We start from the raw sequence: 66,985 nt of genomic DNA, 5'->3' as shown, positions 1-66,985 counted from the left end.
TAAAGGATAAAGTTGCAATAAATAACACAATGTACACAGTTTAAATCCCAATAACTTCAATGTTTCAAAGGAGCTACTTAGCTAATGTTAACAATGACAGCTGTTTACTTATCAGTCTTGTAAAGAAACATTGAGTTCAGCACCAACTTAATGCATTTAGTTTTCTCAACAAGTTAAAAGAAACTCTGTTGTTTTGCCTCTACTTCAATTAGCCTACTTTTTCTGTAACTGAAATTAGCATGCTAATTCAATCTTGCTAGCCCTCAAAGAAGTAGTAGAAGAAGAGTTGTAGCCTATGTAAGCAACTGTTAATGCTAAGCCCATATATGCTATGATAAGCTAAAATAAGCTAAGATTAGATGAGCTAAACCTTTATTGATCACACACTGGGGAAATTCACTTGTTAGAGCAGCAGATAAACAAGGAAGAAGAAAAAATAAGAAAAAATGTAGACAACATTATTTGTCATTGTTTGTAAAGATATTATAAAACATCCAAACATAACTACAAGTAATAGCATTCACACTAAATACCAAAATAAGGATTGAAAAAAATAAAAATATATTGCACTAAGCATTATAATAAGAGTGTTATTTGCATTTGTACATGTAATTTAACAGACCACCAACATTTTTAAAGACTCAGCCCACCTGAATCCAACAGGTGTCTGAACCTGACACCCAACAGATCCACAAACTGAACACAGGACGGGTCAGAACATGTATATAAAAAAGTTATGTAAGTTAAGTTATGTTGGTAACGATCTGTTTACCATTTATAAATGGTCTATTAACCATTTATAAATGGTCTATTTACCATTTATAAACAATGGTTATTGTAAAGTGTTACCTAAGGGTCCCTTAATTAACGTTAGTTAGTACATTATTAAGCATTAATTAATACATTAATTATGTATTACTTAGGATTAGGAAACACATTAATTAATGTAGCCTATTAGTAAGCAGTTAATTAATGTTTACTACTTAAAGTTAGTAAATACATTTAAAAGTTGAATAATGTAATTGGTTATCATTATGTATGCATTACTCAGCATTAATTAACACATTAGTTTATATATTAATGCTTAATAATGTACTAATTAATGTTAATTAAGGGACCCTTATTGTAAAGTGTTACCGTTATGTTTGTTCCACACAGAATCAGATCACTTTGTTTTCAAAGGTCAATGAGTTCATCCTCCACTGCTGCATCTATTTATAACAGAGAGGAATTGTTCATTAAAACAACTACTGAAAGCTTAATAATATTAGTTGTATTGACATTTTCAACCATATCAGAACTAAAAAAGTCTCATTTACACGTGGCCTCTGCAGTCAAACAGCATATTGTAGCATCCAGTGATCGGCTGCACTGGACCTGCACCAAACAAACCCCATCTGTGTGTCCTAACCTTTCCCAGAAGGCTGCTGCCAAACAGGACTATAGTGTGCATTCAGCCATCTTTGTTATTGCCCCCATGGCTCTGGTGGTGGTGGTGGTGGTGGAGGGGTGTTAGAGGGGGGTTCAGAGGAAGCTGTGTCGGCTCTGGTTTCCTCCTCTGCCGCCGTGGCCCCCGGGGGCACAAGGGCCTCATTGTGAGAGCGCCGGTCCCCGCGCAGTGTCAGCGGGCGGCGGTCACACAAACACGGGCCAATGTGGGGAAAAGATGAAATAATAGGATTCTTCTTCTGTTTTTGCCCGTGTTGCCTCTTCCATTGTGCTCCGTCATCAATGGGACTCTGTGTCGCCGTCCAATTAGTATTCGAGCAAACACCTCCGAGTGACAACGGCCAACTGTCCCCGCATCCATCCATCTATCCATCTATCTATCCATCTATCCATCTATCTATCTATCTATCTATCTATCTATCTATCTATCTATCTATCTATCTATCTATCTATCTATCTATCTATCTATCTGTCACAGTATTTCTGAATTAACAAAGTAAGGATCTGAGATTTCATCTTGTTTATTCAAAAAGAAAAGAAAAGTATAAATAGTAAATACAATGTTTTTGAATAATGAGATAATTATGTCTGAATTTTGCGAAACATCTGCTGTTTTTCTTCAGGAGCAGGTAATTTATCATATTTATCTTGTTTATTCACAAAAACCGAGAAAGAATTTGATCTGTATTTCATTTTTGTTTGTCAAATTCATCAAACTACTGTACACTAGTATGACATGTTATCAGCTGCTGATATTTCCTTTCCTTTCCTGTCCTTTCTTCTCTTCTCTTTTCTTTTCTTTTCTTTTCCTTTCCGTTCCTTTCCTTCTCTCTTCTCTCTCTCTTTTACATCGTTCCTTTAACATTGTCTCGTCAGGAGAGAAGCAGATTTGTGGAGAGAGCAGCAGCACAAACATCGCCCTCTGCTGTCTTCACAACGAACAAACCCAAACTCAACACAGTAATTCAGCTCATGGAGCTGCACAGACTGTCCTCACTACAGTCATACAGTCTGGGCTCACAGGTGAGGTCAAAGGTCAAACATGAGGTCAGAAAAACTGTGTTTCAGTTTGATTTTGTGCATGAACCAAAAATAATTGAATCATTTCTATGTCCATACAAGAAAAACATTAAGTTCAGTTGCTTCATTTAAAGGTCTAGTGTGTAATAATTGTGTGATTTGCATTAACACCGGTGCAAATCTCGCGAGATTTGGATGCACCAGGAAGAGGAGCTTCCGCTACAAACAAGCTTAAAATATAGACTTATTTAATTTTTTTCAGAACAATTTCTCATGTCGGGGCTTCAATACAAGACGGACATTACAGACGAGCACTATGGAGGTATTTGGATGTTTTTTGGTGTGTATTTTTGGACGAAGAAAAGTGAGCCCCGTTTGCAACCGTCATATGGACATGCACTGCTGCACGGAGCCCCGCTGTAACTCAGAGAAGCCACGGAGGACTCTGACACTTCTCCCAGCTCTTAGTCCACATGAGGGTGAGTAGATAATGAGTGAAATTTGAATTTTGGGTGAACTATCCCTTTAAATAAACCAACAAAGAAGAAGGAGGAGGAGGAAACAGCAGATATATGGTAAAATGGTTCAGATCTTCACCTCATCGCTCCATGCTCCTGTAGTCTCAGTCCTGGTTAATGTTTTTTTTTTGTCAATGTCACTTTGCTGACGGGAGGGGGGGAGTGAGCGCTGCAAACTAGAATCTGAACGTTGGATATCACAGTTTTCCCACCATTTTACACACTGGACCTTTAAAACTTTAACATTTTCAAAAAGACGTCAATTTCATTTTGTTCTTATGTTACATGTTTTTCCTTCAGAGACACAAGGATCTGTCCTCTCTCCCTGTCAATTCAATTCAATTCAATTCAAATAGCTTTATTGGCATGACATATTTTGTACATATTGCCAAAGCAAGCGTTGGGAATTAAGGAAAACAACATCTACAGTTGTGAATACTGTAGAAAATAAATGTCTCTCTGTCCTTGTCTCCATGTTTGACTGATGACTTTTCTCTCTTCTGTGCAGCTGCTGAAGTCTCACAGTGACTTATTCCAGCCTGCAGGTAAACGGTAAACACACTGCTCTCTCTCTCTCTCTCTCTCTCTCTCTCTCTCTCTCTCTCTCTCTCTCTCTGACACTTCATCTCCATTAGATTGATGTGTTAGTTTTGGGGAGGAGGGGGGGGGGGGGGGGGGGGGGGGGGGGGGGGGGGGGTCGTCATGGAGCTTGTTTTTGCTTCCTCTTGTACAGTTTCTGTGTTGAAACAGTTTTTCAGCAGGTTTCTGTTTGAACCTCTCGTCACAGTCTGCAGCTCTGACTGACTGACTGACTGACTGACTGACTGACTGACTGACTGACTGACTGACTGACTGACTGACTGACTGACTGACTGGTCGGTTGTCGGTGCACTCGTAGCTAACTCTTTTTTTAATTTTTTTTATTTAATTCACTTTTATCTACATATTTACTCTGTCTTTACACCAAGTTCTGAGGGTTGGGGGTTGTATCTATGTATTTTAGGTATTGCACTGCAAAAACTCAAAATCTTTCCAAGAATATTTGTCTTATTTCTTGTCAAAATGTCTCATTTCTAGTCAAAACTAATCTCTTTCCACTTTAAATAAGACTCATCACCTAAAAATGAACTGGTTTTTAGATCATTTTCATTTGTTTCAAACTAATTTTCACTTGAAATATAGAACAGTCTGCCAGTGAAAGGAAGTTTTTTGTGCTTGTAATAAGAAAGAAAAACTTGCTCCACCACTTATTTCAAATTAAAATATACTTGAAATAACTAAAAAGTGTCTAAAAACAAGCTACTTTTTTATGTATAACTGTGTAAATACGGTATACATATTTTAGGTATAATGAGATTTGTTTTGACTAGAAATAAGACAAATATTCTTGGTAAGATGTTGAGTTTTTGCAGTGTGCGGCTGCGGCCCGAGCTGGGCTGATGATCGGTGCTGATAACGGGAGGAGCAGGTCGGGCCTGTCCCCGGCCCCGATGCCGCCGCGCAGCCAAGCGTGATCCTGTTGAAGACCAGACGAGTGACAAGTGTCGGGGTCATGAGGGCGTCCTGAGGGGAGAGGTATGTACTCTCTGACAACACCCCCCTTCCTCCTCTTCTCCTCCTCCCCCCTCCTGTAAAGACACGCTCACCACCTGAAACATTGAGAACATTTTTGCAGGTGCCCTCCTGTTGGAGCCCATGCACACTGAGTGACAGATCGACCCCCGTCACTCTGTACACCCCCACAACCCCCCACTGCAACCCCTGTTCTCTACATACCTCACACATGTCAGGTCAGGATGTCTCAATGAACCTGAACCTGAACCTGAACTTGACCTTTAACCTCTTCAATTAGGCTCATTCTGGAGTTTATCAACTTGTATCTGTTTATATTTTACACTGTACCACCCACATGCAAGTTTTGACACACGTATGTATGAAATAAAGGAATATATGTTGAAATTATATATGAAACCACAGAAATTGGGACAATTTTGTATATTGACATGAACTTATTACCTATGCAAATATGATTATTTAGGTTATTTGACATATAAAATATAGATAATTCATCCCTCTCTGAGCCTGTTAGTATATAATAATAATAATAATTCTTTATTTATATGGCACTTTTCGCAGCATGTAGTCACAAAGTGCTTCACAAAACATTTAAAAAAACACAGCATACAAAATAGAGAACGTATTGTGCAATTTAAAGCCTGTCGACAGGTGAGTTTTTAATAATATATGTGTATGTAGTTGAGTATAGACCAGTTATAAACTTCTTAAATAAACCAGTTATAAACTTCTTAAATAAACTTAAATAAATGATTACTAAACACAGTCACAACATGACTTCCTAATGTGATACCAAATAAAAAACCATCACAAAGATATTCTAAATGTATCCACCCATGGTAATTTTAATACATAGGCCTACATAGATCTTCATACATCCAGAGGAGGCAGCACTCTATCACTCTAGAGACACATATACTGTATTATGGGATGTTGTGCATGTTTGATCCACATCTACACACATGCCAGAGTGACGCGGTGCTGATTAGTCGTCATGTGACAGACGCTCAGACAACAATCAGCAGTTTCAAGTGTTTTATTCGTCTTTCTTTTTGTTTTTTGTTTGTCGTCACGGTTGGAACAGTGGCCATGTTGTTTTTTTAGGTGACCTGTCCCATCGCCTCATTCCCATGGAAACGATATCTCAGTGACGACTCAATGGCACCTCTTCAAATTTGGCAGAAAGATTAAGGACAATAACAATAGCAGCAATAGCAATTCAGCATTCACCCTAATAAACATTAAAGCAGAAGTAAGTGATATATTTGTGTTAATATAAGTCTTAAATAGTTATATCTTCCGACAGCAATCACTTACATAGAGTGTTTGGACTGAAACACGGGTCTGTCAGTCACTCTGCTCTGCTGTAAGCCGAAGAGAAAACTTTTCTCGTATCCTACAGTTTTTATCCAATGAGGAGAGAGAACGGCATGCAGGGCTGTGTGTGCAGCCAAGGGATGCGCCTGAATGTGGTGACGTAGCGACGAGGACTGTTATGGTGCGTTCAAGGAAACTCGTATTTTTCCGACCGTGAAGTGGTACCAGTTCGATCTGGTACGAGTTCACCGGTCGGAAGTTACGAGTGGCCGTTATAGTGACTTTCACCGGTAAAACAGGTCGGAAAAACACGAGTGGGTTGCCTGGAACGCAAGTCGTAAGTTGTGACTTGAAGCTGTAATTTACGATTTCAAAAGCCTGCCTGGAACGCAGCATTAGCGAAAACGACCGGATCACTCACTTCTGCTTTAAACAGCTTTATAAATAGGGATTTCAAACTGATGGAACTAGTCTGTGTGGCGGAGGGATACGTCCGTTGTTTTTACAGTGTGACATTTCGTATCATGCATGTGATTATCTGATGTGTGTCTGTCTCCATCCTCTCTACAGGTGTGTGTGTGTGTGATGTCTAGTCTGTGTGTCAGGTGATCACTGTTTGACTTTCTCTATTGACTTTTTACGTTTTTCTTTCTGTGTCATGTATTGTGTGAGTTGAGCAGCATGTGACTGCAGGCAGGTATGCAGGTGTGATGAAATGTGTCAGTGATGCTTCAGGTTCACGGCCTCCAGCTCTGAGTCTAACTTTATTTTTCATTTCACTTCGTCTTTGAACAAAACAACTTGAAAAACAAACAAAAAAAGCAAACTTCTGACCTCCTGACGACCCCCCTCCCCCCGGGCTCCTACTGTACCTCCTCTACCAACCGACCAATCATCTACCAGACCAGTTAGTTCTGTAACACGTGGACGAAGGTAGAAACAGCCTGGAGCCGCTCTGGATTTCTCTCCATCCAACTGTCACAACACAAAATCTATCTATCTATCTATCTATCTATCTATCTATCTATCTATCTATCTATCTATCTATCTATCTATCTATCTATCTATCTATCTATCTATCTATCTATCTATCTATCTATCTATCTATCTATCTATCTATCTATGGCTAATGAGAATCATTCAGGTCTCATAATGTCGCTTTCAGCCCATTACGACAAATAACAACAAGTTCAGCCCTCATTCACAATCATATTATAAACACACCACATATGGACATGATCAATAACGGCCATGTGCAGATCATCATTTAGCCAGAAATTTTTCGCAGGTTAGAAAACAACACGTCACTTTTTTAAATTGTGTGTAAAATGGGGGTAAAACCGTGACATCCAGCGTTCAGATGTGTGCTGTTTTGTTGTGTGTCTACCCATGACAATAATGCAAATGCAAAACTTCACTGCTAAAGGAATGTAAAGTGTAAAATAAAAAACTGAGATAAAAATGTGTAAAATAAATAAAAGTGCAGCGCAGCAAACACTGAAAAAAGTAAGAAAAATAAGTCCCACTGAGAAAGACCGTAAGAGTGGAAATGTGAAAAGCAGCAATAATAAAAATGAATGAGATTTGAAATAAGTAGGAAAAGTAATCAAAATAAAAAATGATTAAACTAAAGGTGAAACATTGGTTAATTCTGATTGATTAGATCTGGTTGATTTGTGTCCAATAATCCTGTGAAACTGTCCTGGCTTCCAGCTTGATCCAGTTTGTGTGTTTTAAGTTTCTGTGAAGTGTGGTGCAGGGAACATGGATGTATTATAGTAAAATGGAGCCCGTTCTGCTATAAGATGACATGTTTTTTTGTTTTTTTTGCATTGCACACATAGTGACAGTGAAGTGAGCGTGCAACCCACCCACAGTACAGTACTATAGTATAATGGCTCTACTGTGCATTAACAAGTAAAGTGTGAAGTGGCGGTGCAGCCTCCTAATGTATGTTATCTCAGCGTTACGTAACGGGCAGGTTGGGTCTCGCGTTTATCTGCTTTTCATCTGGTGCCAGGCCTCTTGTTGCCTCCATGGTGTTACTATTGATACCCTCCCTCCCTCCCTCCCTCCCTCCCTCCTCTGATTGGGCGATTGTGTTATCAGCAGTGGGGCCCAGGAGACAGGCTGCTGCTGCTCTGCTGATGGAGCGACAAGAAGCATCCACTTCCAGAGTGAAAAAAAAAAATCTCTGGCACGCACACATGAACTTCACCACGACGACGACGAGTCTGTCAGGTGACACTACAACTCACACATCTTTATGCTTAAATGACAAAATAGTTTGTTTATCAGTGGCGTCTGTTATATCGCTGTGGGAGGTTTGTTGAGCTGGGAGCCGCATCACACCAGCTGGACTTCAGTTTCAACAACTAAACACTAACACACTCCATTAGGCTATAACCTCACTTGTTATAATGCATCCATGTGCACTTGTTCAGTGATTTTATCTTCTAAAGTTACAGACCATTGCAGCAGGTTCATCACTTTTTGTGTCCCCTGGAAACACTTACTTAAGCGTTGTTGTGAGTATCTGAAGTGCAGTGTGTTGACTTCTCCGGGCCACCGTACAATAGCTTCAATCAGTGATCAGTGCTAACCAGATGTTAGCATGCTAACGGGAGCGTACCTAAGGTCCTATGTTCCCCACTGTTGCTGGTCAATGGACTCTCTGTATCTATCTGGCCTTTCTAGCCTCTACCTGGTCTTTTTACTAAACTTAACCAACTCCTTTCTTCATTCAATGGGACAATTCCACTTCTCACTCAAAGTCACAACTCAACTTCTCACTCAAAAATAGGCAAAAATCTGCAAAGTCACAACTCCACTTCCAGGTATGGGTACAAAAATTGGATGTTCCCCGGGTCCTTTTGGGGAAAAGTGGGGAACATAGGACCCTTTTTTTTCTAAAATAGGGTTCTATGTTCCCCAGTTCGGACACAGCGGGGAACATAGGACCCGGGGAACATAGGGATGACCCCCATGCTAACTGCCCAGACTGAATCAGTGAACACATTCAACGTTATTCCTTCTAATGCATATTAGATTATTTGCATGTTGACTTTAAATCTAAGGAAAAGATTGCTCTGAAACATTATTGTTATTAATGCTCTCACAATAATCCAGGTCAGAAACACCCAGATTGCTAGCAGCAGGCTAGCAGTTAGCATTTCTGTTTTTTGTGACTAAAAATACTGAATTTTCTATCACATCATTTATACTTTGTAATATTTTGTACTCCTACATTTTAAAGTCTATTTTATCTATTTTTATTCTTTCTTTTGCTCTTTATTTTGTTCTGTGCACAGCTGTGTATGTGAACGACACTAAAGTATTTCAATTCAAATTGAATCCAATGATTGGATCATAACCAGTCACACCAGTCAGTTTTGTTTCTTGCTACTAATCCAGTGGAAGATAAACAGTGATAGTTGCATTCGCTTTAGTGTAATTGAGCCACTGGAACTTAATGCAGCTTTGTTTTCATATTTGCAGAATGCCTCATTTAACTTGGCCTGTTGATCCTAATTCATCAACTTTAACTAAGGTTTGGTTGGGGAAAAAGAGAAATCATTTCCTGCTGCAGAAGATTTGAATCTGTAAAACATTTTATCTGGGTAGGACTGACTAAACTAACACATTGTACAGAACAACTGGGTCACAACATTTACGGTGGAATTAAAAGCATTTTAAGAATGGTTAAATGTTATCTAGAGAACTGACATGTATGTCACCGTGACAGAGACGCTCTGTGTGAAATGATGACCACGCGACTTGCACAAGACTCCAGATGAGAAAACTGAGGAATCTCTGGCATCCATAATCCTCATAATCTCTCTGGTTCATCACACACGCGTCTGTTTGGAGACTGAAAATGAATAAAAGCTCCAAAACTGCTTAGACACACAGTTTGGAAATCTCTATGAAGCAAATAAACATTTGATACTTAAAGGATTATTCAGTTTTATAACAACAGAGTAGGCTATCTTATTTGTGTCCTTTTGTGGATCATTTCTAATGGTTATCACATGCAAGAAAGTGACTTATTATAACAGCGTATTAATTACTGCTGATTATTAAAATTTCAGGTAAATAACAATGGAAACCAACCAGTGATTAAGTAACCCAATCGTTATAAAGTACCAATTAGCTACATGCTAGCATGTTGATGCTAAGGTTAGCGTATAGAGAGCCTAAAGGTGCGTTCACACCGGAGCTTTGATTTTTGTCGCTGTCGCTCGTATCGCTCCAAAAAAAGTTTTATTTCGTGATCCGATTGAATTGTGCCATGAGAAAAAAATATGACCTCTACCTGTTTAAAACATCACGTTTCATGAAGAGAAATCAGCAGTTTATCGTAAAACTATTGTAGAATAAAATTCGAAAAAATCTGTAGCCAGAAAGACTACATGTCGCGTAGGTGACGTCACACACCAAATGCCGCCCTTTCCCGTGTCAGTTGGTGACGTATTCTTTGTGGGACACCTGTAGTCCGTAGAGCAGTCTTCACACAAAATACATTCTTCCGTTGCCGTTTTACGATAAACAGCTTTTTTTCCCGGATGAAACGTGATGTTTTAAACAGGTAGAGGTCATATTTTTTTCTCATGGCACAATTCAATCAGATCACAAAATAAAACTTTCAGTCCCGTTCACTTGCATGGAGACTTTTTCAGAGTTGAGGTCCCATGGCGACGTTACTTCCTGCTTCCGCTTAGGCTCTCTATATTAAAACATAAATAAAAGTTTAGGCTTCATGTTTATCTCCACTAAAACCTAATAGCGACATATGTGACTAAACAATACACTGTAAATAAAGATGGACGTCACCTCTGTGATGTCACCACAGGAACAGTTTGTCGCCATCTTGGCAGTGCCTGACTCCGCCCCTTAACTCCCAGCTAATAATCCCGAAAAGTCTGTGAAGTCGATACTTAGATGCATGCCAGTTTGCCAGAGGCCACGCCCCCTAACCCTGCATAAATTAAATAGGAACTATGCAAGTCTGGTCGCTTTTCTGCTGTACTGCTAACCCTCCTCCCTGCCAAGTGCATTTGTTTTACAACAAAGTCGGCAAGAAATCGATCAATAGAGCGGTACATAACGTTACGTATCATATACGATGTTACGACGTGTATATTTGTGTAGTTTAATCTGTCATAAACAAGAGATTATGTGTTACGGGGCGCGTTTGTGTCGCAGTGTGCAGAGATGAGAGCTGGGACACCGGGGCAGCCCTGATCTTGCAAAGTTGGTTTTCAGCCCAGTGACTCAATAAGTTAAGTTATTAAACCATCACAACTGTTTAATTAAGGTAAAAATGTAGCATAGTTACGCTACAAATCCTGCATAGTTCTTCTTTAAGTTCTCATGTCCTCGTGTTTGTTTCTGCTGTAGAGTTGACTCACTCTAGTGGTCAGGAGAGGAACTGCAGCTGCTGCTTCTTTATTATTCAGCTTCATTGGCTAAACAAACTTTATCAGGTATGTCATTTTCACTCAGAAATTCTTTTTTTTATGTCTTTAGTTTCCACACACAATTCACTGCCTGTTTTTAATTTGAACCTTTATGATGACGGCTCCACCCTCGTTTGATTTCTAGACTTTCGTCATGTGGTTGACTTCAGACGACGCATCAATCATCAGACTTATTATAGACAATCAAGCCAGAGGTCAGAGGTCACCGGCTCATCCTGTTCTCCACAAGCCTTCCTGCGAGACAGCACAGGTACATTACCTGAGGTGTTGTTGACTCACTGACTGGTTGAATCTACACCTGTGGACTTTTACCCGACCGTGTGTGAATGTGTGTGTGTATGTGTGTGAGTGTGTGTGAACCTGACTTTGGCTCCGAGGCTTTGTTGATTTTTAAGTGAAACCTGTAACTGGAGCTGCTGAGATGGAGTGATGAGGAGCGAGAGCAGTTCAAGGGAAAAAAAGACAGGATGAGACTTGTCAGAGGACGTTAAAACGTCTTTGTGGCCTCACGTTGAAGTTTTAAGTTCCTCTAAAGTCATCAATCCAAGAAAGTGACATCAGCTAATAGGTTTCTTCCAAAAACAACATTCCACCTGCAGAAATCAACTGTTGAAGAGCTGAGTATATTCTTCAGTCCTCCTTAAAAAAAGACCGAAAACCGATGTTTTGTTTTGTTTTGAATTTTACAGGAAGTAGATAAGTGTGAAGGAAAATTTTGGTTTTAGTCTGTTTAATCATTTTAGAAACAAAGGAATGATTATTTAATCAATAAGGGTCAGCTGCTACACTGAGTGGTAGCTGATTACTTTGGACTGACTTTTAGACAATGGTATTTATGTACTTGGAACTGTTTGTTTATCTGTAACTGTGGTGTATTTAGGGCTCAGTCATTCTGACAGTCGGGGTCGAGACTGCACCCTATTCGGCCGAATAGTAAGACTCTGCCTTTATTTTGATGATCATTGTTCATTATTTACTGGTTGTTCTCTTTGGTTAGACAAGGGGTTGTGATAAATCCTTGGTAGGTCTTCGGTGTTTCTTATTCCTCTGCAGAGGGCAACGTTTTTGCCTCCACAATAAGAATATTCTATTTTAACTTCCAATGAAGCAAAATTGCACCTGAATTAGATATTTACACACCAACAATTTGACTCCTTTTGGTTTCTAGCGTTTTCAGGACACTTGGGTCAGTACGGACAAGCAGTATGGAGGTATTTGGATGTTATATGAAAATCCATTGCCAGCTGGACCCCCCCCCCCCCCCCCCCCCCCCTGGAACTCCAAAAGCATTTTTATAACTCTGAAAGTTCTCCAAACCCTTCCTTGGCATGACGGGGAGTAGAAAATTGGTGAATTATCAAGTTTGAGTGAAGTATCCCTTTAATTTAAATACAAATATCAGAATAAATTTATAATGTAGAATAAAATCTATAAGAAAGTAAACAATGAATGCACAATATCCATGATTTACAAATACTGTACAAAAGGTTGATGAAAGGTTTGCCAATTCCTAAATAGCCTGTGATTTTTGAGAAATGTAGCCTACTCATGAAGACAGGAAGTCATGACACAAGCGGACACAACTGTTACAAAACAACATTAATGATAACATATACTGTCAACATCACGGCTGACAAGACAGAAATAAACAATTATCTTTGTGTTTTGTGAAACTTTCTGATTTCCTGCCTTTGTCTGGGGCTTTTAGTGCCAAGCTTTTAGCCCATTGGTTCCCATACGTATGTTTTTATATGTGCATTTAATTATATACAGTTTAGCTTTCGAGTTCTGAGAACAGTACAATATTGTAGTTTTTATCAAGCAGTACTCAAATTAGAGGAATTATTGGGGTGCATTTAGTGGGTACTATTATTTGTGGCGGAATAATCCATATTTGATTTAAAAAAATGGTCAAATGAACTAAACTAGACTAGATAGATTAAAATAAAGACTTGAGTTGAGGTTGAGCAGAGCAGCAGTGGGTCTGAAGTCGACCGTGGAGGTGACAGGAAGCTGATGAGACTGGAGCTCCTCCAGAGTTCACGGCTTGTGTTTGACGCCTGTGGTCTCAAGTGGTGATTCTTCACATTCCCTGGAATCAAAACAACATTCCTGCCGCTGTGTTCACCTCTGAAAAAAAAAAAAGAAAGGCCGTCTGCACTGATGGAGGAGGCTGATACAGGTGTGTGAGTGACACCTCTTATCGAGCTTTTTTTTTTTTTTTTTTTTTACAGCCGGAGACAAACAGGCATCCCTCAGCCCCTCCCACTCCCACTCCCTCCACTACACTCATTGAGGCCATAACGTCCAATCACAGCTCCGTCCTCCTGGTCTATGTGTCCCTTCCTCAGAGGCTCCTCTACACCTGCTTCCTCCCTGTGTTGTGGCTGTGACGGCCGCGGTAAATGGTCTGTGCTGTTGTGGTTTTCCTCCACAAGCTGAGTAAACAGCAGCAAATAATGCGTAAAGGATCCCGCTGTTGTTATTCTGTCTTTTTTTTTTTTTACTATCACCAACAAAATACCTAGAAAGTCTGACACCAACACTGATTCAAATAAAAAAGTAGTTTGTTTTTGTGAATTGTAAGAATTGTAGGCTAAGCCAGCGTTGGCTTTTAATTCTTTAATTACCAGTTTTGGGGAAATGCTACAACTTCCTGTCTTGCACTGAAGCTAGCATGCTAAACAGTTAGCCCCAACTAGACACAAGTAGCCTACGGCCGTGAAGAAGAAGAACAAAACAAAAACTGAGGATTAAACAAAGACCAGAGTGGGAGGAGTCTGGCTGCAACATATTTTCAAACTTGTGAAAACGGCGACCGAGGAAGGACAAATTTTTCGGCCGAAATTATCATCTAATAAAAACATTGTCTGCATATCGAAAGACATTAATGTGCAACATATTCAAAAAGAACAACAGTTTTCATATGGCAAAATATTTCAAACGTAGCACTGCCTGTCCAAAAAAAAAGTCACACACTCTAATGTTTAATTGGACCGCCTTTAGCTTTGATTACAGAACGCATTTGCTGTGGCATCGTTTCAATAAGCTTCTGCAATGTCACAACATTTATTTCTATCAGAAGTTGAATTATTTTTTCAAAGATTCTCAGTGGGTCAATGGGGTTCAGGTCTGGACTCTCTGTGGTCACATTGGACCACAGTTCTTCCTTGAAGATGATGTTTCCTCACTGTCCTTCCAGTTTGTAATAATGCATTGGACAGTTCTTAACCCAATTTTAAGTGTCAGCAATCTCATTGGATGTTTTATTTGCTTGATGCCAATAATTTGACCCTTCTGAAACAGATTAACATCTTTTCCACGACCACAGTGTCTTCCAACATGGTTGTATTGAGACTGCATCAATTAGGGTTAAATAAGTTGTTGCCAGCTGAAACACCAGTAATTATCCAATGGGAGGCTCTTACCTATTAGCTTACCGTAGTTAAATCCAAGTGGTGACTTTTTTTGGGGGGGTGGGCACTGTATGTTTACACTATGTTTACACTATATTTAGTTCATGTGTGCACCTTTATTAAAGCAGCAAACATGCGAAAAATGATGTTTATAAACTGTATGTTTTTCTTTTTTCACATGAATTTTGATGTATATTTACATTCTGGGAATCTGCTCCCAGACTTTTGAACCCTCTATTTATATACATAATTAAACATAAATAAACATACATATGTGAGGTTGATATTGTGTCAGTGCATGGAATTGGAACAATTTCTAACAGGTTCCATGTGTCATTTTTTAATATTTACTCTGTTTATCCTATAAATAGAAAGTTAGTATGGATTGGACATATACTACATTTGTGATCAGAACGGTAAAGAAAAGTGACTCCAGCTGCTGCCAGGTCCTAATTAACAGATTAATTACACTCAGACGTCTGAGGCTCCTCGTTAAAATCACATTATCTAACAGTCGCTGCCACATAACAAGTGATATTCATTAAAACCACTTAGAGAAACAATCAGCAGACAACACAACTCCTGTTATTGATTCCTTAAGGTGACACTTCTGTCCACCTTAAGAGAAGTACAGTACCAGAGGGGCGGAGCTTATGTGTGGAGGAGGCAGCTCTGGTAGGTGTGACCCAGCAGAACAAAACACACATGTAAGACGGCTGCTGAGTCTGTCTGTGGGCTTCTACACACACACCATCCTCACACACACACACACACTCTGAGCACTGAGGACTCCCCCTGGGGTGTGTGTGTGACAGAAACAGAGTGTGTCTTTCTAACTTTCCTGTGCTGGATCTTTAACTGGAGCCTGGTTGATCCTGAGAGAGACGAGGGGACGAGATGACGGACGCGGCGACCAACATGCGGCTGAAGCTGCCGCTCACCTGCTTCATCCTGGAGATCATCCTCATCATCCTGTTCGGCGTGCTGGTGCAGTACGACCACGAGACGGACGCCCGGGAGTGGCACAACACCACCCACTCGGGTCACGGCGACTACGACAATGACTTCTACTACAGATACCCAAGTGAGTGGATGTGTCGGGGTCAGAGGTCACAGTGGTGCTGGTGTTGATGCATCAGTCATATGCAACAGGAGTGGCTGCTTTAATGTGATGCATCTTTAGCTGATTTTATATTTGCAGAGATGGGACCAAGTCACACATGTGCAAGTCTCAAGTCATTTTTCTTTGGGCAAGTCAAGTCAAGTCAAGTCACAGGTTATGTCAAGTCAAGTCCAAGTCAAGTCAACTTATTATTGCAATTTCACCCGCAGAATCTAATCTAAATAAAGTGAAGACAATATATTAGAATAGAATAGAATAGAATAGAATAGAATAGAATAGAAAATATATTATGTCTTATGTCTTATCATGTCTTATAATGCATTATATTTGTCTTAATTAACTACAATGCAATTAAACTGTCCAATTTATAGTTTATTCTACAAAGGGAATTAACTACAAATCCCCATGATGCCCATGTTCTCCCTCTACATACCTCTTTTTCTTCCGAGGAAGAATTAAGACAGGATTGACCTGATTTAAAGGATAAAATTCAAAATTTACAGTGTTATAATCATGGATGTGAAACTTATAACAAGAAAATATGAAAGAAAATTTAAATTAAACCATTAAAGATTGAATCCCAGTCGTTCCTGCACAGCAGAAAAAGAGCTGACTGTTGCAGTTTGGTCAGTTTGGTTTTTTGGGCATGCACCAACTCATTAGTCTATATGGGAATTATCTAATTTTACTGCAACTTTGCAAGAGTTTTTGATCTTGAATGTGACTCTAACATCATAATCTCACCCTTTTTTACACGCTGCACCTCTGTGATTGTATCAGACCTGTAAGTATTCAGTGTGTTGCATGTTTTTTTTTTTATCCAAGTGTTAGCAGCAGCATTGCTGTACTGTAGCTCATGTGGGAAACTGCTGCTGCTGCTCAAACTGCTGAGCTGCACTGCTTTGACTCTAATTGGACGGGTCCAGTTCCCAGTGAGTGAACATTTGATAAAGATGTCTTCCAGTCGGCTGCCGTCCCACAGAGGCCGATCCAACCGCTGATCGTTAATTTCCTCTGATTTATATGGATTGATGGTGTAGAAGAAGTAGAAAAAAAAGAGAAACAGGACACTGATGAGTCTGTCACAGGCTCATTACTGTCTCCACATCAAACAGAACCTGAAGCTGCTTTTAGCTCAAACAAATCACAACTAATTGAACATCACACAATGAATTTGCAGTATAAATATGCAGCTTTTCATGCGTCCGACATAAAATGCAACACTAGATCAAACACTATGTGTGGGTGTGTGAGGGCAACACCACACACACAAGTGATAAATGTGTCTCAAAAATGTTAACTGTTAACTTTCATTTGTTGCTCTATTATCAGTAAGTTTGGTGTTTTTCTGCTGAGGCAGCTCAGAACAGGACACAAGGTCAGGGACGGATCATTTATGTAGTTTAAGAACTTTTTCTTTCCTCCTTTAAAAAAAAAAAAAAAACATAACCTCCCTTTGTTTAAAGTTTCTGTGTTGACTAAAACCACAGGAGTGATGCAAGATGCAAAAACTGGTTCTGTGACATTGCAGCATTTTGTGTTTTTACATGGGGTTGGAAATAAAAACCCCTCTTCTAACTTCTATTTGTAGTTAAAACAGTCACTTGTATTAAATTACATCCCGTTGCTTAGTTTCCTCTGCTGCAGTTCATTCGTCTCCTCTCTGTTCCACCTTAACAAACCAACCTTATGTAAGGCGACTGAGGGCCGGTGGGCGTGGCCTAACAACTCTGACACTGTAGTAAACCCACCTGCATGTCTCTTGTATCGGTATCAATCAGTATCATCCTGGATGTGAACCTGCCGCTGCATATTTAAAACCACACGACTGGAAGTAGCAGATTTACACTGCAAAAACTCAAAATCTTTCCAAGAATATTTGTCTTATTTCTTGTCAAAATGTCTCATTTCTAGTCAAAACTAATCTCTTTCCACTTAAAATAAGACTCATCACCTAAAAATTAACTTGTTTTAGATCAGTGTTGCTTGTTTCAAACAAATTTTCACTTGAAATAAGTAGAAAAATCTGCCAGTGAAAGGAAGTTTTTTGTGCTCATACTAAGGAAGAAAAACTTGCTCCGCTGTCAGATTTTTCTACTTATTTCAAGTGAATAATGCTTGAAAGAAGTAAAAAAGTGTCTAAAAACAAGCTACTTTTTTATGTGATGAGTCTTATTTTAAGTATAATGAGATTTGTTTTGACTAGAAATAAGACAAATAGTCTTGGTAAGATTTTGAGTTTTTGCAGTGTAACTTAGTGTTATGAAATATTAAGCTGCAGAAAGCATGAAGCTGATGAGTGTCAAAATCAAAAGGTGTGATGATAGTGTTGATGCTGTTTGTGCTTTTTTTCCCACAGCATTTTAAATTGTATCATGACGGGAGCATTAGATGAAGTATTAAATCAAAATAGTCTACTGACTCCTGCACTGAATTAAAACTAAACTTAGTCACCAACAACATGCCAGTTTGCTGAGTGACATATAAAAAGTAGGAAGGTGGAAGTTGTTATCAAAGGAGTGCAAACCTGTGGTTATTTCCTGGAGTTCAGTGTGAACCAGTATAAACTCATTAAATATCAAATTTACTTAAATACCGGCAGTAAACACTAGTCTACAGACGTCCATGCGGGTTTGCATATCAGTCTCAGTTTCAACTGGTTGGTCGACTGTTTCCTGAGCAGAGCAGAGAATCATGGGAATGTAGACATGTGATTGCTTCCTTCTATTGAACCAGCTATGATGTTTAGCCTAATTTTAATTCTTCAACATGTCACCGTCCTCGTGCTGCGGCCAAGTGACAGCTCCACCGTCCCCACCCTGCTCCTGTCAGGGCCTGAACTCTTCACCCTGCGCCAGCTTCTCCCCTCGGGCTGAACTGTTCAGTTGATCAGAAATCACACTGTAAAATCTAAACTACCTGCATGCGCGGTTAATTATGCAACTAGAAACTGTCAAAGGAGTGTCTCTGTCAGCTGTATAGGTGAGATTGATTGTCTCCCAGCCAGTATATCAACATCTTGTTTTTACGATTTTGCCAACAGCAACTTGACTTTTGTGGAGTTGAGCCAAATATCTTTACAAGATGTTCATGACAAGGTCCACAAGATGAATGTGACACCACAACTGCACTGCAAAAACTCAAAATCTTTCCAAGAATATTTGTCTTATTTCTTGTCAAAATGTCTAATTTCTAGTCAAAACTAATCTCTTTCCACTCATCACCTAAAAATGTACTACTTGTTTTTTTAGATAATTTTCACTTGTTTCAAACTAAATTTCACTTGAAATAAGTAGAAAAATCTGCCAGTGAAAGGAAGTTTTTTGTGCTTCTAATAAGAAAGAAAAACTTGCTCCACTATCAGATTTTTCTACTTATTTCAAATTAAATTATACAATAATAAAAAGTGTCTAAAAACAAGCTACTTTTTTATGTATAACTGTGTAAATATACATATTTTAGGTATAATGAGATTTGTTTTGACTAGAAATAAGACAAATGTTCTTGGTAAGATGTTGAGTTTTTGCAGTGTGGATCAAATGTATAGCTCTGTGCATGCTGCTAATTAGCGAATATTAGCACGCTAACATGTTAAAGTGTATGAAGCAGGCTAAACATCAATGTGTTAACATCTCACCTGACCCGTTCACCTGTCCAGTCTGAGGTTAGAACAATAACAGCAGAGCGTGCTGCTCCATTAGCTTTAATGTCCTCAGATAATCTTTAACCCGACACCTTCACCGTCATGGGAACTGAGACAGAGGATCACCTTCATGTTTCACTGTGTATGTGTATGTATGTAAACAGCCGACATTCTCCGTCCTCCCCGCAGACAATAAACCGTAAGGACATTCAGACACAGGCCGAGTCTGACTGGGTCTTTTTCTATCTGAGGCTGGATCATGTGCATCAAATCCTCTGTTTGTTGGTGGTCATAAAGTCAATGTATGGTCGGCTCTATATGTTCGTGTGAGATAAGGACTGAAGTGCAGGTGAAAATATGTCTCTGTTAAACAATATTAGGTGATGCAGTTGTAGCTTTTGTTTTGTTTTGTTTTTAAAAAATGGATTTAATGAAGAAGATGCAGCTGCAGCATTTATAGACTTCTCATCACTGCAAAAACTCCAAATCTTACCAAGAATATTTGTCTTATTTCTAGTCAAAAATTTCATTTCTAGTCAAAACAAATCTCATTCTACTTAAAATAAGACTCATCACATTAAAAAGCAGCTTGTTTTTAGACACTTTTACTTCTTTCAAGCTGATTTTCACTTGAATTAAGTTGAAAAATCTGAAAGTTTTTCTTTCTTATTACAAGCTCAAAAAACTGCTTTCACTGGCAGATTTTTCTACTTATTTCAAATAAAAATTTGTTTGAAACAAGTGAAAATGATCTAAAAACAAGTCAATTTTTAAGTGATGAGTCTTATTTTAGGTGGAAAGAGATTAGTTTTGACTAGAAATGAGACATTTTGACAAGAAATAAGACAAATATTCTTGGAAAGATTTGGAGTTTTTGCAGTGATCTTAGTAAAAGCTGCTCTAAAATAATCTATTCTTTCAGATTTAGTTGAGTTTTATTTTTCCTGTGATGGGTTTTCAATCAGCTCCCACAGACTCCCACTGACAAAGAGACACTGGCTTTGATGGCACGCCGTCCTCCTGGATGTCACTGACTGTGGAGTATCTGGGCCAAGAGAGGACAACGAGGACACTGGCAACACCTCCGAGCCTGCATGCCATTGCCAATTAATGGTCACCATGGCGACATCAGCCTTGGCACTGTGCAATATTTTGTGCAGCGTTTTTTTTAGAAAGTTAGAAAGTGAAACTGTGTGAGACGAGGACATGAGAGAGTTCAGACTCACGTAGCTACTGAGGTGCAACAGTGAATTATTGTAACATGCAACTTTTAGAAGATCAATAAATAAATATCATGTTTTTTACGACTCAAAGTGTGGAGGCCTGAGCCGAACCTGAAGTCCCTGTAACCTAAAGCTTATGTAACCGCGCTCATTCACACAGAAGAGGCTGTTTTCAATGACAAAGCCCTCAGGACTCAGCTGTTGGCAGCGAATCGACTGTTTTTGTTGACGGAGGCTTTAGAGCAGCTGATAGGAGGCTGATCTGAATGAATGTCGTCCTCACTGAAGAGCTGTTTGACGCTTTTTATATCCGTGTTTTCCATCTTTCATAATTCTTATAGGCTATAAGAACTCTGAATGTTGAAGTTTAAAATGAAAAGAGGTTTTAATCAGATTTTACTTCTCTTATATACTATGGTAAAGTCAATCAGAGGTGACTCTTTGGTGTCATTTGGACTATTGGTCAGTTTGAAGACGTCCCATCGGACACAATTTTACATTTTTGGACCTTTATTGACACCAAAAAGTTAATTAACTAAAGGAAGAGGTATCTGAGGAGTCTGATCTACCTATAAATGTTTTTTGAGGCAGCAGACAGAGCTGAGATCAACAGAGGCGACACACAGGAAGAGTTAAGAGTCGTCTGCATAGAGATTTACTTTAGATCCGATGAATACATCCTAAAACTTAACCTTAACTTAATTTAAACTTAATTGTTGTATAAATGTCTTTCTTTTTTTTAAATAGATACATATACTATTCCTTCGGCACCTTTAAATGGATGCTGATTGTGGAGTCCACACATACAAAAGGTGCAATTTAGACCCAGAGACTGTGGCAATACTGAGGCAAGATGCAATAGGAGAAAGTGCAATAATTATTTATTACAATAATTATTTATTACTTTGTATGAACTATGAACGTAGTCGTACTGTCTGTAAGTGATCTCTGTTGGTTGTGTGTGTGAGTATGTGAAATGGTGCATGGTTTTAAAATCTGTATGCAGGATGTACAGCATTGATTGTCCAAGACATTAAAGTTTATTTTGATTGATTTGAAACCAATCTATAGGCTGTGGGAACCATTAAAATAGTCTCAAACAACGACCTGTCCTCCACACTTGTGCAGGTTTCCAGGATGTGCACGTGATGATCTTCATCGGTTTCGGCTTCCTCATGACCTTCCTGCAGAGATACGGCTTCGGCAGCGTGGGCTTCAACTTCCTGATCGCGGCCTTCGCCCTGCAGTGGGCCACGCTCATGCAGGGCTTCTTCCACGGCATGCATGCAGGCAAGATCCACGTCGGAGTGGAGAGGTATGTGCGCACCATGCATGTACACAGGAATGTAGACACACACACACACACACACACACACACACACATAAACAATATACTGAATATGTGAAATATTTAAACTCCTTCTGTTTGTTCTGAGCTCTCAGACGTTTTAATGACACCTCAGAGCTCACACCCCGAGGCCCAGTGGAAAGTCCTCATCCATCTAAATAAGTCACTTTCTCTCATTGTCTTGACTCCTACACTGCAAAAACTCAAAATATTTGTCTTATTTCTAGTCAAAACAAATCTCATTCTACTTAAAATAAGACTCATCACATAAAAAGCAGCTTGTTTTTAGACACGTTTTACTTCTTTCAAGCAAATTTTCACTGGAATAAGTAGAAAAATCTGATAGTGGAGCAAGTTTTTCTTCCTTATTACAAGCACAAAAAACTTGCTTTCACTGGCAGATTTTTCTACTTATTTCAAGTGAAAATGAGTTTGAAACAAGTGAAAATGATCTAAAAACAAGTTCATTTTTAGGTGATGAGTCTTATTTTAAGTGGAAAGAGATTAGTTTTGACTAAAATTGAGACATTTTGACAAGAAATAAGACAAATATTATTGGAAAGATTTTGAGTTTTTGCAGTGTAACTCCTTCAATCAATGACAGCAACTCAACATGCAATATTATAGAGGCTAATACAAACCTTTTTTAGGAAACAAGACTTTGCTTTACTTATATAAGAAATAATAACGGTGATTTCCATGGTGACAGATTGAGGTGAAAAGAAAAACTGACTGAAAGCCAGACCTGTGACTGAGAGAGTTTAATCCAACTTATTTGGCTTTGTACGAGGTGAAAAATTTGATGAAAAATCGATCTAATTCAGCTCATTTATCAGTAATGCGTTTATTGGTGACCAGTCAGTGAGCTAAAAGATACTAATAGTGAGGGAAATACAGGTGATACGTAATGCATCTCTATGGGGGAGGCATTCGCCATCATAAATAGTCATTTGATACATGGGAGATATGAAAATATTCATTATTGCAGCTTTAAATCTTTAGATCTTTGTTGATTCTGACACAAACTGAACCATTTATTAATAAATCTAACATTGTTTACCCGAGTTAAAGTCTCTGTCGGTGTGGTTTGGTCCAGATCTGAGGTCAGAAACACTGTAGTGAGGAGAGGATCTTCTATCTTTGTCTCTTTCAGTATGATCAACGCTGACTTCTGCACCGGTTCTGTGCTCATCTCCTTCGGAGCCGTCCTGGGTAAAACCAGCCCGGTCCAGCTGCTGGTCATGGCCATGTTCGAGGTCACGCTGTTCGCCGTCAATGAGTTCATCGTGCTGTCCGTCCTGGAGGTGAGTCACAGAGAAGAAGTCACACATCCTCCACCTCTGGCAAGCCATTTTAACATTTAAAAGCCAGACTGGATATGTGTTGTAGATATCTGTAATTCAGTTCTTCCTAGTCAAAGAGAATATTTCAGATATCCGCAACTACATTCTTCCTATCCACAATTGCCATTTCAGATATCCACAACTACGTTCTTCCTAGGACAAATGACGTCGCTTTTGCCATTCATGTGTATGGGGTTTGTCATTACAGATATCTACAATTCAGTTACAGATATCCGCTATGTGAATTACGGATATCTGTAACTGAATTACGACTAGTACGAATTCCAGTTTGAGATATCTACAACGTTATTTTGACTAGTCATAATTCCAGTTACAGATATCTACAACGTCATTTCGCCTAGTCAAAACTTAATTTGAGATATCCGAAAAGGGACATGTAGATATCTTTAATTGAGGTGAATTAAAGATATCGTAAACTGGAATTAGTACTAGTCGTAATTCAGTTACAGATATCCGTAATTCACATAGCGGATATCTGCAACTGAATTGTAGATATCTGTAATGACAAACCCCATACACATGAACGGCAAAAGTGACGTCATTTGTCCTTGGAAGAATGTAGTTGTGGATATCTGAAATGACAATTGTGGATAGGAAGAATGTAGTTGCGGATATCTGAAATGTTCTTTTTGACTAGAGGCAAAACTGAATTACAGATATCTTGAATAAAAAATCCAACTATTCAAAATGTAATTACGACTCAGAAAGATGTTGTTGATATCTACAATGTTAATTTCGGAGAGTAAAACTTAGCTTTTAAATGTTAAATCCGCTTGCCATATCCACCTGAACTCCTCCTCCTCCTCCTCCTCTTCCTCACACAGTGTCATAAACCTACAGTTAAACATGAACCTTTGTTTCAGGCCAAAGACGCCGGCGGCTCCATGACCATCCACACGTTCGGCGCCTACTTCGGCCTGATGGTGACCCGGGTCCTGTTCCGGCCCAACCTGGACAAGAGCAAACACAGGAACAGCTCTGTCTATCACTCGGACCTGTTCGCCATGATAGGTAAACATCTGGCACAGCTGGACCTCCTCTTAAAGGGATAGTTCACCCAAAATTCAAATTTCACTCATTATCTCCTCCCCCTCATGTGGACTAAGGGCTGGGAGAAGTTTCAGAGTCCTCCGTGGCTTCTCTGAGTTACAGGGGGTCTCGGCGTAGCAGTGCATGTCCATATAACGGTTGCAAATGGATACCAACTGTCTTCGTAACAAAAAGACACACCAAAAAACATCCAAATACCTCCATGCTGCTCGTATGTAATGTCCGTCTTGTATTGAAGCCCCGAAATGCGAAATTGTCCCGAAAAAAATTAAACAAGTCTATATTTCAAGCTTGTTTGTAGCGGAAGCTCCTCTTCCCAGTTCGTCCAAATTTGACGAACCGGGAAGAGGAGGTTCGAGAAGCTTCCACTACAAAACAAGCTCGAAATATAGACGTATTTAATTTTTTTCGGGACAATTTCGCATTTCGGGGCTTCAATACAAGACGGACATTACATACGAGCAGCATGGAGGTATTTGGATGTTTTTTGGTGTGTCTTTTTGTTACGAAGACAGTTGGTATCCATTTGCAACCGTTATATGGACATGCACTGCTACGCCGAGACCCCCTGTAACTCAGAGAAGCCACGGAGGACTCTGAAACTTCTCCCAGCCCTTAGTCCACATGAGGGGGAGGAGATAATGAGTGAAATTTCAATTTTGGGTGAAACTATCCCCTTAAAGAAACTAGAGTGAAAACTTACGTGTGCTGCCATCTAGTGGTCACTGCATGTAAAAGCCACACCGTCGATAAACCTAAAGCCTCTCCCTCCTGTCCCTCCTGGTCTCAGGTACCCTCTACCTGTGGATGTTCTGGCCCAGCTTCAACTCAGCCATCACGGCCCACGGAGACGACCAGCACCGCACCGCCATGAACACCTACTACTCCCTGGCAGCCTGCACGCTGTCCTCCTACGGCATGTCGGCGCTTACAGCGCACGACGGCAAACTGGACATGGTGAGGTCACAACTGAACTGGAACAAGAGGGACCGTTGACCTTTAAAGAGATAGTTACATTTACATTTACTTACATTTAGGCAAATTGGCCTAGTCTTAGCAGTAGGTTCGTTACCTTTAATTGTCGGTGCAAGCTATTTTTAGAACGGCGGAGCAGAGCCGTGAGCTGCTCAGAGCTACGCTACGGAGGCTCATGGGATTTCTTGGTTTCCCCTCATCAAACTCATCAAATACACAATCCAACAACTCCACAACGCTCTGGTGGACAAGTTGTGACCTGCACATTCACCACGCTATGAGATAATAACACAACGTTACCAGACAGAGTTGTTTTAGAGGTAAATACAGAGTCTGCTTGATGAAAAACTGTCCCGACGGGAACGCGCATCAGCAGTTTTGCATGAATTTCCCTCTAAAACAACTCTGTCTGGTAACGTTGTGTTATTATCTCATAGCGTGGTGAATGTGCAGGTCACAACTTGTCCACCAGAGCGTTGTGGAGTTGTTGGATTGTGTATTTGATGAGTTTGATGAGGGAAATCCCATGAGCCTCCGTAGCGTAGCTCTGAGCAGCTCACGGCTCTGCTCCGCCGTTCTAAAAACAGCTTGCACCGACAATTAAAGGTAACAAACCTACTGCTATGACTATAGGGATTATGGCAATGGGACAATTTGCCCAAATGTTAAACTATCTCTTTAACTTGGCTGGCATTCATATTGCTTAGTGGTTCCCAAGGTAGTGTGACTCGTTATATTTTGGCTTTTGGCACATTTGGTTTTGCAGTTCAGTGCAAAAATGAATGGAAACACCTTAAAATGCAAGGAATGTACAGTAGTGGAAACACCAATCGATTGATCTCAAAACAGCGTGTGACGTCATTACACACAGATTTTTATTGGGTTTAAAGCTCTGAGATGGAAACACACTTTTACTTTTATGCACGTTCATATCTTTATTGATCTTCACATTATTCGATTGACAAGTGGATGGAAAGTGTCACAGAAATATCACGGGTCACAAGACCAAAACCACATGTTCTGAGGCCTCTGTGGTCTTGACCTTTGACCTCTGAACAACACAACTCTAATCAGTTCAACCCCCGAGGCCTTGAAACTGGTTTTTAAGCAACTTGGATCTGACAATGAGTCAGTCAGGTGATGGTGGTGCTGCGTTCAGGTGACATGAGGGTTCAAGTGAAGCTCAGCTGTCAGGTGTAAATCATCCTGAAATGGAGTTGGGGACATTCCTGCAGCGATGGTTATCAAGCCTTTCACTGACGGAGGAGGAGGAGACGCAGGCAGCTGACAAGATAATCAGCCGATCAATCAGCTCGTCTCTAAAGTCTCCGATACAGTTGAGCTGTTTGAGCTGAAACATTCCTGCTGCTCAGGTCACGCTCTCCTCTGATCTGATGGAAAGATTTACAATAGAAACTCCAAGTTTATGAATTAAATTGTGTTGTGGCTCAACAGAAATCACCACCCAGCACAAAGTAAAAACTGAAAACAGGACGGAAGTGGAGATAAAAATAAAAATAATAATAATAATAATAATAGTAATAATAATAATAATAATAATAATAATAATAATAATCAGAAACATTCACTTGCTTTCTGAAATATATATATATATATAATATGTGCTCAGAGATCTTCAAGTTCTACCGAAGCATATTGCATTCACTTGAGTAATTTATTTTTTGTTTGTTTTTCTGACTATTTTTCTCTGTTTTTCGGGGTCATTTTTTTCGGACTTATCGAGATTTCAAAATCCTGCGAGAAGCTCCCACCTGCAAGTAACGTTTAACCGCTGTGGTCAAGCCTCCACTTCATCACGGATCTATTACATCTTAGATCCATGAGATACATCCATGGATATGCTCCACAAAAAATACAGTCGAGTTATCACCGGCATTGTAGATTTTCAAAGGAAAACCCCAGTCATTTTCTATCCTTGTGAGTCAAAACTCAAAAAATCTCAAAATCTCAAAAACACAAACCAAAAAATAAATTACTCAGAAAAAGAGGATTTTTTTTATCATTATTCAAGTGAATGCAGTACGCTTCCGTAAAGTTCAAACTGTGCAATTGTGCACAAGAAATATTTTTTATTCTAGTCTAATGTGCATTTTATTTCTAATCATTAAAAAAAAGTCTCAAAACACTGATATGGAGTCTCTAGGGTCAAAGGTCGTGTGTTTGCAAAAAGTTTTAATAATATAAAAGAAGGAGCTCATTAAATCTAAAACTTCTTCCCCCCTCTCCGTCTCTCTGCAGGTCCACATCCAGAACGCTGCTCTGGCCGGTGGCGTCGCCGTGGGAACAGCCGGTGAGATGATGCTGACTCCCTTCGGCTCCATGATCGTGGGTTTCCTGGCCGGTATCATCTCAGTGCTCGGCTTCAAGTACCTCTCGGTAAGGACCACACACACACACTCAGCGCTCTGATCAGTTAGTTTACTCATATTAAAGGGATAGTTCACCCAAAATTTCACTCATTATCTACTCCCCCTCATGTGGACTAAGGGCTGGGAGAAGTTACAGAGTCCTCCGTGGCTTCTCTGAGTTACAGGGGGTCTCGGCGTAGCAGTGCATGTCCATATAACGGTTGCAAATGGATACCAACTGTCTTCGTAACAAAAAGACACACCAAAAAACATCCAGATACCTCCATGCTGCTCGTATGTAATGTCCGTCTTGTATTGAAGCCCCGAAATGCAAAATTGTCCCGAAAAAAATTAAATAAGTCTATATTTCAAGCTTGTTTGTAGCGGAAGCTCCTCTTCCTGGTCCGTCAAATTTGGACGAACCAGGGTCCGTCCTCTTCCCAGTTCGTCCAAATTTGATGAACCGGGAAGAGGAGCTTCGAGAAGCTTCCGCTACAAAACAAGCTTGAAATATAGATTTATTTAATTTTTTCGGGACAATTTCGCATTTCGGGGCTTCAATACAAGACGGACATTACATACAAGCAGCATTGAGATATGTGGATGTTTTTTGGTGTGTCTTTTTGTTACAAAGACAGTTGGTATCCATTTGCAACCGTTATATGGACATGCACTGCTACGCCGAGACCCCCTGTAACTCAGAGAAGCCACGGAGGACTCTGAAACTTCTCCCAGCCCTTAGTCCACATGAGGGGGAGTAGATAATGAATTTCAATTTTGGGTGAACTATTCCTTTAACGTATTCCTTCGTGCTTCCAGCCGATCCTGGAGGACAAGCTGAAGATCCAGGACACCTGTGGCGTTCACAACCTGCACGGCATGCCCGGCATCCTGGGCGCCATCGTGGGATCCATCGTGGCGTCTTTGGCGACGGTGGACATTTATGGAGACGGGTAAAACACTAAAACACGTTGATTCACCTGATTCCTGCTGCTGCTAAACTCTGCATTTGTAACTATTCATATAATTACTATTATACAGATATTCACATACACGGTCATAAGGAAATAGAGAATGGGGGTAGGAGTTGATACGCTTTTACTTCTTACTACTCCTTTTCGAACATGTTTAACTTTATTTTACTTATTATTATTGGTTAATTTGTAGTAAAATTAGCAGTTTTGGTAACACTTTATAATAAGTACACACTATTAGGCATTAGTTAAGCATGATTGAATACTTAATTATTCATTTATAATGCATGGATACTCATTAGTATGTAGTTTATAAACCAGTTAGTGCTTATGAATTATGAGTAAAACATTTTTAACTTAAATTTTTATTTTGAACATGTGTGAACAGTGAACAATGAAATCAAAACAAAACAAACTAAATATCCATAATCAGAGAAAAAAATAAAAAGAATATGTATAAAAAAATGAAACAAACAAACAAAAAACCACGGTAACACTTTGTAATAACTAGTAAGCATTAGTTAAGCATTAATAAATACTGAATTCTTCATTTATAACACATGGATACTCATTAGTATGTAGTTTATAAACAGTTAAAAATGTTTTACTCATCATTGATAAGCACTAACTGTGTTTATAAACTATATACTAATGAGTATTCATGCGATATAAATGAAGAATTCAGTATTTATTAATGCTTAACTAATGCTGAATAGTGTGTACTTACTATAAAGTGTTACCGTATTTTTTGTTTCTTTTTTTCATATATATATTATTTTAGTTTTTTTCTCTGATTATGGATATTTAGTTTGTTTTGTTTTGATTTCACTGTTCACACATGTTCAAAATAAAGATTTCAATCAGTAACACTTGATAAAACATCATACAGTATATTCAGTCAGAGCTTCTTCTTCAGTCTGTTGCAGCTGCTCGTCCTGAGTTTCTACATTTTTCTCCTTCAGGCTGTTTGTGTCAGTGTTTGGTTTAGTTAGTTACTGTCGTTAAATCTCAGCTGACTCTCTCTCTCTCTCTATGTGTGTGTGTGTGTGTGTGTGTGTGTGTGTGTGTGTGTGTGTGTGTGTGTGTGTGTGTGTGTGTGTGTGTGTGTGTGTGTGTGTTGCAGGATGGCTGACGTGTTCCCTAAAGTGGCCGATGGGAGTTTCACTGCGTCTTATCAGGGGATCCGTCAGATCATCTCGCTGGCTGTCACCCTGGGCATCGCCCTGCTGGGAGGCCTCATCGTCGGTATGTGCTGCTCCTCCTCCTCCTCCTCCTCCTCCTCCTCCTCCTCCTCCTCCTCCTTCTCCACACCCTCTCTCTCTCTAATCATATTCATCAGTCAATCAACCAAAGGTGACTGAACTGTACGAAAACATCATAAAAAAAGCATAAAAGGTCCATAAAAAACACTAAATAAAAGAAGTTACAATGCTACAATATATTAAAAAAAACGTCCTAATTAAATGAGTTTTGAGTTCAGATTTTAAAAGTTCTGGCTCAGTAATAGTGTGTAAGTCAGGTCAGGGTTAAAGGGATAGTTCACCCAAAATTCAAATGTCACTCATTATCTACTCCCCCTCATGTGGACTAAGGGCTGGGAGAAGTTTCAGAGTCCTCCGTGGCTTCTCTGAGTTACAGGGGGTCTCGGCGTAGCAGTGCATGTCCATATGACGGTTGTGAATGGTGCTCACTTTTCTTCATCCAAAAAGACACACCAAAAAACATCCAAATACCTCCATAGTGCTCGTCTGTAATGTCCCTCTTGTATTGAAGCCCCAACATGAGAAATTGTTCCAACACAGGCAAAGCAGTGAACTGAGACACTGGGAGCTTCCGCTACAAACAAGCTTAAAACAGCTTTTTCGGAACAATTTCTCATGTCGGTGCTTCAATACAAGAGGGACATTACAGACGAGCAGTATGGAGGTATTTGGATGTTTTTTGGTGTGTCTTTTTGGACGAAGAAAAGTGGTGTCTGTTCGCTACCGTCATATGGACAAATACTGCTGCGCGGAGCCCCGCTGTAACTCCGAAAAGCCACGGAGGACTCTGAAACTTCTCCCAGCCCTTAGTCGACATGAGGGTGAGTAGATAATGAGTGAAATTTAAATTTGGGGTGAACTATCCCTTTAAATCTGGACCTGTGGGACCTGGAGAAGACGTTGTTCCACTGTGGTTATGTAAAGTTAAAATCTCAGATCAATAACATGGGACGAGGTCGTTAACAAACATTTAAAACATTAAAATCAACTCTAAAATGAACTAGAAGTCAGTGAAGTGAACAGTTATTATTTATAACGTGTCATTTTCAGCCGTCGCTTTGAAGCTTCATCATGGAGCAAACTCTTCATCTCCCTGAGCTGATCTCTTCATCTTCTTCTTGTTCTTCGCTCTGCACCGGTTTAAAAATGTTAACTACTTCTCTTTTACACGTCAGGTTTCATTCTGAAGCTGCCCATCTTCGGCGCTCCGTCTGACACCATCTGCTTCGAGGACAGCATCTACTGGGAGGTGAGCTGAGCTGACACAGTGCTGGGTCTTTTATTTTGAAGGCTGGCCAGATCATTTCTGGACAACTTCCTGCCAATTTACCTTGAAAAGAAAAAGAACTGCCTTAGATATAAAATATATAAAAGGCACAGATCTTCATTGGTTGCGTTAATAACATAATAACCACAAGAGTCTGGAATTAAAATAAATATCTAAATTATCAGCAACACTTTATTTATTTTGCATCTTTAGTTTTAGTTTTAAGTTTATTTCGGACATGTTAAAAGAAATACAGAAATGGACAGACATAACAAATAAAAATATCCGAAAAGGAGTGGGAAGAAGTAAAACTTATTTACTCCCACCCCTTATTCATAAATTATCTATCAAGTTATCTAGTCATTATAGTCCATACAATAAACTAATTTATGAGTTATTCAACTGGATTCATTCTAATATATTATTATATTTATATACATATAAATTTATTCTAACATATGATTACTAATCTTTATCTCTCTATATAGTCATATGCATATAAAAACTTTGACTTCCTCAGATTTTTCCTGCACAGAGACTCCTTATTTAGCGACTTATTGATAAATTATTGTTTAAATTGATTAATCTAAACTAGGAAAAGACCAACAAAACAAGACAGGAAGTGCAGCAGAGCTACAGTTTCATGTTAGATCCACACGATGGCGCCGTCGCACCAAACAGAGACTGTGACGTTGTTGCTGCAGTAGCTCGGTGTGACCACCAGGTGGAGCTACACCACCACTGATGGTGACCAACCAGGTGACAGGCCCTCCTGGATGATGTCACACCACTTCACTTCAGCCTGATGTCATCTTCAGATTTTTTTTCCCCCACAATGCATTGTGACAAATGCAGATTTAAGGCTCTGTAGTGACTTATTGCATCATTTTACTGCCATTTATACATTTGTAAATGTTAAATAGATAGATAGATAGAATGCCTTTATGGTCCCATAGGGAAATGTTTCTTCACACTCTGAATACACAACCAAAAACAGAAACAAATGTAAGTTTTAGACTCAGATTAGTAGCAGTAGTAAACCTTTATTTAACCAGGCAAGAAATGCTAAGAATACATTCTTATTAGGGCAATGGCCTCGTAGGAGGTGAAAGACCTCCTAAGGGGCAAGGGAGAGGGGGAGAATAACATTAAAGCAGATATCAGTGGAATGTTTTTGTTAATATAAGTCCTAAATAGTCCTATTTTCCGTCAGCAATCACTTACATGAAGTATTTCAGCCTAAACACGAGTCTCTCCGTCACTCTGCTCTGCTGTAACCCGAGGAGAAAATTTTCCTTGTGGGATACAAGTGTTATCCAATGAGGAGAGAGAACGGCATGAAGGGCTGTGTGTGCAGCCAAGGGATGCGCGTGAATGTGGTGACGTAGCACGAGGACCAATTGATGCCTGACAAGGGCGGGGGCTGCTAACTCATGGTGCGTTCAAAGAAACTCGTACTTTGTGTTTTTCCTTCCTGTGAAGTCATACCAGTTCGATCTGGTACGAGTTCACGGGTCGGAAGTTACGAGTGGCCGTTATAGGGAACTTTCACAGACAACAGGATGGTAAAAACACGAGCTACGGGTTACCTGGAACGCTACCAAGTCGTAGTTGTGACTTGAAGCTGTAACTTACGGTTTCAAAAGCCTGCCTTGAACGCAGCATTAGCCGAAACGGCCGTGAAGCTGATATCTGCTTTAAAATATAGACAATAAAAGCACATATGACAACAGTGACACAAGAGAAAAGAAGAATAGAGACAGTAGGCCTAACATAACGCAATGACATACCACAAAGTAACAGTTAATTTGACGTACAGTGACATACAACAAGTTATGTAAGACAGTGATACTAGATGTAAAGACATCAACCATAAAAAAGAGACAATACAGAATAACAAATTAGTGATAAATAATGATGAAATGTATATTTTTAAACATTTAAATCCACATTTTCACTCTCACTTTGTCATTTGTCGTCATATTTAGTCGATTCTTTGTCCTCTATTTTCATAAACCACGTTAAATAAGAAGTCGCTCATTGATGTTATTTCACATTGTTAGCTCCTTTTTCCATCTTTATCCATTTTATATTTTTATGGATCATGTAAAATAATATAAATAATATAAATTGTAGATAATATTGATTAGGAAACTGAAGTAATCTGGTTGTGTTTGTGGTTTCCTCAGGTTCCTGGAGAGGAGCCGGATCACGAAGACCAGCTGACCACCGTGAGGACGGAGGAGGGCGAGAAGCTCAACTGCTAGACACACACACACACACACACAAACACACTCTGAGGTTTGACCATCCCAGCACTTGAGTATTACACCCTGTAGGACAAACTGATAAATGTCTGTTTATAAATTCACATCACAATTTAATTTTTTTTTTTTTTTTTTTTTTTGTAATACCGGTTGTTTGCAGCTTCGTCCTGTAGAGGGCGACGTGGAGCTGCGTCTCCGTGGCCCACACAGGCCTGAGAAGACGAGCGATGATGATGATGTGTCTCATATATCTCATGAGAAACGCCGTCTATAATAATAATTGCCCCTTTTACACACCAGGCCAAGACACGGCTCCAGGAATTAGCCCGAGCCAAAAAAAACCAAAGACAGAGTCGCTCCCTGCTACGGAAAATAAAAATAAAAATAAAACGGTCACATGTTCATAAGAAACCAGTTTTATTTTTACTATTTTCTTCATTTTAAATAAAGGATTCTCCTGCATGGCCATCATAAGAATTATAATAATTATAATGTATTGTTTTTTTAATGTGTGTATTATCTCCTAATAGTTTAGGTTTGGGGATTTCCTGTGATTCTACGTGTTTTTCCTTTTAAATGTTAGAGTAGGAAAAAAAATAGATTTTTAAACTGGCCCTGAATTTATTTGTTAAAAAAAGCTGCGTTCACTGTATTTTGAGACAATACTGGATTTCTTTTCACTTAATAAACTGTTCAAGTGTCTCGTGTCTGATTGGATATCCTACTGTATTTAATATTAATGTGTTAAAATGTTGTGGAAAACGACCAGAGTCGATCAATTAATGTGATTTTTCCCGCTGTTTGAGTGTGTTATAATGATTTAAATTTTTCTATTTTTCCAAGAGGCAAGTGGCTCTGCAATCAAATCAGTGCTTGTTGTGATGAAGGCCGCTCATCATTAGTCCCTTTTTTTTTTTTTTTTTTCCCCTGAAGGCTTAATGAGTGTGGAGCAATCATCACAGAGGAAGGGGTTAACGCCTCAGATGCAGATGGGGTTTGTCCCTGTGTAATTAACACACTTTCACTTTTTCAGGGATCAAACAGCCCCAAGAAAGAAAGAAAAAACAACAAGAATAAAGAAAAAAAACAGCAAAGCAAAGCAAAGCAAAGCAAAGCAAAGCAAAGGCGTCCTTGTTATTAGATATACAGTCTCCTCCAGGGCTATGAGGGGTATGAGGGGCGATTAGTGCCACCGAGGAGGAAGAGGAGGAAGAGTCATCGTCATCAACATTCCCACAGTTTCTCTGTGTCGTTCAGATGAGAAATAGAATCAGTAGAAAAACTTCTACTCAGTTATTCCTCCGCTGATCTCTGTGCAGAATAGATTAACCCTTCGTGAGCTTGACTGATGGGGCTCACAACAGTGTTGAGTTTTCTCTTTAACATACTGTAAGTTCAAACTGCAAAATGAATGAAACAAACATTTTATTGCCAACATTTTCAGTTTATTATCTTAATATTAGCTTTTATTTATGACGTCACCTGCTGCTATAATTAACACTTTATTAGGAGTACTTTATTTTGTGTGCGGGAATTAATCATGCAGTACATAGTCTATACTTTATATTTTAAGTGAGAACAACAGATTCCTGCTAAATCTGGTGCACACCGTCCTTAAACCCAATCATAATGATATTAATATTTATTGTAATAATTAAGGTTGAAAGAGTGAATGAAAGTGGTTCTTGTGGTTTGCAGACAAAGTTCATTGAGGAATCATCTTTGAAAAAGTCTTCGGGTGACAAAGTTTTGTTTGAGAGATAAAAATCAAAATAAAACCAAGAAATTCTACATATTTTTAATTGTACATCCATCAATTATTCTTTTTTTTCCTCCCTCCCACAGGCTTGTGATTCCTATCTTTATGCAGTGGTGGATTTTTGCCTTGTGTTGAAACTTTTTGGTTCATGTGAAGAAAAAGTTAGAAGATATTTTTTGTGGGGCATAATTGTCTTTAATTGACGGGACAGTGGAGAGAGACACCAACATGGGACGTGCTCTTAACCACTCGAGAGAAAAAGTATCCTACTCTAACTCACCTGGAGACAAAAGAACTGTGCACAGTTATATTGCATTATTATTATTATTATTATTATTTCATGTTTAATTCAGACCCGTCCTCTCCTCTGACGTTCCAGTTCTGTGCTCAGCTTCTCTTAATGACGTCCCTCTATTGCCTCTTCATGGCATTAATCGCCTCTCATATCGAGGGCCCCTTTGCAGGCAGCAGGGGCCTCGTCTGACCCCCCTCCCCTCCCCACCCGGTCTGATGATGGTACCTCGGCGTGAACAGGCGCCGCAGCCTTTTCCCAGGAAGCAGAAGACAGGTGGACAGCTGTTTACTGAATAGGCGCTCGCAACTGAAGAGCTTAATTGAGCTTCATAGGGCTAATTAAAATGCAGAGAAAAATAATCATGATTATGGTAATTATTCTATTGTCTCACACGTCGTCTGCAGACGTGCTTGTTTGGCACCACATACCTGCAATATGTTAAAAAACTCTGGAAAATAAAAATAGGAAAATCTTTTTGTGGACTCGTGGAGGCCGAGCTATCATTATCATCCTGGATGAAATCATCACGTTAATTGTTTTAATTTCCATTGCTTAATAAGTATTCTGCAGCAGGCAGCCCTGACATAATAACTGCATAATAACGTGTAATTAAAACCCTGCAGAACAAATTGTCTTTGAGTTTGACCTAAATGATCAGCTGGGATGAAACAAGTTTATGTAACAGAATGAAAAGAAGAAGAAGAAGAAGAGTTTGAACATTGTTTCTATAAAGTCGTAAAACTTATGAAGACTGCAGATGGAGGTCAGAGGTCACGTCCTGTCTGTGTTACAGGATGTGGAGGTTTCTGCATCTGTCACTATGTGAAAGACGACTTTTATTTTGAAATCCCGACCTCTTGTTTCATTATGTTGTTTATTTAACGATGATACAACAAAGTTTGCAGGTCAAAAATCAATTTTCTTCTCTGCACCTGCACATGCACAGTCTGGATGAGAAAGCAGAACTATAGCAAGCCGTGTGGTTCATTATTCCACAACTTTTCATATTGTTTGTTACATTCTTAAGAACGAAGAAAGTTTTGCAGGATCGAGCCCTGAACTATACAGACGACCTTTTAAACCACCAACAGGTTTATTGCATCTGTTCCTTCTCTTTTACAAAAGTATTTTTTTTCTGTTATGTTGAATTTGAAGTTGAATTCTACTGTTTTTATTGTTTCATTGTTTGTTTTCATCTTTTTGTGAAGCACTTTATGGTCTTGTGCTTCAAAAATAAGGATTTTATCATTTATCATCTCTAAAAAAAAAAAAAACTACTAAAACCAACAGGATAAAAACCCTGCAGTTTCTGTAAAGTCACAGTTTTTATCAATCCACTACACTACCATTCAGTGTTTTTATTTTCCAATACTTCAAGGTTGTCATTTCATTCTTTCACTTTTAAGTTAGATTTCATTTTTATTTCACATTTAATTCCACTTTGTAGCTGTGGGGTATCCTGTGAAATGACATAAAGACAATCTTGGATCTTGAATCTTGAGTTGTCTTTTCCCTGATCAGACTCTAATCTTACACGATTTCCCACTTTCCCTAAATGAAATATCCCGTGCACTGTAAATCCAAGAGGCCACAAACCTGAAACCCATCGACCCTAATCACTCCTCCTCTCTACATGTGGCTCTTGAGCAAGGCACGGCATGGGAATGGTGCTGATCAGCGCCTCGGGCTGCGAGCGGCAGCAGCAGCAGCAGCTGTAGCCTCCTGTGGCTCGGCCTTGGGCTCGTAGCCGATTGTTGTCCTTAACACGGCTCTGGAGGGGGAACATAATGGGTTAATAGGCTCCCTCAGGATCTCCGGGGGCCCCGTGGGAGCCCTCGGCCCCTCAGCCCCTCAGCCCGCCGGCCCCCGTGTGGAGCGGCCGTTATGGGCCGAGGGGCTGTATCCATCCACCACCGTGTCATCTGACACAGTGACAGAGACGCTCGTTTGTACAGAAATGCAGCTTTTCATCATCGCGACATGAGGGAGTCATTATGATGCAGATTTATTTTTCTTTTTTTACTCCTAACTTTCATGACGTTTAAAACAAAGTAGAAAGTTTCACAAAATAGAAATAAAAAGAACTATAGGGATTATGGCAATGGGCCAATTTGCCAAAAATGTTGAACTATCCCTTTGTAAAGCAACTTGCACCAACTGAACGATGATCATGTTTCAGATGCCAGTGTTCAATTCTGTCCACTTTTCTCATGTCAGACTCAGACTCAGACTACTTTATTGTCCATTGGACCTAAATAAAATGGAAAATTATCTTCGAATCGGCACTGGCATGGGTTACAAAACACATTACATCATGTTATGGTCATCATAAAAAAAAAAGCTTCATGTCATTGATTTTCTTCTGATTGCATATTAGTCCATGTGCTTACAGAGACACTTCACAGTAAAATATATTTAAAACAACAGTGCATATATATCAACACTGTAGTGATGCATCTGGACATGCACACTCATCATCCTCCAACCCATCCTCCCTCCTCCTCCTCTCTGCAGAAACTCTTCAAACTCTCCAATCAACACTCGTCAACTCTGAATCATCTTCGCTGATAAAAAAAAAACAGAGTTTCGTTTTTAAAAATGAACAAAAAAAACAGAGTTTGAATGAAAAGAAAGAGAAGCCGAGGCCTGGGTCTGATGCCAGCTGAGGGTGGGGGGTCGTCGGTGGTGGAGGTGGTGGTGGTGGTGGGTGCTGCTGCTGGCTAAATGCAGGAAGTTGTTGAGCTGAGAGGGTTTCAGCCTCTTGACTGAGGGGAAATTGCCGTCACTGCTGCTGCTGCACGAGTGCTCTGCAAGTGCTTCACTTGAGTTGTCTCCATGAAAAGAAAGATGGCCGACGGCGTGAATTCACAATCAACAAAAGAAAAAGTTGTAGTGGTTGGTAGTGGTGGTGCGACGTTGTTCACCTTTTTTTTTTTCACAGTTCAACTGCGGTCGACAAATCCTGCGTGAGAAAGTAGAGTGTGAATCCTGGACACCACCTCACCCAGCCACTTTTAGTCCTTAACGCTCCTCTGCAGATTTAAAGGTCCCATAATTGTCCACTTAACAGTGATAAGGTCAGTGTCAGCCAATCAGAAGAGAGGAGGCTCTGAGCCTCTGTACTGATTGGCTGACTGTTTTCTGACTTATACAATAAAAAAAATAGAGCAGATTTCAGATAAAAACACTCGGAGAAACCAAATCCTGCAAAGTTGTTGGATGGATGGTTTCGTCCAGGTGGCCTAGTGGGCGGGGCTTTGTTGTGACATCACAAAGTCACAAAAAGTCCCGACGGCTCAGTTTCTCAAACCAAATTTTGTGTAATCTTCAGGTTTTGTGTATTTGTGCTCATACTGATGACGTAACTCTTGGTGCAGTTTTTCTGCTAGGTTCAGGGACAGTACGGAAATTATTAAGGGTTAAAAAAAAAAAGGTTAATTTATTTGATTTCCAGCTGCAACTCAACAATAAGCTGAGTACAGTTCATTTAGTTTCAGCGCTAGTAGTTAAAAAATAAAGTTGTTGCGTTAACTTAATCTATAATTAAGCAAATATTAGTTTAAAATCTTAAAAAACGTTTTGCACTTGCAAGTTTTTAAAACAAGTATTATTATTGTGGGATTGTGCAGACTGAATATTTAACTCAAAGCTGGAGAGTGTTTTTCTTTCCTTTTTGGTTGATTGTCACACAGTCCCTTACAGAAGTTTGTTACTAACAAACATTGTTGTTGAATCTTTTAACAACCAGATTTTTTTCTTTTTTTAATCTTTTTGGCCAAATTAAAGCCCCAAGGATTCAAGAAGGAAAGAAAAAAGACAGATGAAGTCACACTCTTCCCCTTTTTTCCTCTTTAATAAGAAGCTTTTCTCTCTCCTCACTCTCAGGGTCTCTATTACTTTAATTCCTCGGGGTCATTATATCATTGATGTGCCACTCTGTAATTCACGCGTCCTCTTTATTCACACTCAAACTGCACACCGGCCCTTAAATTCTGACTAAGCAACCCCCCCCCCCCCCAAAAAAAAAAAAAGAAAAATTTTTTTTAAGACCCTTAGATAGGACACAAAAAAGAAAAGAAAAAGCTTTTCGCAATTAGGAAGATCTAAAGAAATCATATTCATCCGCTGCTGAATGACCATTGTGACAGGGCAGGATCACATTTAGGGCAGAATGGGGCAGAATGGGGGGGCCGAACGGGGGGCAGCCTCTAATCCCAGAGTTCCTGCGAGGTCCCCTGGCTTAGCACCCCGTGCACTAACAAGGCCTCCCACCGGACCCATTACAAGAGGAAAAACCAACAAAGGCAGTTATTACACACTCCTTATGAAAGACACCAAGGGTGAAGGGGGGGGTAGGGGGGCAAGCTGGACACCACTGGGGACAATAGAGCACTGGCTGACCCCCCCCTCCCCTCCTAACACCACCACCACCCTCACCCTTCCCCTCTCACCCTCACCTCCACCCCAAATCAGCCACTTCCACTGCACGCATGCCTCTGAGCCTCGGGGCAATTGTCGGGGTGGTGGTGGGGAGTGGGCTGGGTGGGGTGGGGGGGTCGTGACTCGGTCGGGGGCTTCATGGCCTGTTAATTGAGTGAGCCCATTGAGGGAGCATGTGGCTCAGCAGGGCCTCACCGGGGGCCACGGACCGCTACGAAGTCACACTACAGGCAGTGAGAAAGAGAGTGAGAGAGAGAGGATGGGTTGAAGTGTTTTCCCTTCACACACACGGAGACGATGAGGAGAACCAGGTCCTGAAGGAGATCAGACCAGGTCTCTTCTCTCTGGTCTTTGGTTTCAGGTCTCATTTTTCTGGTCTTTGGTTTTCTGGTTATTGGTTTCTGGTTTCTGGTTTCTGGTCTTTGGTCTTTGGTCTTTGGTCTTTGGTCTCTGGTCTCTGGTCTCTGGTCTTTGGTCTTTGGTTTTCTGGTCTCTGTTTAATTGAGTGAGCCCATTGAGGGAGCATGTGGCTCAGCAGGGCTTCACCGGGGGCCACGGACCGCTATGAAGTCATGCTATAGGCAGTGAGAGAGTGAGGATGGGTTGAAGTGTTTTCCCTTCACACACACAGAAACGACGAGAAGAACCAGGTCCTGAAGGAGATCAGACCAGATCTCTTCTCTCTGGTCTTTGGTTTCAGGTCTTTGGTTTCTGGTCTCATTTCTCTGGTCTTTGGTCTTTGGTGTCTGGTCTCTGGTCTCTGGTCTCTTCTCTCTGGTCTTTGGTTTTCTGGTCTCTTCTCTCTGGTCTTTGGTTTTCTGGTCTCTTCTCTCTGGTCATTGGTTTCTGGTCTCATTTCTCTGGTCTTTGGTTTTCTGGTCTCTGGTCTTTGGTTTCTGGTCTCATTTCTCTGGTCTTTGGTTTTCTGGTCTTTGGTTTTCTGGTCTCTGGTCTTTGGTCTCTGGTCTCTTCTCTCTGGTCTTTGGTTTTCTGGTTATTGGTTTCTGGTCTTTGGTTTCTGGTCTGTGGTCTTTGGTTTTCTGCTCATTGGTTTCTGGTCTCATTTCTCTGGTCTCTTCTCTCTGGTCTTTGGTTTCTGGTTTCTGGTCTCTGGTCTTTGGTTTTCTGCTCATTGGTTTCTGGTCTCTGGTCTCTTCTCTCTGGTCTTTGGTTTTCTGCTCATTGGTTTCTGGTCTCATTTCTCTGGTCTTTAGTTTTCTGGTTATTGGTTTCTGGTCTCTGGCCTCTGGTCTTTGGTTTCTGGTCTCTGGTCTTTGGTTTTCTGGTCTCTGGTCATTGGTTTCTGGTTTCAGGTCTAAGGTCTCTGGTCTTTGGTTTTCTGGTCATTGGTTTCTGGTCATTGGTCTCTGGTCTCTTCTCTCTGGTCTTTGGTTTTCTGGTTATTGGTTTCTGGTCTTTGGTTTCTGGTTTCTGGTCTCTGGTCTTTGGTTTCTGGTCTCTGGTCTTTGGTTTTCTGCTCATTGGTTTCTGGTCTCATTTCTCTGGTCTCTTCTCTCTGGTCTTTGGTTTCTGGTTTCTGGTCTCTGGTCTTTGGTTTTTCTGCTCATTGGTTTCTGGTCTCTGGTCTCTTCTCTCTGGTCTTTGGTTTTCTGCTCATTGGTTTCTGGTCTCATTTCTCTGGTCTTTAGTTTTCTGGTCATTGGTTTCTGGTCTCTGGTCTCTTCTCTCTGGTCATTGGTTTTCTGGTTATTGGTTTCTGGTCTCTGGTCTCTTCTCTCTGGTCTTTGGTTTTCTGGTTATTGGTTTCTGGTCTCTGGCCTCTGGTCTCTGGTCTTTGGTCTCTGGTCTCTGGTCTCTGGTCTCTGGTCTCTGTTTTCAGGTCTAAGGTATCTGGTCCAGCTCCCAGTGACAGAAACCACTGATACTGGTCTGTGAATCTTTGTTAATTCATCAAAATTAATTGTGCATTATTTGTTCTAATTTCACCTCAAAGGGATATTTGTCCAGTGCAGTTTTATGCAAATGTAACTTTAGTAAACACAAACCACAAAAAAACGATGACAAATATTTTGACACCCTCAAAAGTTTTCCCCTTCAGGGCTGAAACTGTCAGCAGAGACGGTTTAGACTGAATTATGCAGCTGGTTCAAAGGTCAAAGGTCAAAATAATCATGTCAAATTTGCATTAATGCGGTTTTATTACGTTAACTTTGCCAATTTTCACTCTGTACATGTGTCAACTTTGTGTTTGTACCAGAAGCTCATAATTGGACTTTTAATCAGTTTTTAGTCACATTTTTAAATTAGCACTTTCAATCTTTTCAACTATATATTTGAATTATATTAAAATTAGTATAGTATAAGACATTAGTCAGTCGTAGTCATTGTTCAGGGAAACAATCAAAACAAAGGTCAGTCTGTGTCTCTGTGTGTGTAGTGGGGTGGTGGGGGTGGGTTTTAAAATCCTCTTAAGTGGTGCAACAAGGAGAACAGGCACACAGAGACTGTGAATATTAAACACTCCAAAAGTCACTTGTTAAAACCATTAAAAAAATAGATTTAGAAATGAAATAATAGAGAAATTAATCATGTTTAAAAATGACCTCAGACACTGAACCAGCAGCAGGAGATCGGTTTATTATAAAACGTATGAGGACTTGAAACTGTTGGATTAAACCAAGTGAGAACAATAGATGTTAAATATGTAGAAAAGGAAAATTGGTATTGGAGTTTTTTTTAATCTAAAAATGTATTTTATGGAATAAAGTGCTACAATAAGGCAAGATTAAGGTCTTGGGGTAAAGACTAGGAGGGGAAACACTAGATGTTCCTTCAGCAGGTGAAGGAAAGTGGTGTGGAGGTCAAAAGGTCAGAGGTCGAAGTCTCAGGTGAGACACTTACCTTCGTCTCCAGGGGCCGAAGTTTCAGTTCTTACTCAAACAAACACACAGTTTTTCTTCTGAAGTCAAACCCAACTTCAATTCATGTGGTTTTATTTGCATTAGCATTAGCTAGCATTAGCCAACCAACATACTCATATGATCTTCAATATTATCATGTTGACAGACAACCTGAAGCTCATTGTTAGTAAAAGGACACTCACAGGAAAAAGTAGTTCAAAGTGAAAAAAAAACTGAAACGGGGACGCATTCATGACCACTGTAGCATCTAAGCTAACATGGTAACCGTTAGCAAACTTCAGCAGAGCAGTCATTCAGTCTGCGTCCACAGGACTCAGGAGTTTTAAACCCCGAAAAACAGACGGCCTGTGCAGACAGATACAGGTTTAGGAGTCTGTTCACTTTTTTTTTTTTTTTTTTCTTTTATACTGCACATTCCTTGCTTCTTTGACCTGTGCACACGCTCCACGTTTTCTTCTCTGTTTTTGGTGTATTTGTGTTATAGCACTACTCACAGGTCTGGTGTAGCCTATGTAGTGGAGTGTTTAGAGTCGTTTACGGTTGTTTCTTGAAACTATGCCATGTTTGCGGAGAAACCTTTTAAGAACAAACGAGAAAAAGATCGTTTTGGGAACGCTCAGTTTCTGTGTGGATAAACCTGAGACCCGTTTTTGGTTTGGAAACTCTAGGGTTGAGTTGAAGCTGCAGACGACACGGTCTGAACAAAGCCTGAACCGAAGAGAGAGGGAGTTCAAAATATTTCTCTGTCCATGTCGTTCTTTTTCTTTCATTACAGGTGTGCAGTGAATCTTGGGAAAGGTTCGACCATGAAGGATCCAACTGGAGGAAAAGATGGAGTCTCCAAAACAAGACCTCTGAAGGCTACAAGGTTTGGATTTCTACGCATCCCTTTAGGAACGATCAACGCTCCACGGTCGACCTGAACATCCAATCACAGGCCTCGTTGTCTCTGCAACTGTCTGTCAACGATCTGCTTCCTGTTTGGTGTGTTCAGGTGTTGTCGTTATTGGTCTGAAACGCCAAACGTCAAAGGCTACGACCGCTCCCAAAGAATCAATGACAGATCAGACTTGATCAATATGTTGAGAAAGGGAAAACCGAGTCTTTCGTGAGGACGACGGAGCTGGTCTGGGATCAGTCCTGAGGTTCGTTATAGGACGATGATATCTGAAAGAGCAGAAACTCTGAACCCAGATAAAATGATGAACTCGTTCAACTGTTCAGACTCATCATATTCAGTCGTTAAACTCTCGCTATCTGCGTTTGGAAAGGTTCCCCGAGGGAACGGAAGGAAGAGGAGGAGGAGGATGGGGAGTGAGGAATGAAGGGGAGGGGGGTCGACCGAATCCTCTGCACATTACCTCATCATCCTCATCAGCGCAAACGACAGAAAAGAAAAGCTACTGATAAAAAAGAAAGAAAGAAAATACCCAGAATCTGATACAATCGAAAGAGAAAGACGACGGCGAGAGGCGAGAGGAGGAATGGGGGAGGTAGTGGGGGGAGATGGGGGGAGGCATGCGTTAATTAACGAGCGACTAATCTCAACCAAATTAATAACCGGGTCATGGATGTGAGGAAGAGAGGGATGAAAAGAAAGAAAGAGAGAGAGAGAGGAGAAAAAAGAGGAGTGTATCCTGACGGTTTTCGCCGATGGGAATGTAGTCGGTGTCTTTTCCCCATAACCCCTCCTCACCTCTCCCATTCTCCCGCCGCTCCGACCACAAACACTCTTTGTGGCTCGCCCCAAAAAAAAAAAAAACCTTCATCGGACGCCAATTTGCATAAAGGCAACAAGCAACAACACTTTCTCTCTCTCTCTCTCTTTCTCTCTTTCTTTCTCTTTCTCTTGTGGGATAGGACGACGGCGGCTCCTCCCCTTCGCAATGGCAGCACAATTCTTCTTGTTTTAGGAAGCACACATGCACACACATGAACACACATGCACACACACACATGCACGTCGGCAGCATACGTGCAGATGACATGACGATGGATGATTCCCCTGCTGCACATAGCCTACTGTATGTGTACAGTGTCCGCCGCACACACGCATATGCCGCATACACACACACACACACATGCACATGCACAGTCGTTGCTAATGCATTCACAAACACACACACACACACACACAGCTCTCCTTTTGAGCGTAATTAAAACAGGAGGTGCTCGCACAATACGCTTTTGTCTTAGGGCACGGCGAGGAGTGAGTGAGTGAGTGAGTGAGTGAGTGGGGGGAGGATGGCGAGGGTGAGGGGTGGGGTGGGGGGGCGCTGCATATTAATTAGGAGGCTCTGGTGTGAAAGCCAATCAGGCGTATTAAACAGATGACATACTGGGGACAAATATGGCACTACTTTCTCGCAACGCTCTCCCACGGTGGCGTAGGGATACAGGCGGCGGGCGGTTGGGCAGGCTGGCGAGCGGGTGGGTGGGTGGGTGGGTGTTTAGGGGGGGTGGGGGGGTTCGGCGCCACTTCCGGCCGTGGCACGCTGCCAGCGGTCGGAAAAAATTAGCAGCAGGAGCTGTTGGGATGAATTAGCAGGACGAACAATGCAGGAGGCTGTGTGCTGCACAGCGGGGGGGACGGGGTGGTGGGGGGGGGGGGCGACAGCATGAATGTAGAACCAGTAGGTGGCGACGTTGAGTCGAGGAAACGCAGGCGCTCCTTTTGTTTTTCTGTTTTTTGTGTGTCTTTTTTTATTTTTTTTATTTTTTTTCAATTCCTTTCCATCTACTGTCCTTTCTATGACTCTATAAGACAAACATTGTTTAGTAATGTAGGTCCAAATAACGAATTTTATGTGGTTAGACGATGCTGAGAAGCTAAAACATCTTTTTCATTTGAATATTTTTTGCATTTTCTTTATTTCTTGAAAAGGCTCTTGGGCAATGAGACGAAGAGCGATGTATAGTTGAGTACTGAAAGTGATCTTAAGTGGTTTATTTATGTGTCACACCTGTGTGGAAGGTAACACCAACAGGAAGGACTGTCTTTGTTTTTGTATTTGTTATTGTGTCTTGTAATCTCATATGGGATGGGTCATTCATTCATTCATTCCTTTTCCATGAGCCTCAGATTGTGCGTCCAGACCCGAGCTGTGATTAAATGAGTGTAATCAGAAATGTGTGTTTTGTGTTGTGTTGTGTGTCTTTTAACAGCCGACATTGACAAGAAGAAGCTAAAGCGCCAGGAAACAGACTTTTCTCTTCTTTTGTTTTCTTGTTTTCTGTGAATGAATGAAAACAAAGCGAGTTGCACAATGAGCCCGCACGTCTCCATTGAGCTGCCAGTGTAAATATATACACTATATATTTATATATTTAGATATACAGTAGGCCTAGTAGTGTTTCCCCCTTGACGACAACAAAAAGCGTTAGCGGCAGATTTAGCGTCACATCTGGTGGTGGTGATCAATAACCTGCAGCTCCCATTCACAAACTCTGCTGCAGCAACAATCAGCTGCTGTAAATCAGAGGGGAGACATTTTTTTTTGTCCTTCTTCTTCCTCCTCCTCCTCCTTGTTGTCTCGGTGGTTGTCTCGGTGGTTGTCGTGGTGGTTGTCATCGTCGTCGCCGTGGGCCACCCAGCTTCAACCCGTTGACGTGGGCGATCTCCAACCTCCGCGTCTTTGTTTTTCCCTGCTCAGTTTTTCCTCCTCGATCTTTTCTCCTCTCCTCGGTTTCTTTTCTCTTTTCTCTCTGTGTGTGTTTGTACCCATTTCCTTCACGTCTCTCTTCTCTTATTTCTTTTTCTTTAATTTAATTCGTTCCTCCTCCTCCACCACCACCGATGCCACGCCAATTGAATTTGTCGTATTCAGTTAATCTCTCCTGCTCTTTCTCGGCCTTTCTTTTCTTTCCGCCCTGGCCCTATCCACACCTATTCCTTCCTCTTTTGCTTTTCGCCTCGTTGCCAACGTTGTCACCCTCCCTTTCTCATTCTCACCCCCCCTCCTCCTCCTCCTTACCCATCCCTCTCTCTTTCTTTCTTTCTCTTTCTCTCTGCCATTTCCCCAGTTAGGGGGCACTTTGCTGCTCCTGTCTTTCGATCTCCGCTGTTGGCACCGGGTTCAGAGCGGCCGGCCCAGTGTGTGCGGCGGGGGAAGCTGCGTGTGAGCAAACGGGTGCCCGCGCCCGCCCCCGGCGCCACAAAGGAGCCATTCTTCGCCCCCATCAATGGCTTCCATTAACGCCGGGCCCTCTGCCTCTCTGCCTCTCTCTGGAGGGGATGTCAGGCTTCCCGAGATGGCACACAGAGACGGCCATTAGAGAGGCAGGAAGCCGGGGGAAAAGGGGGCATCATGGGAGAGCTGCCAGGGCAAAGGGAGGAGGAGGAGGAGGAGGAGGGGGGCAAAGAGGGCATGAGGCGGCGTTTTGTGTTCTCTCTGTGCACAAAGTGATGGAAACGACCAAAAAGACACATTTATTCTCCCACGAATGCGTGCACGTGTGTGTGTGTGTGTCTGGTGTGTGTGTGTGTCTGGTGTGTGTGCATCTGTGTATATATTTTTTTCTTGATAATTGTCGAGTCGCTCTGGAAACACAAACATATATTTTCCTGCTTGTTTCAAAAACACATCGACCTTTATGACATTAAAATGGAGCAGTGCATCAATTAAACAAGACACACACACTTTATCATATAGGGATTATAAAACCTTGTGTCACATTAAACATAAAGGATCAATCCGGAGATTTTCTATATACACACATACACATATAAAAGACATATAATTCACACAATTCAATCTGCACTAATTGTGTGAATTATATGTCTTTTATACTGTATGTGTATGTGTATATACATATATATATGTATAGGTGATAGTGTGTATATATGTATATTTTATTTTATTTTTTATCTTTTTTTTTTAATCTTTATATATATATATTGCTGCTACATCTGTCTGCATTAAGTATCTATCTATCTATCTATATCTATCTATCTATCTATCTATCTATCTATCTATCTATCTATCTATCTATCTATCTATATTTTTACGTTGAAACCTGCTTTGTCCTATTAAAAATGTGTCGTTAAAATAAGTCAAGGTTTATTCATAGGCCTATATCACACAAGTTTACTGTACTACTGTAAAATAAAATTCACTTTTTAAATTAAGAAATACAATGAAATTTAACGCAACAATCAAACACTTTAGTAAATAAATATGTTAATTAATCTTAATCAGCGTCACTCTGTAGTTTTTTAGTGAACGTTCTCTAAACAAGAGGAAATAATTAAGTTTAATTGGTTGGGACTATTTTCAGTGGCGGATGAATTCACGTTTGCTGCTCGGGTGAGTATTTGTCCCAGCATGATGTGTGTGTGTGTGTGTGTGTATGTGTGTGTGTAATGTAGAGACAATGATGCTCTGAAAACGCTCACACACACACGTGTTAATAGAAAAGTTGGCGAGGATGAAAAGATCAGTGAAGAAGAAGAAGAAGAAGACGGATGAGAGCGTCGACACAGTTTCTGTTTATTGTCTGAAAAACCAACGGTCACATCGACCTGTAACCTTCACCGCATGTTTATTGCTGTTGCCATGACGACAAAGAGGCAACCCCACTGGAGTACCAAGTGTTTATTCCTATTATTATTATTATTTTTAATTATAAATCACAGCCATGTCAATAATGAAGGTGCAGCTCAGCTCACCTGTCGACAAACAAGATTCATGTTGGACAAGAAAATAAAAAATCTGAAAATAACTCAACTTAAACCTTTAAAATATTTTTACTTTTACAAACTAAAAATGCAGTTTGGTCTAGCCTATAAATACATATCCAATATAGATATATTATTTAAAAGCAGGTGCTGCTCAATAACAGGGTGTATTGCACACTTTACAACCACTTTTTTCTGCCAAGTTTATTCATTTATTTTAATTTCTGCAGGATTAACATGCTCCATGAAAAAAAAAAACTCTCAAGTTTTATATTTGTGAGTCAAATTTTCCAAAAACCCAGTCGAACAGTAAAGGTCAGAGGTCAGTGCTGTGGTTCAGTTGGTACTGTAGGTTTCATCCTCACTGCTTCTCTCTCCTCTGTCGCTCCTACATTTAAATAAATACCCACAAAATAACACAATATTGAAGTAAAGTGTTATAAAAGTATAATTACATAGTGTGATAATTCAAAAAACAAAGAGAGAAACCAGAGTTTTTACTGAGCTGCGGCGTCTGAGCGCTGATCTGATAAATGCATAATGTGTAAGTCTATATACCCCTAGATACTTTATTGATTTATTATTTTATATACTTTATAACTTTATTTAAACAAACGCACTAATGCACTAAGGGCTCATATGTATAAACACAGTGCAGCTGCAGCCGTATACAAGGCCTAAACACACACACACACACACACACACTCTTGGCAGTCAGCGTCGACACCACAGCTCCTGTTGCTGCTTCACGGCCTTTTCTTTTAGAGGAGTTTGTTTCCATCTTTGACTTGTGCGCCAATGTGTGTGTGTGTGTGTGTGTGTGTGTGTGTGTGTGTGTGTGTGTGTGTGTGTGTGTGTGTGTGTGTGTTGTGTCGTCCATTGAGACTTTGTGAGTATAAAGCTGAGCGACACACAAACTGGAAACAAAAACATCCTTCTCTCATCTTTATTCAGCAGATTCTTTGAGTCTTTGAGTTGTTTATGAACAGGTGCTAAAACATCCTGACGACTAAAATCATGCTTTTATTTTGAAAAGAACAGGAAGAGACGCCAGAGACTCCAGGAAACAGTGGAGACGATGTCATTTTGCATTTTGTAGAGATGTGACTTTAACCCTCCTGTCGTCCTTCTGGGTCAAATTGACCCAATCTGTTCCCTTCCTTCCTTCCTTCTTCCCTTCCTTCCTTCCTTCCTTCCTTCCTTCCTTCCTTCCTTCCTTCCTTCCTTCCTTCCTTCCTTCCTTCCTTCCTTCCTTCCTTTTTCCCTTCCTTCTTTCTTTCTTTCCTTCCTTCCTTCCTTCCTTCCTTCCTTCCTTCCTTCCTTCCTTCCTTCCTTCCTTCCTTCCTTCCTTCCTTCCTTCGCCTTTACTTCTTCTTCCTTGTTCTTTTGATCCGATTGACCTGATCTGTTCCCTATCCCTCCATCTTTCTTTCCTTTCCTTCCTTCCTTCCCTTCTTCTTTCCTTAAATTAATCTGTTCCCTCCCTCCATCTTTCTTTCCCTCCTTTTTCCCTCCTTTTTCCCTTCCTTTTTTCCTCCCATCTTTCCCTTTGTTTTCCCTTACTTCTTCTTCCTTGCTCCTTTGATCCAATTGACCTGATCTGTTCCCTATCCCTCCATTTTTCTTTCCTTTCCTTCCTTTTTCCCTTCCTTCCTTCCTTCCCTTCGCTCTTACTTCTTCTTCCTTGCTCTTTTGATCCGATTGAACTGATCCCTATCCCTCCATCTATCTTTCATTCCTTTTCCCCTTCCTTCTTTCCTCCCATCTTTCCCTTTGTCCTTCCTTCCTTCCTTCCTTCCTTCCTTCCTTCCTTCCTTCCTTCCTTCCTTCCTTCCTTCCTTCCTTCCTTCCCTTCGTCCTTACTTCTTCTTCCTTCCTTGAACAAATCTGTTCCCTATCCCTCCATCTTTCTTTCCTTTCCAAGTCAAGTCAAGTCAAGTTTAACTTTATTATCCTCAAAGAGGAAATTCATATGGTCATTGCACGGCCCATGGCTGATAGATAAAAAGAAGTAGTTCAAATAAATACAAACATACATACAAGCGTTTAAAAAAAACAAAACAAAACATAGAAATGCATACAGGCATACAGGTCAGTTCACCATTAGCATTCTAATTGCTGTTGGCACGAAGGATTTGCTGTATCTCACAGTCCTAATTTTTTGCTGGAGGATTCTGCCCCCTGGCCTACCACTCCTTTGGAACCTTAGATGGAGAGGGTGCGTGTGATCATTCATGATCTGTTCAGCCTTTTTTAAGATCAGCTCCCTGTACAGTTGGGTTGCCGATGCCTGATCGATCCCGATGATCCTACTGGCTGTCTTGATCATACGCTGCAATTTAGCTTGATCCTCCTTCCCTTTTCCCTTCATTCTTTCCCTTTGTCCTTCCTTCCTTTCTTCCTTTCGTCCTTACTTCTTCTTCCTTGGAGGAGGAGAAGGAGGAGGAGGAGGAGAAGGAGGAGGAGAAGAAGGGAGGCGACCATCACGCTGTGAGAGCAGGTGGAGCCGGTGAAAACGAGTCGGGGTGTGTGAGTGTGTGTGAGTGTGTGTGTCGGTCAGCAGCATCCAGTGATCTAATGACGGGGCCGAGCAGCTTCACTCCGGCTCGGCGCCAATTAACCCTGAGGGAGGCGACGGCTGATGGACAAGTCTATTATTAGCATCAGAGGAGCCGCCGCTGCTACAGCCGCCGCCGCCAACCGCTAGAAAGAAAAAGTCCTGAAGGAAGCGGCGACCGCAGAGTGAATGAGTGTGATATGCTTCACTGGACCGATTGTGGCCCGTGTTGCTTTCTTCTCCTCCTCCTCCTCCTCCTCCTCCTCTTCCTCCTCCTTCTGCAGCTCTGCAGATGATGTCATAGTGTTGGTTGGTTGGTTGGTTGGTTGGTTGGTTGGTTGGTTGGTTGGTTGGTTGGTTGGTATTGTCCCTTCTCTGTTGCCGTACTCATAATAACAGGCCTTGCCTTAGAGAAACAAATCAAAGGTTCCTTAAATCTTTGAATCCTGGGGCGGTGTTTAGCTCAGTTTGTAGAGCAGCCGCCCCCATGTGTTGAGGCTATAGTCCTTCTTTCCCTTTGTCCTTCCTTCCTTCCCTTCGTCCTTACTTCTTCTTCCTTGCTCTTTTGATCCGATTGACCTGATCTGTTCCCTCCCTCCATCTTTCTTTCCTTTCCTTCCCTTTTTCCTTCCTTCTTTCCCTTCTTCCTCCCTTCCCTTCGTCCTTACTTCTTCTTCCTTGCTCTTTTGATCCGATTGATCTGATCTGTTCCCTATTCCTCCATCTTTCTTTCCTTTCCTTCCTTTTCCCCTTCTTCCTTCCTTCTTCTTCCTTCCTTAAACGAATCTGCTCCCTATCCCTCCATCTTTCTTTCCCTCCTTTTCCCCTTCCTCCTTCCTCCCATCTTTCCCTTTGTCCTTCCTTCCTTCCTTCCTTCCTTCCTTCCTTCCTTCCCTTCGTCCTTACTTCTTCTTCCTTGCTCTTTTGATCCAATTGACCTGATCTGCATGCTCCCTATCCCTCCATCTTTCTTTCCTTTCCTTCCCTTTTCCCTTCCTTCTTTCCCTTCTTCCTTCCTTGAACAAATCTGTTCCCTATCCCTCCATCTTTCTTTCCTTTCCTTCCTTTTTCCCTTCCTTCTTTCCCTTCGTCCTTCCTTAAACGAATCATGATAACAGGCCTTGCCTTAGAGAAACAAATCAAAGGTTCCTTAAATCTTTGAATCCTGGAGCGGTATTTAGCTCAGTTCGTATAGAGCGCCCGCCCCCATGTGTTGAGGCTATAGTCTTCACTGCAGGAGGCCCCGGTTCGAATCCCGCGCCGAGCGGCCGTGTCCTGCATGTCATTCCCCCCCCTCTCTGAACTATCCTGTCAATTATAGGCAAAAGCCCCTAAAAAATATATACGTATATTAAAGAAAAAATCTTTGAATCCTTAAAGTTGAGTTGACCCCACGCACACACAAACACACACACCATCCTCCTCCCATTGTCTCTCAGCTCTTTCATTGGTTGGGCTCCATTTCAAACACATCTCTCGTTTCCACCAATGAGCTTCTTTTTCTTTTTCTTCTTCCAGGACGATCGGTGAGACACAACTGTTCAACCCAATGTCAGATCATCATGTTGCTCCTTGGATCAAACGTTTGTAATTTTGCTTCATGTCTCGACTTTTATCATTTACAAGTATCACAACATTGAGATTTCTAAATAATAATATTAATAATAATAATAATATGGCCATGGTCGTGTCTGTGTTTTATCCAACAGGTGGCTCAATGTGAGCGCCACATTTATTCTGCAGAGACTTCATAACAAAGTTCATTGGAATGTGAGCAAAACTTCCAGAGAAGCTGCTGAACGGATGTTTAATGTTTAATGAAGATAAATGAATGTTGTTGTCGTTGTTAACAGTGAACATACAGTAGCTATGTGGAAATACTCAAGTGTATAGATGAACATGTGCTTCATGTACATGGAGGAAAATCCACCTGGGAACAATGTGAACATCCACATTACCATGACAACAAGGCAACCAGTATGGACCAGTGTGATCTACACAGAAATAGAAACATACAGTAGTGTAGTAGTAGACACTACTGTATGTTTCTAACAGCTTCAATTGGTGCATTTATATTTTACATTTAAAACAACACATTCTGTTTTACATTCAGTTGCATAATTATATATAAAGCTTTTATACATAACTATCCAATAACATAATATACATTATATACGACAAATAACACACACACAGTCACATTGATCTTTTTTATTCATCAAAACTTTTACTTTCTACATTTTAATGACAAAACTTTGTCTGCACTTTTTTAAAGAACTGCTTTTTCTGTACTTATTGTAGTAAAACTTTAACATTGCTGTACTTTTTACTTCAGTAAAGGACCTGAAAGCTTCTGCTACTGCTAATTAAAAGTAAATATATCATAAAATCAGTCAATCAGAGGCCAAATCAGATACTTTATCGGGAAGGAAATTAGGTTGATTAACAGTCACTATACTCCCTCAGCAAATAAAAGAGAATATGAAGTGAATTATTGATATAAAGATAATAATAAAGGTTAATAAAATATATACAGTTTTAAAAAAGCATATATGCAAAGACTGGACAACAGCATCATGTGATTTTATTTTGAAGGTTTGCACTTGATGTATGATCTCACACATTTGAGTTTGTGTTTGTTGCAGAAAACTCAACATCAGAGTTTCTTTCTTTCTCTCTTTTAGAAAAAAACTAAAAAAAACTTTACTACAGAAGCCAATCAGGAGCCGTGTAACTTCAAACACATTAATTAATTCTCACTTTTTTTAATCAGGACTTAATCTTAATGTCTGCTCAGCTCTGCGTGGACGTCTGATGGAACGTATGCAGGGATTAAAACGCTGCAAATGAAATGCTAATAAGAGGGAGGAGAAGAGGAAGAAGAGGAGGAGGAGGAGGAGATGATGTGGACACTCAGACTATATAACATGTTTCAGTTTTTAAATTAAAGCGTCGACGCTGAAGAGTTGAGGATTTATTCTAATAATAATAATAATAATATTAAAATGTTCCATGTTGCATCTGAGCTCAGTTGAGTTAATGAAAGTTCATTAAATTACAGAGGAAAGACGATGAAAACGCAGCTTCCACACCTGCTATAGTGATAATACTGTAATAATAATAATAGTAATGAATGAATAGGAGGGAGATGCGTGTTGTTGAATGGCTGGTTTCACACTGATAAATGTAAGTAAGCAGAACATGTCAGCAGCCTGCAGGTCACATGAATTATTCATGTTCCCGGCCGTGACTGACGGGGCCCCGATTTAAATCTTCAGCGCTCATGAAAGAAACACGTAAAGAAGGTCAGGCTCCTTTTTATACGTCCACACGCATTCACCTTGATACTAATAAGCACTGGTGGTGCGGCGGGATAACACCCATTCACTTGTAAATGTGAACATGGCAGTGTGTGTGTGTGTATGTGTGTGTGTGTGTGTGTGTGTGTGTGTGTGTGTGAGTGAGTGTGTGAGTGAGTGAGTGTGTGTGCATGCAGCAGGTCAGGGCTGAGGAGGAAACATGTTCACGTTCAGTCTTTATTTCTTTTATAGCCAATAAAATCTGGTGTCACTAACACACACTGTTGATACCAGTGACCCGATGCACGTCAAACACACGCACACACACACTTCACTTTATACTGTGACAATTACTCTACACACACAAACACACACTGCTACGGCAACAAATATGGATGAACAGATGAAAATGAAACTCTTTTATATATAAAAAAAATAGATGTTCCTATAAGCAGGCGAATAAAAAGCACTAAGTATGGTGGCCCTGAGGGGTCAACTCACTGCAGCTTAAAGGGATAGATCAGTTTTTTTTAAGTGGGCTTGTGTGAGGTACAAATGGCCACTATAATGCTCCCCGAGACACAGGTAGTAACACTGTTGTCGGTGAGGGACGATAAATCAGCGTATTTTCTCTACCTACGAGAAATAATATTACACCAGTTCAACCAGTTAAAGCTGTAGGCTGTCACTGGGTACGTTTACATGGACAGTTTCAATCGGTTTCAGAAAGGTTTGGTTTGAATCAATCTCTTTGAAGATTTCAGCTTTACATGCGCCGACGAAACAAACGCTTCTAATGTGCCCGCAGCCGTGAGTGATCGCGTTACTATGGTTACAACAGTATTGATTACGGAAGTGCTACAGCTGTGCCGAAATACATCGTTTGTTGAGCGCAGTCTTTGCTGTTATAATATTTCTCTGTATTAAACAGCAGTGTGGCATGTTCCTAATTTTAGCAGGAAAAGAAGAGAGAGCGTTTGCAGTCGGGAGTGCGCCGGTGTTGTGCCGAAAAGAGACTACATGCCGAAAAACGACTAACTGGGCAGGCAGTCTCTTTTCGGCACAACACCGGCGGCGCACCGCTTCCTCCTCCTCCTCCTCCTCCTCCTCCTCCTCCTCTCTCTGCATGAATTTTCGGACACCGAGTGGAAACAGAACTTCTGCATGACCCGCCAGTCCGTTATGAAATTTCTTGCTCAACATTTTCCCTTTAGTGACAGCCAGGCAGGCACGGCTCGTACGCGCTCAAGCCTGCGCGTGTGCGTACATACGTACAAGTCCTGAACCAACGCAGCCATGGATCAACCCGTTTCAAGTGTATACATGACAGACAGATTGCTTTAGAAAATGTTTAAACCACCCTCTTCAATCTGGTTGGAATTTCAACCGGTTTGGGGTAATTGAAACGCGGAGCACTGAGTGAGTTGGTTAGTTCCAGATAAACAACCTTTTTCCGACCAGCTAAATAATAAAATGTCCATAATATCTCCGACCGTTTATTTTTCTATATTTGTATATTATATATATATATATATATATTATATATTGTATATTTTGTAAGAAATCATCACAACAAGGAGAAAGTGTTAGTTTCTATGGCGGGGAGAGCAGGCGCTCTGTGATGGGATAGTAATGTCTTTCCAGGATGTTTCAGAGTTCGGCTATCTGAGGTGAGTGACTACATGCAAAAACACAAAGTTTATACTGTTTATACTGTTCACTATATGAGTTCAGTGGTGTCTCTAAGGATTCCAGTCATGTACCAGAGATATTTGATTGTTTTTTGACTGTTTGTTGTGGTTGAAAGAATTGCCCCCATAGGTTAGCGTTGTGGCTATCCCTAGCGCCGGGTAGCCATGGTGTAACTCTGGTTTGCCTGCAGCAATTTTAGTCGTTTTTAGTTTTTTGCTCCTGCCAACACTGGGTGACCATCAGGACAACGATTTAGGAGTCAAAAATGAACGGAATTCTCCTTTAAACTACAAGAAAGATCAATAAACCCAGGTAGTCTACTCTAGATTGCAAAGGCCGAACTGGTCGCCTGAGAACCGTTGTTACTGTTGCAACACCGATCCTTGTTGCCTAGCAACCTTGACGACACAATAAAAGAGTTTTTTTTTTTTTTTTTTTTTTTACATTTCCACCATGTAGCTGTTGGACTTAGCCTAAAGCTGATAGTCTATACTTTATCTTTACAGTGTGATCGTCATGGTTCACGTTGCAATGAATCATGGGAAATGTAGGCTGGGACAACAGAGAATCATCCACCTGTTGGATCAAACCAATCAGATCAGAGCCTCATCGTGGGACTTTCTACTGATCCTCCCAACATATTGAGTAGCTATTTTTTTTAATTATTAAGTTTGTTTATGTTGATTGTTTCGGTAACACTTTACTTGACGCCTATCTCTATAACACATTATAACTATACTTATAATGAGTTATAATGCAGTTATAGCACTGTATAGCTATTGTTATAAACACTCATAAATGATCATAATGCTTTATAACAATAATAATAACACACTATAAAGCATTTTATCATGACTTATAAGATCAGGTATTATAATACGTTATAATTGTTAGTAACTGGCTGACAATGACCACATCGATAATGCATTATTAATATAGTTATAATGTGTTATAATTGACTTATAAACGTGTGTAACTATCATTATAAACACTCATAAATCACATAAGACTTTATAACAATAAGCATAACACATTATAGAGCATTATAACTCTATTATAATACTTGATCTTATGAGCCATTATAAAATGCTCTATGATGTATTATGCTTATTGTTATAAAGCCTTATGATAATTAATGAGTGTTTTATAATGATAGTTATACACGTTTATAAGCCAATTATAACACATTATAACTATATTAATAATGCATTATCGATGTGGTCATTGTCAGCCAGTTACTAACAATTATAACATACTATAATACCTGACCTTATAATTCATGATAAAATGCTTTATGGTGTGTTATGATTATTGTTATAAAGCATTATGATAATTTATGAGTGTTTATAACTACAGTTGTACAGTGCTATAACTGCATTATAACTCATTATAGGTATGGTTATAATGTGTTATAGAGATAGGCGTCAAGTAAAGTGTTACCATTGTGGGTATATTTGTTTGTTTGTTTTGCTGTTTGAATCGTTTTATGTGAACCAACCTGAGGAGGAAGAACAACAGCAGCTATAGCCTATACAGGAAGTTAATAAAGATCTGAAACAGCAAAGTTCTTCATGTGTTTATATTAATGTTGAGGTCGATGCACAAGACTTTTATTTTGGCAACAAAACCAAAGCTCAGGGAGCTCGTTACTTCAGAGAGAGGTCAGTGTTTTACTGTAATGTTAATATTCACAGTTATTACCCATCAGGCTTTGCGTCTCTCAGGTGGACAACATTTCCTGAGGTCTCTCTATGTTTATGTTCCTCTGAGTCCTATTCCTGCTTCTTTTCTTCCTGTTTTCCCTTTTTTATTGTCTATTTGAGACTTATAGGGCTTTTATTGTGAAATTACTTTAAAGAGCAATTTAGTCCCTTTTCAAACTGGATCTGTTTAATTTCTAATTTGCTGTGTGATCATGTTGTAGTCGACTCATAGGAGGAAACACAAATCAATCAATAATCACTTTAGAGTATATTATTAAATGCCACTTTATCACATGAATAAAACTGTTATTTCTAAGGACAGGAACATTACCATTAATAAATAAATAAATAATATTCACAGCCGGCTCTGTTGACTCGGTGAACTCTGTGGTAATTTCCTCTTTTACATGGACTTTAATATGTTTAATATTTACTGTTGTAATTTCCTGGAGTGAAATTTTAATTTTTAATGGAGGAGCTTTTAATCTGGAAATCACTCCCGCTGCTGCTGCTGCTGCTGCTGCTGCACTGTGGGATCATTATAGGTCTGCAGAAGAACAACATAGGCTATCATATAGGAATAAATACACACACACACACACACACACACACTGGGATTATTATTAGTGGTGTTTTCCTCACACGCAGCTTATCATAGAGATGTGTTGCTGCTCTTTGTGTGGAGGTGCTTCTTCCCTCCCATCACTGGAGGAGGTGTAGGGCGGATTAAAGAGCTGCTATAATCTCCTCCTCCTCCTCCTCCTCCTCCTCCTCCTCCTTCATCCTCTTCATCCTCCTCCTCCTCCTTTATTCATGAGGAGCACGAGGCCGAGCGAGCGAGGAGGGACGACGAGGGGGAAACAGAACAGAAAGAAACGAGAGAAAATGGAAAATGGCAGCTGTTTGTTTACGCGTTCCCACGACTCCATGCCAATTAAGCATCGTCATTCCGTCAGCCGCTTGTCTCCCCTGATTAGACACAACTCAGCAGACAAGAGGAGAGAGGGAGGAGGAGGAGGAGGAGGAGCAGCAGCGCTGCACACCGACCGAGGCCCGCTCCGCTCCTCGATCTGACTGGTCCTGGATCAGATTTAAACTGCACTTCATCAAACAAATAAACAAATAAACAGCTCATGAACAGGATTATTAGGCTACAGTGGCACGTAGAGGACGTCATATCGCGTAAGGTCACGTCATGGTTTAATCCATTTTACAGATTCATGAGAATAAAGAAAATAGGATCAACTGCTTCTTTTATAAATCATAGCAGGATTTCAGTTCGTTTTTCTTTTCTTCGTGAAGCATAAATTATAATTTCAGTCAATAATCTGGTGAATAATTTGTAGCCTCGTGATTGATCATGCAAATTCTATGCAAAACTTGAGCAGAGTCAATAAAGTTTGTACGAAGGCTCCAACTATAAAGAAATAAACAGTTAATGAACAGAAGACAAACACTTTTTTTCTGAATTGATAAAAGCAGCGATTTTGAGGAGCAGCTGTCAGATAATGATAGCGTTTCAATTATCAATTGATTATAAACTAACAATAGATTATAGGCTACATGAATGAATAATAACAAACCTATAAACTACCTTTTTTTTTTTTTTTTTAATTATAGTTTCAATAAGAATGCAGTGTAAATTCAAACAGATTTTCCACCTGTTTCAACCCGCGAACTGAGGACGGACAAATGTCGATTATTGATCAGGCAGCGTTTCAGTTATTTAAAGAGCTGTGAAGTGTTTTTATAGTTTTTATAGAGGAGACGGGAATCGAACACAGCGACGCTGAGCAGCTGATTCTTGTTTATTTATAGAGGTCGTGACACCAAATCTGATCCGAGGCCACTTTTGGGTAAACTTCAAAATAAAATAGCGACTTTATTTTGAAATGTATCTCTGAAATCATTTAATTAATCAACTTATAATAATAAAAATGATAATTGTTGAAATAAACTTGTTTTAATAAAGTTTTATCCTTTCTTTGCTGTCATTGTTTAAAGGGGATAATGCAGCTGCAGCCCTATGAGGCCTCACACACACACACACACACACACACACACACACACACACACACACACACACACACACACACACACACACACACACACACACACAGTTAATAGGTCCCTGTAGATGGGAGGAAAAACAGGCCTCTTGCTTTTTACAATAATTTATTAACTATAATAGTTTTATTCTTTGCAACAAGTTGACTAGCCTGGCCTATAAAGTGAATTAAATAAGTTTACTAATGAGGAGAGTTAATTACAACTTGGCCATAAACTTTATTACATTTTAATTTCTTTGGCGTCAGTACAAAGAAATTTAATGATAATTTTAAACAACAAAACAAACATATTCTCAGTAAAAACACTGATCACTTGTGTTTTCTATAAGAAGTTGTTAAAGCAGAAGTAAGTGATATATTTGTGTTAATATAAGTCTTAAATAGTTATATCTTCCGACAGCAATCACTTACATAGAGTGTTTGGTCTGAAACACGGGTCTGTCAGTCACTCTGCTCTGCTCTGAGCCGAGGAGAAAACATTTATCGTATCCTACAGTTTTTATCCAATGAGGAGAGAGAACGGCATGCAGGGCTGTGTGTGCAGCCAAGGAACGCCGTGAATGTGGTGACGTAGGGACGAGGACTGTTATGGTGCGTTCAAGGAAACTCGTAACTCGTGTTTTTCCGACCGTGAAGTGGTACCAGTTCGATCTGGTACGAGTTCACCGGTCAGAAGTTACGAGTGGCCGTTATAGTGACTTTCACCGGTAAAACAGGTCGGAAAAACACGAGTGGGTTGCCTGGAACGCTACAAAGTCGTAAATCGTGACGTGAAGCTGTAATTTACGGTTTCAAAAGCCTGCCTGGAACGCAGCATTAGCCAAAACCACCGGATCGCTTACTTCTGCTTTAATGTGTGTGATATTACATTTTAAGTCATTTAAGATTGCTTCATTGAGTTTATTGGATCTTTTCATCATCAGTTCCCACTGTTTGCAGGAGAACAGGTTTTAATGTGACACATGTGTTGTCAACACGAAGGTGTGTTCAGGGTGCGTTGGTCATTTACAGTTAAATAATAAAGTGTTTGTGCACATTTTACAGTTACGTTTGTAAGTTACATTTGCATGCTCCTCTTTGTTTCCAAACCAAAGTGCTCAATGGTTTAAATCAAACATTTAAAGGAGACCTGCTCCTGTGCTGCAGATGGAGAGAAACATCAGGTTCTCCAACTAAAACCAAACAGAGAGGAGAGATGTGAAACAGAAGCAGCTCAGGAATGAACTTTAACTGAGTCTAAATTCATCTGTTGCACAAACCAGTTTAGTTCCTAACTTCCTTAAACTCAGTTGTGTGCAATGAATTCTGGGTAATCTAATCTCTATTCACCTCAGTGGAAAGTGTTTAGTGTCTTTAGGACGAGTTCAACAGCGACAAGGAAGTTTTACTTTGAAAATTCAGCTCAGAGTGAAACAATAAACACAAATAAATGGTAGACTTATGGAGCTCAACTCAGATCAACTGGTCTCTATTGGTCAAATCAATCAATAACTCTTCATGTTTCTTGTGTTTGTTTGTCCACGGCATCAAAACTTCCCTCGCTGTAGACTCCTGATCTGAAAGAAAATCTGTCTTTATCTCAGTTCCTCTTTATTTGTGTAGAAAATGTGAGTTCAGGTCTGAGATGAGTTGAACTTTGTCTGCAGGTATTTTCCTCCTCCTCCTCCCTCTGTGTCTCAACAACCTCTCCATCCAGACACCAACCCCTCCTCCTCCTGCTCCTCCTCCTCCTCCAGTCTCTCAGTCCTGATCCTGCAGCCTCCTCCTGAGAGGCAGCCAGTCACATACAAAAGACTGCATGTGTGTGTGTTAGAGTGAGAGTGAGGCTGTGATCCGCGGCCTCCTGTTGCTGTAGAGGAGTTGACTTTGTGTCGCTTCGTTGACCGAAAAGTCCCAGGAATTAAACTTAGGAGGTCGATCAAAGACTAAACAGTTGGTTTGGTGCATTGATTCATTTCATTATGTTTTGTATCAGTGGTTTAGTTCAGGATATAAGACATTAGCTCTGATACTGATGTTAGTGAGGACAAAGATGCAGGAATCAAACCTGAACAAGGATCCAGAAGCTGAAACATAAAGTTTCCACTGAGGACAAAGAACCAGCTGATAAATAATAGTTTTTTCCGGTAACTTCACTGCGGCTGCTCGGTTTTCTTTTCACACACCTGGAGTTTGTCAGAAACAGAACATGTCTACATCTAAATGGCAGCTGCAGGAATTAAGAGTCTTTATAGCATGCCGAGTGACATTATTATACCTCAAACAATGTTTTCCTGTAGCTGTGACCACAGTTATTCACCTTAACACGACCATTTATTTCCATAATCATGATGATAAGTTGTTTTAGAGGGAAATACAGAGACTGCTTTCTGAAAAACTGTCCCTGAAGGCAACGTGCATCAGCGGTTTTGCATGAATTTCCCTCTAAAACAACTCTGTCTGGTAACGTTGTGTTATTATCTCATAGCGTGGTGAATGTGCAGGTCACAACTTGTCCACCAGAGCGTTGTGGAGTTGTTGGATTGTGTATTTGATGAGTTTGATGAGGGAAACCAAGAAATCCCATAATGAGCCTCCGTAGTGTAGCTCTGAGCAGCTCACGGCTCTGTTCCGTCGTTCTAAAAACAGCTTGCACCGACAATTAAAGGTAACGAACCTACTGCTATGACTATAGGGATTATGGCAATGGGCCAATTTGCCAAAATGTTGAACTATCCCTTCAAGTTGCCTTGAAGACGTAGAGGAACTGGAGCCTAAATTGCAAACTGAGTGTCAGGTCTGGAGCCTGAAGACGATCTTTGACCTACAGAGGATTCTCACATTGTGTCACCAGCTGCACGTGCACAAAGGATCCACCTGTTGAAGCCGTCGCTGCACAGGAAGAGGAGGAGGAGGAGGAGGTGGGACACTCAGCTTCCCTCCAAACCTTCATCACGTCACTAGAGATTTCTCCAGACGCTACGATAAACGATGCTGCGCTGATAGAAAACATCGATGCATCACTGTGAAGGGCAGCTACAGTACAAGTGAAGTGACGTCTGTGGTCATTTCATTTGGAGGACTTGTTGTTGTTGTTGTTGTACTTGGCGCTGTGTGCAGAGGTCGACCCGTTCTGGCTGAAGCCGGAGGAGGAGGAACTGGCGAGTCGACCAGACACCAGCATCTGTCCAGTCTTTGGCCTCAGTCGGTGGTTTGTTTGAACTGTGGTTTGCTCAGTTTTTCATTTTTGTGAATTAAAAACTTTCATATATCAGAATAAACTAATAGATATCTGTGGTATAGAAGCAGTTTCGTGTATTTAAAGGACAATTCCAGGCAAATTCAACTCGGGGCTGTATTTTCCTAACATTTTAGGTCTAAAAGAAAGAATCTGAAGATTTTCAGTTTAATCGCTCCTGTTTTGCGGTAGTTGTGTCTGTCCCCGCATCGCCACGGCAGCAATGAATGGGAGCGGATGCAAGTTCCGCTGCTTAGGCTGTTTACATCCCTCAAAGCCGCAATTCTTTTCCACAGACAGCGTCAGATGGCGACTCAAACATGCACCGAGAAGTTTATTTACTTCAAGCAAGCCGACATGTTTGTAAAACTAGATCTAATTCAAAGTCTCGCAGAGTCTCGTGCGAGACCCAAGTTGACGCTCGGTGTGTTCAGGTGCAGTCGGAAGCTCCCGTTTGTGTCATAAACACGGGAATATCAACTCTTGACTTGCTTGAAGTAAATAAACTTCTGGGTGCATGTTTGAGTCGCCATCTGACGCTGTCTGTGGCTTTGAGGGATGTAAACAGCCTAAGCAGCGGAACTTGCATCCGCTCCCATTCATCGCTGCCGTGGCGATGCGGGGACAGACACAACTACCGCAAAACAGGAGCAATTAAACTGAACATCTTCAGATTCCTTCTTTTAGACCTAAAATGTTAGGAAAATACAGCCCCGAGTTGAATATGCCCGGAATTGTCCTTTAAGATGTTATATTTTGAGTATTTCCACCATTAGCTGCTAGATTTTACCTCTGCTCGTTACTTTTTTCATGGACGTCCTTCACCCCCATGCACCTCGTCACATCATATTCATAAATGCCATCGTCCTCTGGCCCCCGGCGACGGCGGCGTGCTCTCCTCTCCAACAGCCCTGGAATGACACTGACGCTGAGCTGCTTGTGTGACGGCATTAACATGAGAAAGCACCTCCATCTCAGTGCACTTATTTGACCTGTGACCTCTCCTTTGTGCCTCCCAGACAGCAAATTGCCGCGGTGGTCGTGCGGGGCCGATCCCTTCGCTGGCTGGTGGGTGTCTCTCAATCAAGTCGTTTAATAGCAAAGTCAATTCCCATACAACCCCCCCTTTCCCCTTCCCCTTCCCCTTCCCCTTCCCCTTCCCTCTCTGCAAAAACACACACCGTCGCACCGTCACGCACGCTCCCACACTCCTAACCAGACAGGCTGGAGGACTCTTTCTTTCTGTCTGCACCCCCTTTTCTTGTCTGAGTTTTAATGAAGAGCGGGGGGAAACCATGGAAGGAGCATGATTAGGGGGGACCCTGAGATCGTGAAGCCGCGTAGACTGTGTGTGTATATCTCTATGTGTGTGTGTGTGTGTGTCTGTGGCTGTGGGAGGCTTTAATCCCATAGAGTTGCACCACCACCGGGATGAGAAACATATGCAGCATATTACGGTGCATCGTATTCACGGCTTCGGCATCAATGGTGTCCTCTGTTTTATTTCATCAAAGCCATGGGAACGTCTTTGTGCGAGCTGCTGCTGCCATATGGTAATCGCTGCTGTCTGCTTTCAACACTAACACGCTGCTGATTACAACAATGTTGCTCTCAGATTTTTTTTTTTTTTTTTTTTTGTCACACCACAGATATGTAGAGGTTCTGTTGTCGTTGTTTTATAATGTAACAATTAATTACCGTCCAGACAGAGCGGTAAAGATTGATATTATATAGGCTATGAACTGAGGGGTTCTGCTCTCTGATGGTTCTGTCTTTATAGGTTTTATTTTGTGTTTTAGTCCAGTTTGTAATTGTTTTGGAAATTATTATGTCATTTAAATGCTATAATGGGTCCCAGGGCTCTAGACCTCGGCCCCTGAATGCATCTATGTCAGAGGGTCATCGGGCCTTAAAGAGCTGCTAACCCTGAAAGAATTTCATTAGTCCACATTTCAATGAGAAGTTTTTCTGCGTCCTATGTAACGTCTGAAAGTGATGTCTCAGAAAGTTTCCCACCGTCCTGAAGAGACACAGAGCGTCTGAAGTTTATGCAAGAATGAAAACCATGGAGTTTTGTTTTTCTTTCTTTTTTTTCTTATCAGTGGTTTGAATCATTTATCAAAATCAAGTTCTCAAATTCCAGAAGCTACGTGTCTTCTTCAAGTTGTGTTTTAGAGGCTGGTAAAAGTTAAGCAAAAAAGAAACTTGACATTATAAAAAGCAAATTGAAAGCACATTTTTATAAAGTGAAGAAAACTGAGAAATTTACATTGTAGCCTACAGTGCTAATAGCCTGCTTAATAGCTATAATAGCTAATAGTTGCTAATACAACATTTAGCCAATGTTAGCATTAAAATCTGTTCTGAAACATCCTCTGATTAGTTAGCTCTTCTTCCTTTGCTAACCAGCTTGGTGCAATTACCTCATCGGGACTGATAGGAGTTAGCTGGTTAGCATGCAAACTTAATTAGAGGAAAGCATAGATAGAAATAGAAGCAGAAAGAAAATGCAGGTGCTTTCCACTGGAGAGAGCTGTTTGTTAGTAAAAGAATCAACAACTTTTCTTCTAGACTGGTTTGTAACCACTGCTAATTTCATTTCATTTCTTTATTTATTGAATTGGGACAGTGCACATTCATCAACACTGACGCATTAAGCATTAGTGTAAATGTGCCGGACTTAGCACAACTGCTAAATTTCAGCCGCAGTCCCAAGGTAGGTTTCTGCTAATGCTAATCGTTGCTGTATAACATTAGCAATCAGAGACCTTAGCCTATACATTTAGGTCACCTGTTGTTTGTACAGTATCTCAAGATTAACTTGTTGCATATTTGCTTTTTGTTTTCATTGATGCATGCATTTTTGCATCTTACCCAAGCCTAAAAGCCTTTTGTTTTTTGTAATAATTCAAGATTATTTGATAACTTCTTATTTCCTACAGTGTTACCTCTGTTTCTGCACTGATATAGGCCTACTGATCAAGTCTACATAAATTCTCATTTGTCTGATCAGGTCAAAGGCATCTCTAGGCAATTGAATCAAGTCAACTGGACTTTATTTTTTTCTTTCTTGAAGACGTTTATAACGTCTTGAAGACAAAACCTGAGTCCAGTTGATTTGATTCAATTGCCTAGAGATACTGAAACTTTATAAACCCCTCAGAAAATAAAGTTAGAAATAGAAATATGATACTTAATCAGGTCAAGTTGATTTATTTTATTTATAGATAGATAGATCGATCGATCGATAGATAGATCGATCGATCGATCGATCGATCGATCGATCGATCGATAGATAGATAGATAGATAGATAGATAGATAGATAGATAGATAGATAGATAGATAGATAGATAGATAGATAGATAGATAGTTCAGAAGGTCAAAGAGAGAAGATGGGCGTTCAGCAGGTCATTATGGGCTTGGCTGGAGAAGGCTCTTGGAGGCTGATGGTGATGGTGATGATGATGGTGGTGATGATGATGATGGTGATGATGATGATGATGATGATGCTGTGGGGGTTCAGCAGGTTCATGTGAGGCCGGCTCGGCCCTGAGTGCTCCTCCTAATCACCAACACTCACTCCTGATTGTTCATTGTCCTGGACGAGACCGGAGCTGCTGTAGGAGGCATCAAGAAGCTCCGTCCTCTGCTTCCCATGAAGGGGGTGGACGGTCCGACACTATAGTACACGTAGAGGTCAAGTGACAAGCTGCAACTTCTTTTCTTCCAGGACGGTTCGATTCCCCTCCTTCAC

At 40.6% G+C, this 66,985-nt stretch overlaps 1 protein-coding gene across 1 annotated transcript; it reads left to right on the top strand.

The window, feature by feature from the left end:
• Window positions 1–15,672: 15,672 nt before the first annotated feature.
• Window positions 15,673–33,640, top strand: rhbg (Rh family B glycoprotein; the record flags this gene model as incomplete). Its single annotated transcript, XM_083989340.1, has 10 exons — window positions 15,673–15,859; window positions 21,893–22,079; window positions 23,266–23,416; window positions 24,340–24,487; window positions 25,317–25,483; window positions 27,761–27,898; window positions 28,690–28,823; window positions 29,968–30,089; window positions 31,282–31,355; window positions 33,563–33,640. The coding sequence occupies 10 exons, from the start codon at window positions 15,673–15,675 to the stop codon at window positions 33,638–33,640; spliced, it is 1,386 nt and encodes a 461-aa protein (XP_083845466.1).
• Between the last annotated feature and the right edge of the window lie 33,345 nt (window positions 33,641–66,985).

The sequence above is a fragment of the Trachurus trachurus genome (genome assembly GCF_905171665.1).
Source record: "Trachurus trachurus genome assembly, chromosome: 16".
Classification (NCBI taxonomy): domain Eukaryota; kingdom Metazoa; phylum Chordata; class Actinopteri; order Carangiformes; family Carangidae; genus Trachurus; species Trachurus trachurus.
The sequence above is the reverse complement of the archived record's forward strand: the minus strand, read 5'-3'. Positions and strand labels throughout refer to the sequence as shown.